The sequence below is a fragment of the Felis catus genome, chromosome B1 (assembly GCF_018350175.1).
Source record: "Felis catus isolate Fca126 chromosome B1, F.catus_Fca126_mat1.0, whole genome shotgun sequence".
Lineage (NCBI taxonomy): Eukaryota > Metazoa > Chordata > Mammalia > Carnivora > Felidae > Felis > Felis catus.
Window position 1 is genome coordinate 153,829,605 of NC_058371.1, and position 72,089 is coordinate 153,901,693.

Sequence of the window (72,089 nt, forward strand, 5' to 3'; positions counted from 1 at the left end):
TCTCTGCCTATCATTATGATCACTCACAAGTAACACAAATAGTAGGCTCAAAAATTGTCTAAAGGAAAAATTATTCCCTTTAATAAAATCAAATATAATGATTATACATATATAGTATATCCATATATAATATATATAAATGAGGAGCAAAACATCTGATAAAATTATTTTCATTTATTTATTTTTTAAATGTTTATTATTTTGAGAGAGAGACAGAGAATGAGCAGAGGGGAAGCAGAGAGAGAGGGAGAGGGAGACACAATCTGGGGCAGGCTTCAGGCTCTGAGCTGTCAGCACAGAGCTTGATGTGGGGCTTGAACTCACAGACTATGAGATCATGACCTGAGCCGAAGTCACTCAACCGACGGAGCCACCCAGGCACCCCTGATAAAATTAGTTTTAAACACGACCTATTTTAATTCAACAGCAACTTACATGAAGTGATTAAGAGAAAGTCTATGTTTCTAATCAAAGATAAGTGTTGTATATTGTATGGGAATCTAATTTTCCCAACTTGTATGTCTCTCTGTCAGATTTACTGTCAAAAGTAATTACGATCTCAACCAAGAAGTTTGCTAGGAAGTCAAAGCCAGTGAGAGTGGGGAAAATTTGGACCAGGCAACCAGGGAACTAAAACAATTAGAGTTAACCCAAAGAATGAGCAGCAAGCAGTGTTTTATTCGGCATCAAGGGGTGTGATGCACTTAGAATTGATAACAGCCAATTTTAGTATTTAAAAAGAAATAATACGTTGAGTAGGACAGCATTATAAGCGAAGATGAAACATGAAAAAAGTCAGATATAACAGTCATCCCTCTTAATTCCTTTTTATTTATTTATTTATTTATTTATTTATTTATTTATTTAATTTTTTAATGTTTATTTATTTTTGAGAGAGAGAGAGATACACAGACAGAACGCAAGTGTGAGGTGGCATAGAGAGTGGGAGACACAGAATCCAAAGCAGACTCCGGGCTCTTAGCTGTCAGCACAGAGCCCGATGTGGGGCTTGAACACACAAACCCTGAGATCATGACCTGAGCTGAAGTCAGATGCTCAACCAACTGAGCCACTCAGGCGTCCCAATTCTTTCTTTTTGGAAAAGGTTTTCAACCAGCAGCTGAATTTGTTAATAACCAGGTCAGATGTATCCAATAGAAAAATATAGGTGAAAATACTATTTAAGAACAATAGCGATACTATAAGGCTTACTAGGATAACCAAAACGAAACTGTAAAGTGTACTTTAAATATTGTTAATCATTTCACATGGTGTGGATGTAATTAGGGCTAACTTCAAACACCATTAAATCACCATTAAGTGATAAGAGCAATTAGAAACTACTATCAAGTGACACAGAAGCTCAAGACTCTGATTCTCAAGATTGATAGAGAAAAAGATCTGAGCTGTTGTTTGAAGTTAAGGTCTTTGGAATAGAATGAGGAAATGTTTACCTGAGACCAAAGGCCATAAAATTTTGGTATGTGTAAGAATACTTGGAAAAGTTGTAATAAATGCATATTTCTGCATTTTTCCCAAAGGAATCTAAGAAAATATCTGGAAATAGGCAGTAAATGGTTCACGCTTTGAGATTTACTCTTCTAGGCAGAGTAAAGGTCACAATGACTGTCTTAAGGTATTATTTCTGCACAGAATTTTGACTTCTTAGATTACATGCAAAATCACAAAGGTGGCGGCCTGATTTAGAGAGGCTTCTGAAGATCATAATGGACATTTTTGGTCTTAAGGTTTTATTTATCTTGAACAGACATAGGGAAAAAGTTTTCCACTTTATCTTTTTCCGAACCACACTGAGTCAACAAATCAAAGGAACTAATTACCCTAACTCACAGATATTATATGCTATCCAAGGAATCAAAACAACTTCAGGAAGGAAAGGGAAACACAATTAAATCAAAGCTCACAAAAAGATACACAGACACACAAACCAGTAAGTAATCTGCCCTTGGAAATGTTTAATTATTTGAAAACTGTGCATTCTTTATTTATCCTTATCTCTAAAAGGCAAGAGAATGTATGTACGTTCCAGGATAATATTACCCACAGTATAGCCCTAATGTGGTGAATTATGAACTGCAAATTTCAGAAATGGTTGAATAAGTGTTCTCACTTTGGTTCATGGGTATATGAGATCTCTTCCATACCTTACTGAATCTATAAATCTCCTTAACAGAGAGGCCATAACACCATCAATTGTAGGCAATTTCAATTACCATTTCAAAGTAAAAAAAATTTATTAATCCTGAGAATTTATAGTGATATGAGAGATCACATACTCTCTTGAAAGTTGCTGTAAAATGAGCCTAAATTATAAAATCGTGTATCCAAAACAACAACTTCCTAGCTTCTACCTGATCAATCTATTCAGAGCCTCTCTCAACACTACATGGCAAGCTGCAAAGAGATACTAATTTAATACTTGTGCATTGAAAAGAGATTTTATATTTATTTCATAATTTATATTAATACATACACATTCAATGTATACTTTTACTTCATTTTAAGGAGAAATTATACCCTTTAATATTGATCCCAAATATTCAGTGTTACTTTGGACACTGTCCTGCCCATCTCAAAGGAAATTTAAATATTCTAAGGATCATTTCATATTTGACATTATAAAATAAAATAAAATAAAATAAAAATGACAATAATTTCTAGCATATTTTTCTTTTTATTTTAATCCATAATAAAGATTTTATTTTTATGTATTTCTTTTTTTGTGAATGAAATGTACTTATGTCATTGCAAACAAGAAAAATATTATAACATATGCAAAGAAAAATATTTTCAATTGTTACACTTCAAGTGTTATCTTTAGAAATTAAATACATCAACCCATTATCTTTTGGCTTATATTATTTTTGCAAAAGTCAGTTTTATTTTTTCTCTTTTGAAACATAGTATCTCTTTTTTTTCTCCTCAGACTGTTGCAAAATAGTTTATTTTAGTGTCTGCTTTTCAGCTGTTTTTCTATTTCAGCATATATATCAGCATATATACTGTTCTGGGAATTGCAAGTCTTCTTGAAGATGTAGATTAATTTATTTTTCAACAATGAAAAATTTTCAGCCATTATTTAATCAAATAATACTTCTGCCTTATTAAATTCCATCTTCTGAGACTTAAAATGCATGTATGTAAACCTTTTTCACCATAGACATACTCAATACCATACTTTCCTCGGTTTTTTACCATTTCTTTCTTTCATGTGTTATTGTGAATCTTTTTTCCTAAACGTTACCCCAGTTGACGCTTTTATCTTTAGTAGTTTGAAACTAATGCTAACCATAACCATTGGGTAATTTACTCTTGGTTATTATTTTCATCGTTTCTATAATTTTAATTTGCTCTTTATTATTGTTTCCTGTTTTCCATTAAAGTTCTTATCATCTCCTCTAATAAAATTATCAGTCTTATTTCAATTCCTTCATTATAATAAGCATAGTCATTTGAAATACTTGATTGAGGAATCCAGTTACTTGATTCACTGTAGTTTTTCTTCCTATTTTCTCTACTTTCTTCTTAATATTGGTTATATTGTTCTGTCTTCTTTTATGTCTAGCTAATTTGGACAGATTCCTATGAATTCCAAATTGAAAATTACACAGTTGGACTTCTAATTTCAGCTCTAATATGTAAAGAACTTGGAATTTATTACTCCTATCACTGCAAAAAGAAATCTGTGAGCAAAATGAAAATTAACAATTTTGCTTGTACCTAATTTCAAAGAACTGAGATTGCAGGGCAAATCACCACTGTGGAATCTGGACAAACAGGAAAAGGACTTACAGCCTAGGTTTAACCTAGAGCAAGGTTTTACCTTCTAGCAAGTGAAGCCATAAACTAGTGGGGATACTTAACTGGTAATTCGGATAAACTGCTAAGGGCTGATTGTGGACTACATTGAGAATGAGAAACTAGTGGGAGTTGCCATCTTAGAGGGGCTCACATTTTCATGGATTTAATCTTCAAAATCTCCACAAATTTCTCACTGTGAATAGCCAGAAATGATTTATCAGTGGCCCTAGCAAAGATTGGGAAAAGTGCCCAGAGAATTTAAAATACCTTCCTTTCTAGGGTAAAACACTTTTCCAGAGCTTTATCACTTGTAAGCTAAAATAATTTCTCTGAGTCCAGCACCCTTTAACCTTCCTTTCTCATCTAAGTGTGGGGAAAAAAAATACATGTGAAGATAATGTCCCAGAGACAAGCCCAACCAAAACAGTGACATTTAATTATAAGATACAGAACATTTATCTTCCCACAAACCTTACACCTATTGGTGTGGTCATCAACAGGGCACTACCCTAATAACAGTGGAATACAACTGAAGACCAGGAAGACAGAGTATTCGATAAAAAAAGGTTCTTATGGAATCCCAAAGACAACAGAGGGGCTGAAAATCAAGGATACTAGAGAGTTTGAAGCTTCTAACACACACAGTTACAATAATCAGTAAACAGTGCCAACTCCGAAAAATATTTACATAAATTATCATTCTAAGACCTATTTACCTCAGTTCTGATACTTTATGTATGGCTTTCAAAATTGTAAAACAAAGCTACAAAAAAATATAGAAGATGCTAAAAGACAGGAAAAAAAAAAGTCTGAACAGACAAAGCAGGCATCAGAAGCATACTCCTAATAAGGCACAGATTACCAGAGAGAAAACATAAAGTAAATATGATTAATATGTTAAGAGCTCTGAATTTAGAAAAAAAGAGCATGTAAGAACAGGCAGAAATTGTAAGCAGAGGGATGAAATCTCTAAAGCAGTGGATGGAATCTCTAAGACAAAAATCAAAAGAAAATTCTTTACACTAAAATGTCTTTGATGGGCTAACCAGGAGATTACATATAGCTAAGGAAAGAATAAGTGAGTCTGAACATACGTCAACAACAACAAAAATGTAGCATAAAAATAACTGGAATGCCACAAGGAGATAAAAAAGAAAACTGAGCAAAAGAAATATTTGAAGTAATAGTTGCTGAAATTTTTCCCAAATTAAAATGGGACAGACACCAAACAACAGCTCCAGGAATCTCTGAAAACACCAAGCAGAATAAATGCCAAAAAACCTACATGTAGACATATCATATTCAAACTAAAAATCAAACAGAGAAAATCTTGAAATAACTCCTGACAGTGGTAACAAGGCTGAGAAACACCTTAACTTGAAAGAAACAAGAATGAGAAATCAGGGTATTTTTTGTCAGAAAGTATGCAATCAAGAGAAGAGTGGAGTGAAATATCTGAAGTGTTGAAAGGAAGAAAAAAGTAACAATCTAGTGTTCTATGCTGAGTAATATTATCCTCCAAATGTGCAGGAGAAATAAATACAGTTTTCAGACAAACAACAACTGAGGAAAATCACTGTTAGAAGTCCTGCCCTGTAAGAAGTGTTAAAAGCAATTCTTCAGCAAGAAGAAAATTATATGGATCAGAAAATAAGCTCTGTATAAAAAAGGAAGAGCATCAGGAAGAAAAACAACAAAGTAAAGATAAAATAAATCTTACATTTTTCTTATTCTTGATGTAAAATTTACCTGTTTAAAGTAATAGTATTGAAAAATTGTTGGCTGATCACAGAATGTGAATAGATGAAATGAATGACAATAACGATATAGTAATATAAAAGGGGGGAATTAAAATTCCCAGTTATAAGTTTGCCTACACTAATAATATTGTTTTATTGTGGAAGTAGATTAGTTAAACAAGGTAAAGTATAACAAAGTGTATTTAACATGATTCCAATGGATATAGAATAAGTTATATATAATTCTCAATTAAAATCAGAGAAGGCCAAAAAGAGCTCACATGAAAATTCTATAAGATAGCCAATCTTTTGTGCCATAAGACACACTATAACATATTTTTAATGATAGAAATCATACAAAGTGTCCTCCTGGACCATAATGGAATTATATTAGATTACATACAACAGATAGTTTGTAAAACATCTCAAAATAGTTAGAGTTTGGCCCAAAATAGCAGCCAGATCAGTGCTTAGAGGGAAATTATGTATTAGAAAATAGGAAAAATCTAAGATGGATCACCTCAAGAATATAGAGAAAGAAGAGCATTTTAAGTTTGAGGCAAATAGACGAACATAAATTAAAAATAGAACAGAAATCCAAGAAATTTTAAAAAAAGTAAAACAATGAATAAAGCCAAAATCTAAAGTTGGATTATTTGGAAATGTCAAAAAATTGATAAACCTTTAGCCAGACTAGCCACTTAAATTAGGAGAAGACACAAATTCTAACAACAGTAATGAAAAAAGAGTCATCACTCTTTATTCCAAGGACAGTAAAGGGATAATAAAGTAATACTGTGGAAAACTCTAGGCCCACAAATCTGATAACATGAAATAGTCTCATATATTCAAAGACATAAACTACAAAACTGAACACAAGAAGAAATAAATTATCTGAAAAAGTCAGTATCTATAAAGAAACAATGGAATCTGTCACTACCCACCTTTCAAAAAAGTTCAGCAAGCCCAGATGGTTTCCCTAGTGAATTCTATCAAGTATTTAATGAAGAAATTTCGTTTACTCTCCACAATCTCTTTCAGAAAATAGAAGATGAGGAAATAGTTTTAAACTCATTCTATGAGGTAAGCATTACCCTAGTACCAATGTCATATAAAGATATTAAAACAAAGGAAATGTGTAGACCAGTCTTTCTCATAAATATAGGTGGAAAATGTCAACAAAATATTAACAGATTGAACAAATAATGCATAAAAGTAGCTAGTCACACAAACTAGATATACAGGCTAGTATAACATTCTAATATCAATTACACCACATCAAGAGAGTAAAGTAGAAAAATAATAGGATCAAATAGCATCATATCAATTGATACCGATTTGACAAAATCCAACATCCACTCAGGACAAAAATTATCAGAAACTAAAAATAGTTTGGGATATCCTCAACTCGATAAAGAATATCTATTAAAAACTGATGAAAAACTAGATTATTTCTAAGACCAGGTAAAATGTTGACTCAATACTACAAATCAACATAAAGAAAAGTAAATATAAATTGTGCAGATTGGCAAGGGAAAAATAAAATTGCCATTGTTTATAGATGATGAAAACCCTAAAGAGACAATAATAAAACTCCTTGAATTATTATATGATTATAGCTAGGTCTCAGGATATAAGATTTATATGTGTGAATTGTTATAAATATAGTTATATAGTTACATATAATTGTTATATATATACTAGACACATATAAAATGTACATAAAGTATTTGCCTACATACCAACAATAAGCAATTAGAATTTAAAGTTCCAAATTAAAATAATATTTTAAAATATATAATAAATAATATATTATTATTACATACACAATCAAAAAATATATATAATGGCTAAAATTAAAAAAAAATCTGACAATAACAGCTCCTGGCAAAGATGTTCGGCATCATTGCTGGTCAGAATGCAAAGTGGTATTACCACTTTGGAACAGTAGTAGTTTTTAGCAAGAGTAAACATAGTCTTAATTTATCATCAAGCAATCATGTTCTTATGCATTGCTTTCACTAATTTAAAAACCTATGTGGACACAAAAAGCTGCATGTGAATATTTATACCGTATTTATTCATATGATCCCCAAATGGATGCAACCAACAATGTCCTTCAATAGTTGAATGGATAAACAAACTGTAGTATAGCCATAGAATGTGATATTATTTGGCAATATAAGAAGATGAGCCATCAAGCAACAAAAATACATAAAAGACACAAATGCATACTGCTTAGTGAAAGAACCCAGTCTGAAAAGGCAACATATTCTATGAATCAGCTATATAACATTCTAGAAAATTCAAAGCTACAGTGATGGTGAAAAGATCAGTTCCCAGAGGTTTGGAGAAAGACATAATTGACTGGGTGAAGTGTAGGGAATTTGGGGGAGCTGTGAAAGAATTCTGTATGATACTTTAATTATGGATACATGATACCATTTCCTTGCCAAAACCTACAGAGCAATAGAACAAGGAGTGAATCTTCATGTGTGCAAACAGAATTTATTACAAAACAATGTGATTGTATTACATGTGTATGAAACAATCTCCCTGAAGAGGTTGAGAGGGAAATTTGCTGAGCCTAGTAACTTTGAAATTACTAAATTAGTAATATAAGACTAAGGCAAAAGAAACTGGATAAGCACCATGCCTTAGTTTATAAAGTTATTTCCCAGGGATGTAACAAGGAGTCCATAATTCTAAAACTGCAATATATGTATACTTGAACAATTAAGTTAGTGGATGGCAAATGGTTACAGTTAGACTTCTCAGTGTTGGAACACGGAATTACAAATAACCAAAGGGAGGATTCTAGAATGATCTATCCATTAATAGAATAGAGTTTGAAACATCAGTACGAACTCATGTTTAGTTTAATATGTGTGTGTTGGCGGCATGTGGGGGTGGGAGGCGCATGGGTGATTCAGTCGGTTAAGTGCCCAACTCTTGGTTTGGGTTCAGGTCATCAACTCATAGTTAATGAGTTTGAGCCCCACATCGGGCTACATGCTGATGGTGTGGAATCTGCTTGGGATTCTTTCTGTCTCCCTCTGTTTCTGCCCCTCCCCTGCTCATTCTCTTTCCAAATAAATAAATAAATAAATAAATAAATAAATAAACTTAAAAAATATGTCTGTGTGTGTATGTGTAACTATATATAGAAATTTTTATGGATATGTGTCCATAATAGTTTAATATATATATATTACATATATATATATTACTTTGTTTTTACCTAATCATTTCTCTAGTTCAAGATCTTACCCAGAATTAATACATTATATTCAGTTTGTCATATTTTCTTGGGCTTTTCTTGGCTGTGACTGTTTCCCAGACTTTGTTTTTGATTATCTTGATGTTTTTTTTTAAAGTTTTGGTTAGATATTTTATATATATATATATATATATATATATATATATATATATATATGTATTTCTTTGTTCTATCAGTTGAGATGGCCTAAAGGCAATGATACCCTTGTTAGCAATGAATACACCTAGACCACAGATGTTGGTTTCTAATGTTATTCTCAATAAAAGAAACCAGAGATTCTTAGAGAAATGGCTACTTCTAGGACTGGGGTAGGAAATACCTATGATGAACCCAGAGCATCTGGCAACCCAAAAGGGTAAGTAGTGCTCCAAAACAAAATAAAAAATCAAAACAAAAGCCCACAATGATGGAAGTAGGCCAAAGAAAGACAGAGGTCATCTCAAAGAGCTCCCAAAGACCAAATCTGTAACAATATAAGCAGTAAAATAAATACAGTAGCATTGGATTATAACTGAGGATATAAAATACACAACTATTAGTATATTCTGTTATGACTTAATAATTGACTTGATAACTGAATCATTAAATGCAGAAGAAGAGACAAGTATCCTGTGTTAGGGAAACCAAAAAAATTATGTGGATTCTCTATCCTAAATACACACTCCCCACTTCTTCATTTGAGTTATACATACTAACTTTCTTCCCAAAAATACATATGTAAAATGGAGTGGAAAAAGAGGTGAGAGATAACTTTACAGTAGAGAAACCTGACAAATATTATTTCAGCTATATGACCATGGTTAACATCAACCATTATAAACTATGTTAATAGAATGTACCATTGAGATAATGGTGATGAGAATATCACTTTATCTTTGTGGTCTTCCTCTCCAAAATCATAACCCCAGTGTAATTATGACAAAAACATCAAACAAATTCTAAACTGAGGATTAGTCTACAAAATATCTAACCAAAACTTTAAAAAAAAAATCAAGATAATCAAAAACAAAGTCTGGGAAACAGTCACAGCCAAGAAAAGCCCAAGAAAATATGATAAACTAAATATAATGTATTAATTCTGGGTAAGATCTTGAACTAGAGAAATGATTAGGTAAAAACAAAGTAAATATTAATAAACTATGGCTTTAGTTAATCATAACGTGTCAGTGTCAGTTCATTAATTGTAACAAATATACCATGTTAATATAAGGCACTAATGAGAGGGGAAACTGGGCAGGAAATATATAGACATTTTTATACTATCTTCACAATTTATCTACAAACATTTAAACATTAAAAAATAAAGTTTATTATTAAAACAATTTTACAATTAGTTTAAAGTTATGGATAATGTTTTCTTTAATCCCAACGTATTTGCATTTCTTTCTGTCAAGCTCTCCAGCAATAATAATCACTTCATCCAAAGAGAATTAGTCTTGGTATTATTTCTGGTTTATTCTCTCTCTGTAGATGTATTCCTCTGAGGCATCAAAAGTCATTATTATTTTTTTAAAGGAACTATTCTCATTGGAAATTTTGATCTATGACTTTTGTTCCTCTTATGAGTTTGTCAAGAATCAGAATGTTCTGATTCTGTACGGGTATTCCAGCTCTCAAAAGAAACAGTAGGCAATTCTAGAAAAATATGGTCCCACATCTTCAGCTAACTTTTGTGAGATTCCCTTTTTGATTTACCTGGATCTTGGTTCCACAATTCCTGTTACTTGCATCTCTCTTACACATCTTCAAACAGATTTTTCAATAATGCCATTCATATATATTTTTATTCCTTCTCAGGAGGTTATCAGAACAAACCCTTTACCTACCATTATAATAAGTGGGTCCTTAGGATATATTTTTTCAGCATAAAACTACTTTGCAATGAGTTCTCCATGATAATTTACCTTTGAAATATATTACCTGGCTATTAGTAATTTATCCTATTTTATGAGATCCTCCAAAGCTATATATTTTGAAAAAAGGACTAATCTACAAATAACAAAAAAAAAAAAATATGCATTGGACATAATTAACAATTGTGTTTTAGAACCAGGATCTTAATTCTAATCTATTGTTCTTCCCACTACATCAAATGTTGTCTGGCCTGAATAACAACTGCCTAGACTGATTAATATCCTTTCATCTGATTCCTCATTCTTTCTTCTAGGAAAGTATGATTTAAGTGATAACTGAATCTCACTAAATAGTTCCACAGGTATTTCCAACTGTTTTCAAGGATACAAAATCATACAAGGGAACTATTTTTGAGTGTACATACCTCCTTGTGGATATTTGGGGATGAAATTAGAAAAGGAAGATACCGCTTATTTAAAATAAATAAGTATAAACTTTCTAGAAAGTTTCTCTAGTACAATTCCCTCATAGATAATGGGTTTTATAATAATGCCTAATTTTAGCCTTGAGTAAAAATGCACATTATTATTATCATTTTTTAAATTAGTGATGGGACGCCAGCGTGTCTCAGTCAGTTAAGCATCGACTCTTGATTTTGGCTCAAGTCATGATCTCACAATCGGTTGTGAGATTGAGCCCCACATCTGTGCTGTCAGCACAAAGCCTGGTTGGGATTCTGTCTCTCCCTATTCCTCTATGCCTCCCACATGCATGTTCTCTCTCTCTCTCTCTCTCTCTCTCTCTCTCTCTCTCTCAGAATAAATAAATAAACATTAAAAAAATAAAAGTAGTGATGGAAATATCTTGGATTCACTTGACAGCACAATTTTTAACATATTATCTATGATTTAAATAAAAAGAAATCAAATTTTATTCTGTAGTTAAGCAAAAAGTACTCAAATGAAGCTATCATTCTTTCCATAAAAATGAGAAAATGATCCCATTTCCTCATTTTGTCTGAGAGTAACATTTAAAATATCTTAAAATAGAATTCTCTTCAGAAAAATCATTCATAATTTTATAAATTATGTTTAAAGAATATACTTATATAAGGAAATCAGTAATTTCATGTAAATTAATGATTTAAATTTTCATTTAAAGTACCAATTCCAATGCATTTGATTTAAATACATTGTTTACACTTTTTTTCTACAAATAAAAGATTCTAAAGTGAATACATTAAAGGATTAAATGTATTCACCTTCATGGTGAGCTTCATGACATATTAGTTTTCTCTGTGTACTCTAAAAAATTACTAATATCTAGTTCCCTAAATAATTCTATGAATCTCTAAGATGAAAACACAGAATCAGAAATATAATATATATATTAAAATATACATATACAAATATATGTGCAGTTTGTATATGGATCATCTGAGTAGTTACTAGAATTTCTGACACATTAAGATCCTTATTCAGATTTGCTGGTCATAGCTTTTCATGGATGCTAAAAACATTCTTTCTGGAATTTATTCATTAAATTTATGATTTATGTTGAATTTTCTAAAGAAAAACTATATTAGCCTTTCTTCAATAAGGGATGGAAGGAAGGAAGAAGGAAGGAGGAAGGAAGGAAGGAAGGAAGGAAGGAAGGAAGGAAGGAAGGAAGGAAGGAAGGAAGGAAAGAAGGAGGAGAGAGGTAATATTACCACATAGCTTGTCCTTTGGGATGTTCTCATTTCTCATTTCCTCCTTAAATATAACTGATGCAGAACTGTACAGTATAAATTACTAAGGGTCATATAACTTTTATATACTGCTTCCTGCTAGAAAAAATTGGGCAATCTAACAGTTATTTTGGCTTTTGTAAGAGAGGCTCATGTTTTCCTAGGAAATAGATTTTCCTCAGCAACTTTGTAGGCTCATAGTAACTTTGCTTCCAGTCTGTTCCATGTACCAGTGACTCTTCTCCATGTTCTTTTCTATGCATCATGTTTGCATATACCTTATTCTTTTACCTACTAGCTCTGACTGTGTCAGGTAGCCTACAGTAAAACACAGCTCATGGTATTTGCACCCTTGTGTATTCCTCTCACAGTGACACTGATTCTGACCATGTGACATTCTTCAATCAATGAGATATTAACAAGTGTATTACAGAGTCCTGGTAAATGCTTACACATTGGGGTTTGATCTCTTGGAATGCACTTCTTAGAATCTAGCTGTGATGAAGAAAAGAAGCTCAGACTAGACTTCTCAATGATGAGGTACTATATGGATAAAGATCCTTCAAGGGGAGGGGCAGGAGAAAGAGACTTTTGGATGTTCTAGCTCCAGTCAGCTGTATGCAGCTATATGAGTGACTTCTCTTACCCTTAAGAAAAGAATAGCTCAGATGATCCCAAACAACCCAAAGAATCATGAGTGATAATAAATCATTGTTGTTTTAAGCTTCTAAGTTTTGGAGTGGCTTGTAACACAGGAAGATGCATGTTATACCTTTCTTTCTTTCTCATATTAGGACCATTAGTTTGAACTCACCTGAAATACTACGGCTGGGAAAAGTCTAGTGATCATCCTAATCTTCCACTTTTTGGATCCTGGAGAGTTAGACTTTCCAAATCTTTGAGTCCCTTGATCTCTAGATTCCATCCTCTTTTATCTTTCTGCAAATTGTGCATTATTGTTTTTGTTTGTAAAATTCACTAAATACCTTCATACTAATTTACTAAATACCTTCATACTAATAGTTGATTGTGTCTACCAACTCCTTCAAAGCTATTGGAATGGTAGGATTACCTTCCTAGTTCCTGTAAGTAGTTTTCCACCTGCAATTTCTGCTTCTTTTTCTGCTGTTAAATTGCTAAGCCAGTGGAATATATTTTATATTATTGATGGACAGTCTCCCTTCCAACATGTTGATCTGCTTTAACTAGAAGACCCAAAATACAATAATTCCCTAAAATGGAATTTTCCTTCTTTTATATGGAATGTTATCTAGTTCCATGTTAACATTCAGAACATTAGTTTTCCCTTGTTTTCTTGTTTTTTATGGTTTTTTGTTTGTTTGTTTGTTTTATGGTCGTGATCAGCTTATAGGACAGTATCATTATCTGCATTATTGAAGCTTGGTCACATGCACAGCTGTACTATGGCTTAAGGGAAGAGAAAGAAGATTTGCAGAAAGTGTGGCTTATTCCTTCATTTTTTAATTTTTTATGCTTATTTATTTTTGAGAGAGAGAGAGACAGAGAACAAATGGGGAAGGGGCAGAGAGAGAGGGAGACACAGAATATAAGTAGGCTCCAAGCTCCGAGTGGTCAACACAGAGCCTGATGTGGGGCTCAAACCCACAAACCATGAGATCATGACCCAAACTGAAGTCGGACACTTAACTGACTGAGCCACACAGGCCCCTCAAGTGTGGCTTATTCCTAAGGATCTGTTCCTCGAAGTCATACATACCGTTTCTGTTTGCCTTCCACTGGAAATAACTTGGCTTTATTAAAAACTCTTTCCTCAGTGAAACTTGAGTCAGGTTCCTTTAAGCCCTTTCCCAGTCTAAGCCTTGATAATTGGCCTCCATCCTATCTTCAGCCTGCCTAGCCCAGTCTTAGCAAGAATCCTACTAAATCAGTTTACTAAGAACCACCACCTACCTTGATATCCAATCACCTTTGATATTGGATCAAGTTCTTCATCCTCCACTTTTTTTTAATCCCCCACTTTTTTTTTAAGTTTATTTATTTTGAGAAAGAAAGAGAGCCTGAGTGGGGGTAGAGGCAGAGAGAGAAAGTGAGAGAGAATCCCAAGCAGGCTCTGCATTGTTAGCCCAGAGCCTGACATGGCCCTGGATCTCACAACTGTGAAATCATGACCTGAGACGAAATCAAGAACAAGATGCTCAACCCACTGAGCTACCCAGGTGCCCCATCCCTCACTTTTGATATCAAAGTCCTTGTACTGTCTTTAGCAAGAATACTGTTAGGTCAGTTTAGCAATAATCTTCCCTCCTTTGATATCTTCTCTTAGTAATTTTCCCTCCACTGATCCCCTCACCCTGTCCCTTGGCTAAAAAGCTCCACTTATCCTCATATTTTAAGTTGAGCTTGACCTCTCTTCCCTACTGCAATGTCCCACTGCAGTAGACTTGAATAATGTCTTCCTTACCATTTTAACAAATTTCAGAATAATTTTTCATTAACAGTTTCACACAACTGAAAATGAGATTCTAAAATATAGTAGCCATGTGACTGGTACATCTAGTAATATGAGTGAAAGGGAGAAATAATTTTGGTGGAGAGCTGGTTATCTCTGCTACATGAATAATGGATGCAATAAAAATCCACACTAGTCCAATTGTCACAAGATTAGCATAAGCATCAAAATGAAATAGGAATATTTCTACCCTACTACAAATATTTACTTCTCATTTTGGATAAATTATAAACAAATCATTTAAAGTAGTTTACTAAAATTCCAAGGAGTCTATTTATAAGTTTTATTTTATGAAATAATTATTATATAAAACCTATACTAAGTTTGAATAGTACATAAAATGTAAAAAAGACATGGGGAAAATAAAGTTATATCCTTTAGAAGTACAAATATATACTAAATAAGTAGTAAAGTTGGTCATTGAAGTACAAATATATATTAAATAAGTAATTAAGTTGGTCATGGTTATATTGGTTTTACAGAATTTCATTTCCATTACATTCTTTTTAATATTGGGGAGCTAGTGAATTTTTAACCCACATTTTTAACACACACACACACACACACAAACACACACACACACACACACACACACACACCCAGAAAGAGAAAAACATTTTATTTTTATTTTTTTTGAGAAAAACATTTTAAAACTGGTAAATATTTAAGTAATTTTAAATGATAAATGTAGACAAGATCTTTAATATGCAAAAAACTTCATATTGCTATTAAAGCAATATTGTACATTTTAATTCATATTCAAATATTTTATCTTTAATAACTTCAAAACAAAGAGAAAGTGATTTGAACAGATGTTTTCTTAGTAGGATTCCAGTCTTTAAAAAACACCATGTTGAGCTGCCACCAGCTTAAAACTGAAGGAGAAGAATAAAGAGTGAGCTTTATGAAGTCCCAGAGGATGCTCAAAGCTGATTTATCATGTGGCATGCCTGGGCACCTCAAATAAGATGGTTAAAATAAATGTTTCATGCTAGTGAAAAACAATGAAAAGGAAACAATATACTATTCCTTTGCCTGAATACAAAGGAGTCTTTCTCTGAATTCAGTTCTACAGCAAAATAGGAGAAACTCATGCAGATTAAAACTAAAAGTTTTTATTTATATATTCTGAGGCAATTATGCCTTTGTGTGTATTTATTAAATATGCATTTTATTATTTAAATACATATTTTCATCTCTCTCATTTTTTTAAAAATCTGCAGTTGTTCTGAGTCACTGTCTTGGTACAAACTTCCCACCTGAGATTCCTATAATGGTAATGCAACTACTGAAAATATGGTGCATTTTACATTGGCTGAGAGCACAGGCCCTGAATTCAGATCACCTAGTTTACATTCCAGCTCTGTCATTTATTAGGTGTGGGACCTTGGGCAAATTACTTAATTGTTCTCTTCCTTGGTTTCTTCATCTATAAGTGGGGATAATATGAACATTTACATCATAGATTGGTGTTGTAAAAATATACATTTTAAAATCTCTGTGTCTATTTATCTATCATCTAATCTATCATATTTGTAGAACAGTGTCTGACATACAGTAATACATGTTAGTTTTATTTATTTAGCACATGTATTTTAAAAGTCTCTTTGTTAGAATACTATCATGGGTGTTGAGTTCGCCACATTGTACGAACATAAAGCCACTTCACTCATGGAGCTTTTAGGCTAGTGGAGAAGCTTAACACCAAACACGTAATTGAAAGGATGATGCTGTGGAATGCTATGGTCCTCTATAGTTGATGGGGCAGTTGAGGGTGGAGAGGGTGAAAAGGGTAGTCTTGAGTAAGTCCAGAGAAAGCCTCTTCAATAAAAGACTTTTCATAATTTCAAAGATGATTGAGCTTGCCAGGTGAAATGGAAAAGAAAATTGTGTTCTTAGAAATTAAATATAAGGGTAGGGGTGGGCTAAATGGGTGATGGTCATTAAGGAGGGCACTTATGTTAAGCACTGGGTGTTATATGTAAGTGATGAATCACTAAATTCTACTTCTGAAACTGAAAAAAAAAGAAAGAAAGCAAATAAAAGAAAAGAAAAAAGACGAAGTGAAATGTAAGTAAAGAGAGATCCATTTTATAAAGAGAAAAAAATGCCCCTTACAGCTGAACCAAAGAAGTAGAAATGTATGAGCCCAGAGTGAGGCTAGGTGGGAGACATGCCAGATTGTTTAGCCAGCAAAAGAGTTTGTATTTCATGTGCATCATTCCTATTGCATCATTTTGTAGGAGGTTGACAGATCAGATTCACATATTGGCAGCATCACTGGGGAGCACGATTTAACATTAACCCATTTAACATTAGCCCAATTTTGTAACAAATTTGTGATGTGACCTGGGGTAAGCCATCAACTCCTCTAAAAAATTAGGTGTTATTAAAATGAGAAAGGTGGCTAGGAAAGGGTTAAGTTTCCATTCATAGAGACTAGACCCGAACCTAGGAATCTATCAGGAATGTAGACAGCTCCACAAAATGGCATTGGGCTCACCTAGGGTCTGAATTTTTTTCCATGCATCTGCTCAGTTTTCTTTAATCCTCTGATTCTTCTAGTTATTCATGGTCCCTGCTGTCAAATAATCACAGTTAGCACAGATTACACCAACACCCCCCCAACTAATCCCCTATTCATTGTAGCATGCAGATATCTTAACAGTAAGTGCTTTTCTTTTAGTATCTCTGAATTCAAATTCCTCAAAGAATATTTTGTTGAGACTTTTGATGTGTATATGGATTGCATATTCCCTTTTGTAAGATTTCACGCAACAACTTCACTTGTCTTTGGCTCCAGTGGGACAAAAGAATAAGGTGTGAGGTCAGGTGGGATATAACATATTTATGGGTAAAACAAACATTTTCATTTAGAATAAGGGATTATAAATGCATAATGCAAATCCATCTGTAAAAATAAGGTATGTGTACTCTTCTAGGAGCTAAGTTTTCAAAGATACCCCTCTCTTATACAGTGCAGATAAGACTGTAAGTTAGTAGGCCCTTTATGTAGAAAAATACTATTAAAATTTTGAACGTACGTTTACTGTGACCCAGTTATTCTATTCAGGGATATTTGTCACACAGGTACACATACTCATGTACCAAATGAGGTTTCTACAAGCAGAGTCACCACAAAAGGCTTGTAGTAGCAAAAGGAGGCAAGCAAAATAAAGTCCACCAATAGAATATTTAGTATATTAAATATAGTACACCCACATAATGAAATAGTATGTATCCATTAAAAAAGAATGAGTCCGCTCCACATGTAATAGTAGAGAAATAAAAATTTTGTAAATAAATATGGCAAAAATAAGAAAAGACAAAAGAATGTACAAAATTGTATATACATAGATGCATGTGGTATTTTTGTGAAGATCTCTAAACAACATAAGAAACAGATAACAGTAGTTACCTCTGATTGGGTGGAATAAGAGAAGTTTGACAGTCCTTTCTTCCCTAGAAACCCTTAGAAAGTTTTGCTATCTGTACCATGTGCCTGTATTGCCTACTCAAGATTAATAGGTATATAATTTTGAAACATTCACAGACTTATCTCTGATACACATCAAACTTCAAACACTTCTGCCTATTCCTAATAAATAGCCACTTTTATTAACAAGCAAATTTTATCACTGTTAGAAATATATTCAATGGCTCTTCATATCATGATTTCTTACTTCTCTTTCTCCCTTTCAGTAATCTTCCACAGCTCTAATCTCAATTAATACTCCTCCAGGCCTAGATAACACGTGAGTTGTAGAAATACAACTATTTTGATAAACACAATTTTATATCATTATATGTTTTTATTTTCATGGTTTATAAGAATTTCCTTGTCAATATTTGTAAATATTTTTGTGTATGCCTATGTGTTTGTGTGTCAAGAAGCATCATTAACATTTCCAAGGCACTAGGAAAACTGATTTAAGATTTAGTCTTTTATCAGATAATGTCATAGGTAATATTCCAGGATTTAGAGTAAGTATATTACTCTCTCATATCTGTTCTCAAACTTCTTAACCATTACAGGTCTTATATTTACCTCTTAACTCATTATGTCATATAGAAAAAAATTATATATGATTTCAAATTTTTCTTGGGAATGTCTCACCAATAAGGTTTATACATATTAATCTGAAAGTTAATACTTGTCTTCATTCAACTTTCTATTATCATTAAAATTTGCATTAATAAAAAGGAATATTAGAAAATTTGATTTAATCTCTTTAATAATATGAAATAATATATTCATTGTAGGTAATCATTAATCTTAAATAATAATATATTCATTAAGGTAATCATTAATCTTAAAACATTTATCACACATTGTTAATATCAAAATAGATTTACAAATATCAAGTGACATTTACTACTGAAGGTGAGATGAACATCACCTATTCAAAATCAAAACCCTATTTTTAATGAATATAGTTGCCAGACCATATTGTTAAGTTAGAAGTATAAGTTATTAATTCAGCTCTTTAATTTATCAGCATATGTAAAAAACTATGCTCTGAAATTTCATTTCCAATTATAAATTATGAAATTACTTGTTGAAAAATAAGAACCCACATGAGAAATGAATTGTATTTTAATAGACTACCTGTGTTAGCTGGGCCTCTCTTTATCACTGATGTGACTCATGACATCAACAATAGAGCTAGAAATGAAATTGGCTTGAAGGTGAGAAGAAGGAACCAGAAACTGTACTGCTATTGGCTTTCAGGGTTGGAACCATAACTACAGCACAACTGTACAAAATACTAAAGAAATTTAGTTGCAATAGTTTTATCAATATCCTAATAAACTGATATATATATAATAAAGCAATTGTACCTACTGAGCTTTCCATCTTTAGTTTCCAGCTGTATGACTTGTGACAGTTCAACTTATCCATTTTGGTAAGTTCCCTCTTCTGCAAAATGAATACAATAATCACAAACCCAGGAGTTACTCAATGAAGTGAAGGTTAAAGAGCTTTGTATTCTCCACAGTAATTACAAAAATCTATGTTACTGTCCCAAACCAAAACACCCTCTGCAGGTAGTCAGAGCTCTGTGTTAGGAGGGAGGGGCAGAAAGAGAAGAAGAGAGAGGATCCTAAGCTGGCTTGGTGCTGGCAGCAGAGAGCCCAATGTGGGGCTCAAACTCAGGAACTATGAGACCATGACCTGAAGTGAGTTATTTAACCGACTGAGCCACCAGGGCACCCCGTACATCATCCTAAGTCTTCTGTGGGGAATCCAAGATAGAGAACTCCGTTCACACAGTGCAGGCTCTCCCACCAGTAATGTACTGCCCTTTCCATCTATTATGTTACCATGTCATATATTTTTTAAGAATAAATAGATGAAAATGTATACCGTAACTTCAAAAAGTGTGCAGTAGGGGCGCCTGGGTGGCGCAGTCGGTTAAGCGTCCGACTTCAGCCAGGTCACGATCTCGCGGTCCGTGAGTTCGAGCCCCGCGTCGGGCTCTGGGCTGATGGCTCAGAGCCTGGAGCGTGTTTCTGATTCTGTGTCTCCCTCTCTCTCTGCCCCTCCCCCGTTCATGCTCTGTCTCTCTCTGTCCCAAAAATAAATAAACGTTGAAAGTTTAAAAAAAAAAGTGTGCAGTAAATTCTTTCAAAAGCTGAATTTTATATATTGTCTTGGTCTTGATTCTGGTCCATATATATGCATGGTATAAATATGTATGCATGGTGTGTGTGTTTTTGCGTGCATGTGCATGTGTGCTCTAATTTTGAATATTGAAAACAGTGACAAAATAGAGACACCAAAAAATTTACCATATTTTCACTAAAGGAATTGAATGCAAGCATTACTTTCTTGTGTGTTTCAAGTCTTTTATGCTAAAAGTGATTAAATAATTTTAGATTTATATTTTAATCCCTTACTGTTCTTTCTTTTCCTTTTCTCTCTATTCTATTTCAAATATAATTTATATCATGTGTTCAATATGAAAACTTTCTAAATATTCTTATGCTTTTATATATGCATAAATGTATTCATTATAAATTAATATTTTTACTATTTTTGAAAATTACAAGAATGTGTTCATAATATTTATATCATCCATTCTTTTTTTTTAATGTTCACTTTAGTTTTGAGAGAGAGGGAGAGTGCACAAGCACGGGAGGGGCAGAAAGAGAGGAAGATAGAGGATCCTAAGCAGGCTTCACACTGGCAGCAGAGAGCCCAATGTAGGGCTCAAACTCACAAACCATGAGATCATGACCTGAGCCAAAGTCAGTTGCTTAACTGACTGAGCCACCCAGGCATCCCATATATGATCCATTCTTTTATTAGCTGTATGCTTTTTGGTATATAGTCATAGGCCATTTTCTCAACTACAGTATTTAGTCAATTATATCAATGTATCATATTTTATTTCTTTATTTATAAGTAATAATTTGGTTTCTAATATGTGCTATAACAAATGATGCTGTGACAAACACTATGCATATGTCTTGAGTGTTTCCTAACGACTCTGTGCCTGGAAGTAGGATTTCAGACTCAGAGAATATACATTTTTATTTTTAAAATTTTCTTAACATTTATTCATTTTTGAGAGACAGAGCATGAGCAGAGAAGGGGCAGAGGGAGGGAGACACAGAATCTGAAGCAGGCTCCAGGCTCTGAGCTGTCAGCACAGAGCCCGACGCAGGGCTTGAACTCACAAACTGCGAGATCATGACCTGAGCTGAAGTCAGACGTTCAACTGACTGAGCCACCCAGGCGCCCTGAGAATATACATTTTTAAATATCCCTCAGTCATGCCAAATTGCTTTCCAAGGTGAACAGTTTCATCATTTCCAGTCCATTGAGAAAAGTGTATTTCACTTTTTCCTAAAAATTGCAGATATATGTATATTTACTTCTTATTTTAGAAAGAGAGAGAAAGAGAGCATCTGAATAGAGAGAGGGGCAGAGGGAAAGAGAAAATCTTCAGTAGGCTCCACACTCAGCATGGAGCAGAACACAGGGCTCCATCAATCTTACGACCTTAGGATAGTGAGCTGAGCTGAAATCAAGAGTCAGATGCTCAATCAACTGAGCCATCCAGGTGCCCTACAGATATATTTTCTTAAAAAAAAAAAGACAGTGTCATATAAAATATTTTGAATGCTTATAAAAAACACAGTTCATCATGCTTTTTATTTTCTATATTCTGATGCTTTGATGTCTTAGAACCTTGATGACCTTGAAAGGACTATCTCTCCTTGGGTTAGCTAATTCCTAAAGACAGTAAACAACTTGCCTTTGAAGGATGCCTTTCCTTTGATATTCAAACCAATCAATACAGTGTCCATATACCCAACCATCTCCTTTATCAGGCTTTCATACTCTGGACCACCATCCACCTACCCTACTTCTCTCAGAGCCAGGTACTAGACAACTCAGGATAACTCTTATGACCCAGAACTTGCTGACATTATTTAAACTAACCGATTCCAAGTCCACATACTCGGCTTTGACTGTTTCTTACACTAGAAACCACAATAAAGACTCTTGCCCCTGGTTTTCCCTCTCTCTCTGCCTTCTGGCTGACCCAAGTTCTTCTTTAGGTGGCCCTCTGGAGTGTGCCATGCCTAACTGTTTATAGGGAACTGTAGTAAAACTCGTTCCTTCACGACAGTTTTCATGTTTGCATGTCTTACCACACCTTATGAAATAAAACAAATCTGGGTAACTTTAGAAGACACACATAATTTTCCTTTTGTTTTTGTACAGATTTTGCATCTTGTATTAGCACTGTGTGATTTGGATATCAGGGTTATTATACTGGCTTCCTACAAAAGTTTGGAATTATTTATTCCTTTATCTTTCTTTTTCTTTCTTTTTTTAAATCTCCTGGTATGAAGTTGTTTTTTTTTTACATAACCTTTTTAAAATTATGAGTTAAATATAAATTTCTTTAACACATATAGAGCTATTGGTCATTAATTTCTTCTTGGATCAGTTTTGTTGTTTGTTTTTTATAGTATTTATTTATTGCTATCTGATTGGCTAATAATTTTATTGGTGCAGCTTTGTTCATAATATTCTCTTATTATTGTTCTGATCAATGCAGTTATTTTTTCTTTTGTTATTTTATTAGTTACACTGAATACTCAAAATATCCCAAACTGCTAGTGTTGGAATGAATGATAAAGTTCTGGCTTGGCACATGTTCTTTTTGCTATCAAATTCTATCAGAACTCCTTTAGAATGTGACTTACAATATCCTTTTCACGTCTTGCTTTACTGTTGCCCTTAATACTAAAATTATGAAGAAATCTATCTGAAAAGGAATACTGAAGTGAGGGAATATAATAATTCACATAATTTACTTAAAAAGTCATCCACAGAAATGTTGGCAAAAGGGGTGGTAATTGAGACAGAAAATGAAAAGAAGCCAATAAGGGGGATTATTAATCCAGTTACCATGGTAGGTAACTGAGACTTAGTTGCAGAGGACATTGGTGATCATTTAGAGCAAGTACTTCAGAGTTATCCTATCTGTCCTCTGAGGGACCATGGATATTTAATATATTAATTCCTATCTGCCACATTTCCAGCAATTGGTGGAGTGGGATGCAAATATAGGCATTTTGGTTATAGACTATATGTGCACTTAGCCATTACTCTAACCTTTCCACATTGTCTACTATATTTGGGATAACATTAAGGATGTGTTTGGTGAAGTGGGGGACAGAGATTGATATACCAAGTATATATCTAAACATCTGCTTGGTTATCTCCTCACACAATTGCAAATTAAATTAAAACTATATAACATACGTGGAAAGTAATAGTAATATTAATAGCACATATGTGCATATCTGGGCTAAATCATTTACATTTATTAATACAAAATCCAGAATTTTGCAATCTAAATTTAAAGAAAATTATATCTGGAGCCCCAGAGTGGCTCATTCAGTTGAATATCTGACTCTTGATTTCCATTCAGGTCATGATTCCAGAGTTGTGGGATGGAGCCCCACATCAGTCTTCCCACTGAGCACTGAGCATAGAGACTGCTTAAAATCCTCTCTCTCTCTCTCTCTCTGCCCCTTTCCCCCACTTGTGTACATTCTCTCTCTCTCTCTCTCTCTCTCTCTCTCTCTCTCTCTCTCTCTCTAATTTCTCTCTAGAATGAAAATTTTAAAAATAAATTTAAAAATGCAGAAAATTATACCTTAAAACCAGGAAAATACAGGCAAATATTTTAAGAAAATCTGAGAAAGTGTTTGTTAAATCATCATTTATCCTTAATAAAATAAAATGTATTGATTATATAAGTTGTAAAAAAATAAAATCATAATAGGCTGAAATATTTGGATCTAATGATATACATAGAACTGGCTGTATTGCAATCAATTCCAAATTCTTACTAAAATCTTTGTACAAATATAACACAGAAAATTAAAAACTCCTAATACAACTTACAATGTAAGACTGATAAAGACCATGAATCTGTGAATAATTGTCACAAGCTACAAAATTCAAAGATCAGGAATAGAGCAGGCTCTGGTTACCAATACCTGTTCATTGAACAGGCATGGCATGGTATGGCATAGTAATAAAATAATATAGTATTATTTTAGTAAAGTATTATTTTATAGTAATAAAATAAAATATTTGGTCAATAGTAAGAACTGACGTACACACCAAAGAGAATAAGGGCGCCATCTTTCTCCAACATGGGTTCTATATTTTTATTTAAAAAGTATAGTCTTTTTCGGATGCATGGGTGGCTCTGTCCTTAAGCATCCGACTTAGGTTCAGGTCATGATCTCACAGTTTATTAGTTCAAGTCCCACATCAGGTGAGCTCGAGCCCCACTTTGGGTGAGCTCCAGCTCCTAATCAGGTGAGCTCAAGCCCCTAATTGGGTGAACACCAGCCCTGCCTTGGGTAAAACATGAGCCTTGGGTAAGCCCCTCCTCTCTCTCTCTCTCTCTCTCTCTCTCTCTCTCTCCCTCTCTTTCTCTGCCCCTCGTGGGATTCTCCGTCTCTCTGTTCCTTTGTTCCTTGCTGACTTGCGCCCCGCCTCTCTCTCTCTCTCTCTCTCTCTAAAAAAAAAAAAAAAAAAAAAACAAAAAAAAAAAAAACACAGAAAGAAAAGATAGAAAGAAAAAGAAAAAAAAGTGGGGCTCCTGGGTGGTTCAGCATACAACTTCGGCTCAGGTCATGTTTCATGGCTAGTGAGTTCAAGCCCTGCTTCAGTCTCTGTGCTGACAGCTCAGAGACTGGAGCCTGGAGACTGCTTCAGATTCTGTACCTCCGTCTGTACCTCCGTCTCACTCTGCCCCTCCCCATCTGGTGCTCTGTCTGTCTCTCTCTATCTCTGTCTCTCAAAAATAAACACTACTTTTTTTTTTTAAGTGTAGTACTTTTAAAGTTAATGTAATCATTGTTTTAGTTGGTTTTAGATTTACCATTTCATTTATATTCCATTTTTCCTCTTATTTTTTTCCTAGGTTTTCTTTCCTTTTCCTAGGCTAATTTAAAAAAAATAGTATTGTATTTTAATTACTGCATTGCATTTTAAGCTATACTTATTTGCCTTATTTTCAGTGCCTGATCTAAGTATTATAATATGCATCATTAACCTATCAAGTTTGCTTAGAGTTAATATTTTACTACCTCACATAAAATGTAAGAACCATTTAATAGTACAATTCAATTTACTGCCCTGTCCTTTGTGTAGTTATTGTCACATATATTATGTTCACACATTAAAAAAAATACAATAATGAAATTTTAAATTCCCCATGTCTATTATTGCTCATCATTTCTTCCAGAGGAAGATTTGAGTTTTCTCCCTGTATTATTTTCCTTCAGCCTGAAAAACTTCCCTTGGCTCATTTTACAATATACAACTGAATTCTTACAGTAAGAATTATATGAAAATTTTTTTTTGCCTTTATTTTTGAAAAATGATTTTTCTGGATATAGAACACAGGGTTGATTTTTTTCTTTCATTTTAGTATTTTGAATATTTTATTCTTTTGACTTCTAGTTTCCATTATTCTGATTAGAAGTCAATACTATTCTTTTTAATGTTTATTTATTTTTGAGAGGGGCACAGAGACAGAAAGAGAGAGAAAATCTCAAGCAGGTTTCGCACCATCAGTGCAGAGCCTGATGGAGGGCTCAAATTTACAGATGGTGAGATCATGACCTGAGCCAAAATCAAGAGCCTACACTTAACGACTGAGTCACCCAGGTGCCCCTAGATGTCAATATTGTTAATGTAGTTGCTCCCCTATAGGCGAATGACTTTTGCTTTTCTTTCTCAGCTTTCTGCAAGTATGCAAGATTGTAATCCTTTTTTTGTTCATTTGTTTTGTTTTCAACAGTTTGACTATGATAAGCTTAGGGATACTTTTTGTTTGTTTAATTCCTGCTTGAAATGGACTCTCGTAGACTTGTAAACTAATGCGTTTTTAAAATAGACCTTTGGAAATATTTAGTCAATGATTTTTTTATAATATTCTTTTGTCCCATTCACTCACTCTTATCCTTCTGGGACTCATTATATCTGTATCTATCTATCTCTGTGTCTATCTCTATCTATCTATCTCATCTGTATCATCTATCTATATCTATCTATATATATATATATATATATATATATATATATATATATATATATATATTAGATAGCTTGGTATTATCCTGTATGTCACTGCAATTATCTTCATAATTTTTTTAATTATTTTTTTCTGAAGAAAGTCTTCATCTTCAAATTCACCAACCCTGTCATCTGCCACCTCCAATCTGGTGGTAAACCAAACCAATACATTAATTCTTTTAGTTATTGCATATTTTAGTTTTAGAATTCTATCTTCTATCATTTATCTATATATCTATCTGCCTACCTATCATCTATCATCTCTCTCTCTCTATCATCTATCATCTATTTTAGTTTTTCTTCTCATGATATCCATTCATTAATTATGATTTATATTTACCTTTAAGTAGCAAAAAACACATTCAGTAATTACTCTCACATTCTTGTCTTGTAATTCCAACACCCCAGTTACCTTTAGGTTGTTTTGTATTGTTATACTGCCCTTTCCTATTTTTTAACAAGCGTGGTATTCTTTTAACCTTATCCACTATATTGTGAGTAGTAATATATTTGGTTACCTTTTCCTGAAGTGCATGATTTGGTTCTAGGAAGAAAGCTTGGCTGGACTAAAACTGTAACTTGGTTTCCCCAGCAATAGATAGAAGCTGGAATCTTCACTCAGTATACTAGCTCATTGGATTCTCCCCTATAAATGCACAGTTTATGAGATCAATCAAGAAATGTGAGTGGAGGGGCGCCTGGGTGGCTCAGTTGGTTAAGTGTCGGACTTCCACTTAGATTATGATTTCACGGTCCACATCAGGCTCTGTGCTGACAGCTCAGAGCCTGGAGCCTGCCTGGGATTCTGTGTCTCCCCCTCTCTCTGCCCCTCCCCTGCTTGTGTTCTGTCTGTCTCTCTCTCAAAAATAAATAAACATTTAAAAAATTTTTTAAAGTGAGTGGAGTTTATATAAATATTGAGACTTCTCCATCCACAGTTCCTTTCTTTATATAATTTTCATCTTCACCTTTCAGTTGCTCTGACAACCCCTAATTTTAATATCTTGCTACCACTGCAAGAAAACCAGGGCATTTTGTTTGAGTTCCCAGCTTCCTTCTCTGATACCTGTGGCATAGGGAGCATTCTCAAGTAAGAATTCTCAAATATTCAACCTCAGTTCTCTTATGGTATATTTCTCTTTTAGTGTGTGTGTGTGTGTGTGTGTGTGTGTGTTTCTTTTTTCACACAAGCCTATAAATGATTGCTTTCTAAAATGTCTCCCATGGTTTATAAGTGTTCTATAGAGCTCGGTCTGATACAGTCTACCTATATTTCAGAAACAGAAATGATGAGATATTTTGAAATGGCCAAATAGCATTCCTTCCCCTTACATATATATAAATCAAACTAAATTGTAAATTAGTAAGAAGCAATTTCACAAGGTAAAGTACATGGTCTAATGAGTTCTTTAGCAAGACAGGGTAGCTTCAAGTATGTCACTTACAAGCAATTTATTTTGGAATGGCAGTTCTTTGGTTTATTTTCTTTTGTTTAATTAGATCAGAATATCAAATAACCAATAGTACTGTGTTGCAGAACACATATTAGTCTATGTAAATTGGTCTGTAAGCTATGAACAGCAGCTTAACTACTATTGAAAACTCTGAGGAAAGAATTCACACAGTATAGAAGAGAGTCTCACTCTTTTTGCCTAAGTGTCCTCACCTATGCTCAGTGACTAAAATCATGCATTAGAGACAAAACTCACACTCACATTTTTTCCTTTGCAATTTATACCAACTTAACACAATGTTTTTTGTTTGTTTTAGCTTAGTAAATTCAAATCTAGCCATCTGAAAACCATCATGTCAAAACTTAACTCTTCATCTTTTCCCAAAACATTCCTACTCTTAAATCTATAAATGTTTTCTATGTACTACAACACACGCATACAATACACTGCCATCTTTCATCTCTTACCTGGTTTCTTCAAATATCTATCTTCTTGGTTCCTTTGCTTTCAGACTTTATTCTTTCTAAACTTTGACCCGCATAATGCTCAGAATTTATTTTAAACCATAAGTTTAATATAGTGTCTTCCTTAAACACACACACACACACACACACACCACTAGGCAGAAATATGCTTTACTTTGTAAAAAGAAAAAAAGAAAGAAAGAAAAAGTTTCCCCATAGTATTTTCAATTATTTTATAATTTCTTATTGTTTACCCTTATACTTTCATTTAATTTGAAAATATATGAATTTTATGTGAACATTGATCACAATTGAACAAATCTGCCTCACTGACAAGGAGTTAGAAAAATAAAGAATAAGAACAACAACAAATACGTTCAGAACCAAGTATTTTGCTGAAATCACATCTAGGCACTTAACTTGAATTGAATAGTTAAGTTCTATTTGAATGAGTGTTCATTTTGAATATAGTATCCCATAGACCATTTTATCATTTGCCATATGTTATGTAATTGCATAAATGTTGGTGTATGCTGTGAATATGCTACAAATTAGCAACATTTCTTGTTTCTGGAGAGAAAATGAGAAATTAATTTGGCAAATGTCAAGTTCAGTTCATGTCAAGATGCGTTTTGTGTCATGATCCATCATGAGAGATTAAGCAGATATATTCTACTAAATAGATCCATTGTGGGGCGGCAGCTGGGGCTCACGTTTGTTCATTTGGCAGATTCATTCCACCTGACTTCAGAGAAATTTCTGAGATGATGTTTTCACAGTCTGAGTATATTTTTGTTTCCTTTGCCCAATTCAGTTAGAGGTGGTAGTGGAAAGGAAATATTATGTTGTTTTATGTATCATCAGTTGAAAATAGCTATTACAGTAGCTTTGTTCACACACAAATAATGAGAAAATAAATATAAATTAAAGCTGCATACCTCTAAAATTTATTTTAACATAAAGTGTAATATCTGCAAGTGTCATGAATTCTTCTGAATGAGATATAAGTTTATAAGACTTTAATAGCTCTCAACGAAAATGGATATCAACAGTGTGCATTTTCTTCAATAGTATTCTAAACTACATTTACTAACATTGATTCAGGGCGGGGGAACCAGTTTGTCATACTCCACAATCAGGGGGCATTTTGTGTCTTGTTTCTGATTCCCTGTTGAACAAAAATGTAACCCAAATTTATCATAATTTTATACTTTGTCTCCCTAGCTGTGTGTTTGTCACAGTCTCTGCTATAAAATTACTTCTTATGGAAACCATATTTTAATACATTTTGACCAAAAGTATACTTTTGATTAATAAGTTTAATTCGTGGCTTGAAAAATTATAGACAGGGACTTAAGTAAGTGCTTTTCCTTTTCTACTTAAACATTTGCATAACTTTGTAAGCACAACATATTCATCAAGGCTTTCAACAACTTAGTTGTCCTCCCTGAGAGATACTGTGTAACAGCTCGAGAACAAAACATAAACTGGCTTTAATATCTGCATGTGTGCCACACATTATACTAATCATTTTACATAATCATCTTTAATATTCATAACAGGCTCTACAATCCCTAATATGCACATCAAAAATATAGATCATAAGATATTAAATGATTCAGTTACATATTGGCAGGCCATAGTTCGAACTCAGCACTGGGTCATTTACTCAAAACCTGTGTTCTTAATCTTTGTGACGAAATTGAACTAATAGGAATCACCTCATCCTTTCTACCTGTGACTGGAGTAAGGGACATATGCAATGGCCTTCTAATATCCAGAACAACATGAACTGCTCTTTGTTTAGAATAGAGACAATTATTTATCCTTTTGCTATATACACTGTTGAATCATTTAACTGACATATAAACTTGAGATATATCTAAAACCACATGTTTAATGATCTCCAATTGTTTACTTCAAGGCTATAATGTGGTAGTTTTACCCAAAGTTAATTTTTAACTAAAAGTGAAAGCACTATTATTACTGTGAATCAGCATAAATTCAGAGAATATTCATACTAAATCCTTTATTCAAAAACATTTCAAAAATCCCAAAGACCAAATTATCCTTGCAGGGGATTAGCCTACATTTTAAAGCTCCAGTGATCCAGATAATCTTTTTGGAGAATTCATCCAACTGTTTAGTGCTCCAAAGACAACATAGCATTTTCCTTAAAGAATAATATTATTATAACAAAATTGTAAAAATAAACATCATATCCATTTGTAAATATATTTTAAGATAGTACTTTACTATTTTCAAAAATAAACTGACTGTTCCAAATACATCTACTGCTTTACTTTGTATGTTTAAATACATAAACCAGTGTATTTACCATTTAAATGCAAATAGGACAGTGTTGTAGGTCATTGTATACTACTCAATGTAAAATCCTTGAGAGATGCCATCCAATGAATTCATGAAAATGAAGGGCTCCAGAGGCATAAAGATTGACAGTGGTTTTTTTTACCCTAGAAGATAAGCCACAGAGAAGAGGCATATATATGATATGCCAAAAGAGAACATCTGAGTTTATTTTTCCTCCTTCTCCCAGAATCTATTTCTTTGAATATTTTAAATTCTTAATAACATAGCTAAAAATAAATCATCACCTTCAGAGTTCTGCATACGTTTCAGAAGCTGGATGTTGGATATTTAGAAATAGGACTGCAGAGGGTATGGTCCCAAATCAGAACTTTGCCTACAAATTCACCCACCAGTAAGTGAAGAAAAATTTTTAAAAGGCTGATAATATGCTAATATGGAAAAAAATTGTGGTATGAATAATGTCCATAAATTGTTTGCCTTCTCTTAAAAAACTTTTAAATTATTAAAACTATATTAAAATTATGGCTTACCTGATGGTCCAGTTTCTACATGGGTTAGCTTAAATAAATAATCCTGCTGATCTATCAAAAGTCATTAAGGAAAATGTGAAATTTAACTTGTTAGGTTGGATTTCCTGTGAAGCATGGAGATGAACACATCCGAGTATATTGGCAAATACTATCAGGGTCAACACCTCTGAGGGTGTAACAAAAGTTGAACTGGGCATAGTGAAACTTGCACTGTGATGCAGACATTACCTCATGGGCCATTCTGGACCTGAAATAACTTTTCCCAGTTGTCTGACCTTCAGGCGGGGGTCTGGGCCTTTGCACCATACATGTACCTGTCATTGTGTACAGGCAGCACTGTGGAAAGAGAGAGAAATGACCTTGGCTGGGTGTGTCTTTTCAATGAAAAACAATTCTCAGAGAAGGTCTCAGTTTATAGCACAAAACCAGCAGCACTCCCTGCAGATAAAGGAATGAGCATTTCAATATGAAAGAGGATCTGGGTTGAGCATTACAATATCCTCTGTGATCCTCCCTTGGGGCACTCAAGTCCATTTTCTTGGGTTGTGGGAAATGTTTCTCCAGAATACTGGTTGGACTTTTTCTGGGGAAACTTCAAAAAGTAAGATACACAGGAGAAACTATCACAGCAAAATGGCAATTAATACCTTTCACCTTTCTACTTCACCCATTGGAGATTCCTCTAATCTGGGCCACTGCCTCTATGGGTATTAGTTACCTAAGGCTGTGGTAACAAATTAGTGATAACTTAAAACAAAAGGAGTTTAGTATCTTGTAGTTGTAGAGGCTGCAAGTCTGAAATGAAGGCGTCAGCAGGACCAAGATGCCTACAAACGTTCTAGTCAAAAATTATCCTTTGCTCCTTCAAGATTCTGGTCGCTCCTGGCATTCTGGAGTAAACACTAAGTAAGTCTTCAGAAAGTGTTGTTAACTGAGGCCCTGCAGGCAGAAAAATAAATCCATATGCCATATGTGTCTCATTCACAGTCAAGATAAATCATCCTTTCCATGTGGAAAGAATCAATATAAGCCTCTTATCACCAAGTGGCTCCTAGGACTTTTTGAGAGGTATTGTCATACTGATGGCTTCACATTTGTATTTGTCCCTGTTAATGGAAAGTAGGACACTATGGTGTCTTATTACCTAGATTACCCTTGGATAAGAGTTTGTATTATTGGGGTCATAAATATTCCCCATCCTTGCCAACATGGTTCTACTGTTTATGAACACACTGCCATTTATGTAGGGGACTGATGACAGGGACATCGTTTCTACTTGCATGTCTTCTATGTTGGATGTTCTATGATGGATGTGTGATATTACGATCATGATTTGTGTACTTTTTCATATGTCCATCTGTATGTTTCCTCTGTGGACCTTCTAGTCACCAAACTCTCAATCTTTCTCCTTTACTCCATTGATTAACTTGCTAAGCTATTTACCAATGAGCCTGAATCACGTTATAGTCGTACTTCAGGTCACTTCTCTTTCTACACCATATTCATTACTTGGAACTATGCCCACTAGGAGAATTTTTTTCCCTCACTGATCTTTGAGACACACAAATGAATCAAACTGTTGCATAATAGCAGTCCATTTTTTAGAAAACTGTATCTATACAATAAAACAAATGATGTATGTACCAAAACCATTCTTTCCCTTCCTCTGTCAACTGGTCGTAAACACCTACCTTATGTGGCTGTGTGACCTGAGGGGGGACCACTGTCAAAACTGTGGTGGATGACATGGTGTACTGGACCACTTTCTCATTGAAGATACAATATTCCCTGGATTTCCAATGCTTCTACATGTTTTCCTGAATATTACAAGAATGCCAAATCATGACCATTCTTTATTTGGGCCATTTCTCAGGATTATGTTTACAATGAGAAAACTTGAAGGTTGAGATAATAATGTTTCTCCCAGGACAAGGACCAGGCTTGCTTTTAAAAGAATGTTTAAAAAGGGTGTTTTTTTTTGGGGGGGGGGGGCGCCTGGGTGGTGCAGTCGGTTGAGCCTCCGACTTCAGCCAGGTCACGATCTCGAGGTCCGTGAGTTCGGGCCCCGCGTCAGGCTCTGGGCTGATGGCTCAGAGCCTGGAGCCTGTTTCCGATTCTGTGTCTCCCTCTCTCTCTGCCCCTCCCCCGTTCATGCTCTGTCTCTGTCCCAAAAATAAATAAACGTTGAAAAAAAAATTATTAAAAAAAGGTGTTTTTAAAAGAGTGTTAACAATGTGAGTGTTTCTCAGCTGTGGTGTTGCACAGTAAGTGCAGTAATCATCTTCTTCTTTCGTTGTCATTCCTCCAGGACTTGGGGGATAAGAGGAATCCATGCTCACAAGAATCTCATGCTGCCTACTGTGCCATGAATGAAAAACTCCTTGCTATATGTGTCAGGAGTTTTGTGTCTTTTGTCTATATCAGTAAAACAGTAATGGGTTAACTGAATACATGGCAAGTAGTGTAAAATCCTAGCCTCTGTCATTTGCTCATGTACCTCCCATTTCCCCTCTTTTCCTGCTTATAATAAGTCCTGAATGTACTACTTTTATCACATGTTAGATTGCTAGTGGACCCAACTAAACATATCATTTATGGTCTACATCACTATTCTTTCAATAAGCACAATGGCAACATGGTCACTTCACTTCCCATAGTTAGGTGTTCCGTCTTCATCTGGAGGCAGTTGCATACCAGGTCGTGTTAATAAAATAGTATTTATATATTTGGCATAAATAATTTAGACTTGTCTGCAAACCTGGATTAATGGATATATGGTGTGTGGTGATGGGTGTGGGTGTGTGTTTTCATGAGTATGCTGTTGAATCTTCATTTAGGAAAAAAAATGTTTATAAAAGGCACACATTAATGAACTTGAAACTGTGAAGTTTTAAGTGTTGAGTTGATCAGCATTCCAAATTTCTCCCAAGACTTTCCTGATTCATTAGGATATATTTAAGCTAGCAACTTGTGGAATCAATGAATCTTCAAAGCAGAAATTTCAATAGATACTCTCCAGGAGTTCTCTGATTAATATGTATATCTTACTTCAAATATATTGAAAAGCAGAAACCTGTCTGAGTTCATTTTATAATAAAGAAAATTTTCCTTCAATACAAACTCTGCCATTTCATCAATATAATGAAATTTGCCAACTATCTCTACAGTGTTGATTTCTGAAAGTTATACTGCCTTTTTTCATAATCACGTATCTACTTTTACATCAAATTTTGTACCTTCTCTAAGAAACCTTTCATTCCCAACTAATTTTCTATTCACAATTTTAAGTAAAGATAACAAATAGTAAAGTTTAGACTAGTACTACTAGGAGAAGGAAATTGAAACAATAACAATAAGACAGTAGGAGAAGACATCAAGTAGTAAATAAACAAATAGAGAGGACAAACTGCATGCTTCCAAATACATAAAATTCTGGAAAATGCAAACTAATGTATAGCAACAGAAAGCAGAATAATGGTTGCTTGAAAATGTGGAAGGGAGCAGGGAGTAGTTAGAGGATGGAGGAACTTTTCAGAACATGATAGATATATTTCTTGTTTTGATTGTATCTATGATTTCAGAGATATATCCACATCTTTATCTATACTTGCATATTATTATTCAATATGTGAAGTTTAGTTTTGACATTTTAATTTACTACTAATGTTTAAAAATTAAAAAAATTAAACATTTACAAATTTGAGGAAAAATCTCAAGGTTTTTTATACCTAGGCACTTTTTTTTTCCTCAGTAACCATAAATCAAGTGATAACAAGAATGTCAAAGATAAATGATCTCTTAATATTGAAGTTGAAAGATAAGTACCAATCAGTGTGCGGATAAGGTCAGCTTCATTTCAGATGCTTAATGAAGAATAATGGCACTACAACTCAGGACAGCATGTAGATACAGAATACTGTGCAAACTCTGATAAATACAGCTAAAAAACAGCAATGTAAAATTTGGAGTTCAACTGAAAACTATTAATTAATGGATCAATAATACCAATTTGATCCACCTAAAGTAAGTTCTGAATAAGTTTTTACTTGTAGGATAAACTTGCAAAATGATACAGTACATATACAGAAAAGATTGATAATTTACTGTATTTTTTCTTAAAACGTAATGTTTACTACATGCCAGGGAATGTTTTAGGTGGTGGAGATAGCAAAGAGAAAAAAAATATGACTTTACAGATTTTAAATAATAACATCATCCTGGGGCGCCTGGGTGGCTCAGTCGGTTAAGCCTCTGACTCTTAATTTTGGCTCAGGTCCTGATCTTATGGTTCATGAGATCAAGCCCTACATGGGCTCGGTGCTGGGCATAGACCCTGTTTAAGATTCTCTCTCACCTCCCCCTTTTGCCCCTCACTGCCCTCATTCTCTCAAAAAGAAAGAAAAAAAATCTATCCCCAAATAACATCATTTTGGTTATATTTCACCAGGAGAGATATATTTCATTAATAAGTACACTTGATATCTCTTAAATATTTTCATATTTGCCTCTGTATGTAATTTTTAAATTATAAATGAATATGAATATATAAGGTTTAATTCATCACTATTAAACCATTCTTGATATTATTTTGGTTGTGGTACAACTCAGTGAATAAAGAAAATACTTTGTGGTATCATTGTGTGCTATTTGAAGGAGATCTCACCAAAAGTCCTACAGTTCTGTAGATCACCAAAAGGACTGATTTTGAAATCATTTGTATGCTCACATGTGCCTAACCTTTCATATCAGTGTAGTGTCTTTTATTTTGTAATGAAAAGTAATTTTAGATTATCTGATTTTCTTTTTATCTTCCATATGCTTGCATTCTAAAATGTTAATTATATCTTAACAATCCAATTAAGCAACCCAATTAAAAAATAGGCAGAGGATCTAAATATACATCTTTCCAAAGAATACATACAGATGGCCAACCAAGTCATCATCATCGTCAGGGAAATGCAAATAAAAAGCACAATGAGATATCATCTCACCACTCAGAATGACTAATACCAAAAAGACAAAAATAGCAAGTGTCAGGGAAGATGTGGAGAAAAGGGAACGCTCATGCACTGTTGGTGAAAATGTAAATTGGTGCAGTCACTATAGAAAATAGTATTGAGGTTACTCAAGAAATTAAAAATAGAAATACTATATGATCCAGTAACTTCACTTGTGGGTATTTACCTGAAAAAAAACTAATTTGAAAAGATATATACACCATTATGTTTATTGCAGCATTATTTCTGATAGCCATGATATGGAAGAAGCCTCAGGGTATTATTGATAGATGAATGGATAAAAGATATATGGTGTTTATATCTGTATCTATATCTATCTTGTCATTCATGACAACATGAATGGGCCTACAAGGCATTATGCAAAATGAAATAAGTCAGACATAAAAAGATAAATACAATATAACTTCATTTATATGTGTATTTAATTATATGCCTTAATCATCTGATAATCTTCCCTCTGATTTATATTTCATACATTCCCTAGCAAAATAATTTCTAAAATAAAAAGGCAAAGCAAAACAATATAACATCTTAACATGGGCATGCTGACTTTTAAAGACACAATATTATTTCTATGCCTGTATGATATATCGCATTTTCTACAATTTTCTGACAAGTTGTGTACCTTATTTTAATCTCTTTATTTCCACAGATATATGTCCACCTCATGGTTTGCTTTCTTCACCTATTTCACACATATTTCCCAGAAAATGCTGTAATTAGCTGACACAGCATTTTATTTCTTTATATCATTTCCACAGATACTTAAAAAATAAAGTAGAATATGTAACCAAGGAGGAAACTTCTTACCTGCTTTCTTATAACGTACTAGCACTTTAGATCTCAATTTTCTCTTATGTTATGCTTGAAGCAGAGTAATCGAATCCCTCCTCCAGGATTGCATTCCATTCATATTGAAAAGGTAATGAGAAACTGTCTGTGAGATCAATTTCTAGATTTTCTATGAATAAATGCATCCTTATGATTTTATTCTACAAAAAAAATTAATTTTCAATACAAACACACTTTGGAAATTAAATATATTATGTTTGCCTAAAAATATTTTTATATAGCGTTGGTGGTTGTGAATATTAGTTGATTGTCCTTTATCTTGGATTAGCCACTTATAATTGGCTGTGGGCTATAATTGTGAATACTAATAATATCCCCACATTATAGAGAGTTCTGTATGAAAAATATTAACAGGTTTGGCTTGGCTACCAAAAAATAAGTAGGAGAAAATTTTATATCTCTTTTTAAGACTATGTGATACAATGGACTTTTTTCTTATAAAATACACAGTCACGTGGCCAATTGGAAAATGACCACTAATTTTTGTATTCCACTTTTGCAATGTAACTTTGCAACATCTTACATATAATAGTGAAGTCTACTGTTCTCTCCCCTGACTCTAGACTTGACCATCTGATTGGCTTTAGTCCGAGGGACAGTAAAAATATATGACGGGACATTAACATACAAATATAGTAAGTGCTGGCATATTCATTGGAGTTTACACATTTGCTGCTTCTTAAATTCTCCCACTACTATGTAAAGTAGCCCTGACAGCATGCTGGACGATGTGAGATTAAGTGTTCCCAGTTGAGGTACCAGGTAACAGTTGAGTTAAGCTCAGACCAGAAAGAATCCAGTCCAGCTCAGACAAAATTAGACACCTACAGATCTATGGGCTAAAAAGTGATTATTATTTTAAGATGTTACTTTTTGGAGTGTTTTTAGGCAGTAAATGCTAACTGAATCAATTATTTAAGTGAATTAATTTTAACACTGTACTCAAATTCTGCAATAATCTTTTATTTTATATATATTTTTTAAAAGTTTATTTATTTTGAGAGGGAGAGATAGAGAACATGAGCAGGGGAAGGGCGGAGAAAGAGGGAGAGAGAGAATCCCAAGCAGTCTCTATGCTATCAGCACAGAGCCCAATGCAGGACTCAGTCTCATGAACCATAAGATCATGGCCTGAGCCAAAATTAAGAGTCACATGTTTAGCCACCTATGCACACCTGCACTAACCTTTTGAATAGTGACTTTTCCTAGATTTCTTCCTTACTATTGATTATAATACTATGTGATTATAATCACACAAAAATCCAGGAGATACAAGAACATTACAAATTTGGGAAATCAAAGATACCAAGAACTATAAGCTAGAAAGACAGCATTGACTTCCAGTTAAAAGTGGGAATTTGAACCTCTGTTCAATATGTTTACCTTTCACTTAAAAAAATGAATAGAGAAATAAAAGTTATAACCTAAATGACAAATACTTAGAAAATAAAGTTTATAAGATTCTTGACTCTTAGACAGCAGGTGGAGTAGTTAGCAAAATTAAAGAACTAAGTATAAGTACCTATAAAGGAATGCCAATAAGATTATGCCAATCTATATCACACAACCAAGGACAGGTGCAGATATGGAAAACATCATGAAATGTGAATGGTTGAGGCAAGGAATGATACAGAAGAGACAAGAATCGGTAAAAATTCTCTTAAAGAAGACTTATGCCCCCAAATGCTTTTCCTTGTCCAGAGTACTGGTATAAATAAACCGACTCTAACCGTGCAGGTGACAGAAGTTTTATTCTTTGCAGTATTGAAAAAGAAACGGTCCATTCCATGAAATAACAGTCAAAAGAAGAGGACAGGGAAACACATATTTCCTAAGGTTACTGAAATATTTCTTTTTTTCCTTTTTTTCTTTCTTTCTTTCTTTCTTTCTTTCTTCTTCTTCTTCTTCTTTTTTTTTTTTTAATGAAAGGTTCTTAGTGAAAAGTATGATGCTCAGGTGCCTATGCTCTCAGAAGGGGAAGAGCCAAAATTTGTTGATTAATTGTTACAAATAACATACTCATGACTGTATCCAATAATTGGTTTTAATGCTTCTTAAAGAAAAAAGCCAAAAAGGAGCTAAAGATTTAATGAAAGCATTTTCCCCATATGAATTTTGGAAAACAAACATAAAATAAAATAAAGAAAATGAATTCACAAAACAAAAAAACAGGAAAAAACTGTTAGTAATAGTTGTAATATTCTCAGATATATAAAGTATTGAATCCATTAAAAAAGATGTAATTTAACAGGGACAATCAGAGAGGAGAGGTTGCTGTTTGTAAACCTCAAAAGCACAATCAGTGATTTAGAAAAAAATGTTGATACTTCCCAGAGTAAAATTACAGAAAAGTCTGAAACAGTAAGAATTAGATGTTCAAAGTGTTTTACCACATGATTAATTGATATTTCAAAAAGAAAAATCTATAAAAATTACAGTTTCCTGTTTCTTTTCAAAGAAAGAATACAAAAAATCAATTCCTAAAAATAAAACACATGATTTGTTTTAAAAAATTGGAAACATCTAACTTCTTCACCAAAAATTGAGGTGAGGAAACACCATGCCAAGTCACTCATTAATATATTTTCAGAACTTTATTGCCAGACAAAAAATTCAAAATCTACCAAAGGAAATATTATAAATAACATGCATAAAATGTGAAGTTTTAAGGTACATGTTATGATAAAATTATGTCTTGAAACTTTTTAAAGAAAATTGTTTCCAAATTGAAATTTTATAATTAGAAAACCAGTCTCTCAAATATTATACTTATGATATTTTAGACATATAAGACTAAAAGAAATGTATCTTTCAGTAGTTATTTCTCAATGGTCTACCAAAGAAGAGCCCTGATGTATGGAAGAAGTAAATCTAAAAGTAAGAGTCAGACAAAACAGACTACAAGTTAGTGAATTCACCATTAGAGTTAAAATCAGGTATGGAGAACAAGGGTACAGAGTATTTTACCTGGGATGTCTCTATGAATTAAGACAAAATAGAGTCTGAGAGATTTACTGGTATTTCTAATATTATCAAAGATGATGATCAGTAGCTTTCAAAGTTATGTCTGAGAATCTTGGAATTAGTATTGGTAAGTACATATGAAACTAAGTGAATAAATTAATAAACAAATAAACAAATCCATCCATCCACCCATCCATCCATCCAGGGGGAGAGTTATGAAATCACAAATTAGTCAGTAACCACTAATTGGAACAGCAATAAATAACTGATTTGGCCCAAATCTATGATTCATCTATATTGGGCAGTGAAAGAGATGGCATTGCCTGGGTGTGAAAATGACTAAGTTCTTATATTCTATGATAAAAAGTTAATAACAATATTTAAAATTATAAGTTAAAAGAGTACATTTTTTATGTTCAAATATGGTGGTTAATATTAGTGAAAAAAAGAAGTGCTATGTGTATATGCCTTTAGAAAGTTACTCTGATGAGAAGATAGGAGTGAGTTTCATGTCTGTCATTTTGCATATAGTTCCAAGACACCTTCAAATTTATGGACATACTTTGAAAGAAGTTTCAAAAAATGACTTCTTATTTAGTCTCTTGAATTTAATGCCAACTAGGCTCAATTAAAAAACAGATTTTTTTGAGCATCTACTTTAGAAGGAGAATCCTAAGCTATATCTACATAAAGGGATTTCCAAAAAGGAAAGAAGTCTAAAAATATAAATAGGAAATGATTTAGAACAAAATCACATGGAATTCTTTCTTTCCAGAATATCTTTTGTTTCAAATAGTAGAGCTATGAAGTATATATTCTTCATATACATATATAAATAGAAGTATATCATAAATTTTTATTCAAATTTACCATTTTGCAATAACCATTAACAACTAAGATTTTTTTTCAGATTCTTCTGTCTTACATGGTATGTTTCTCACTTCCACGCTAGAATTTTTAGTTCCCAGAAGCATTTGGTATAATAGAATAAAATAATATTTTGCTGCTTTATCTCACAGTTTATTCACAACTAATACTCGCAGAACAATGTGTTTACTAATAACAAATATCTTATACCTAGAAATAATTTAAGATTTTATTTTATATTTTTGTTTGTTTATTGACCAGACTAGGTCCCCAAAAGACATTTATTTTTTTTAATATTTTCATTTCAGTGTTATATTTTTTAAAACTATAAACAAATATTCCTATATGTACATATCTGGCCCTAATTAGCCGAACAGTAATATACCATATACATTTCTTTCCTGCTTGCATCCTTCTCTTAAGAATGATAGGTCTGGCAGCAATAAATCCTGTAATGCCCATACAATGCCTTGAAATACAACTCCTCATAGAGGTGGAGTAGGAGGTGTAGAAAATGAACTTGTAATGTATTTCATACTGGATTATGAGGATGAAATCAATGACCAATACAATCTTACCAAAATTACCCAGGAGTCAAGGTTATAATGCTTCATTGGCTAATGGTGGAAAATTTGTGTTACTAAGCTGTATAATAAATGCAATAGATTAAAAGATATCATATAATGAATCCATAATTTCACAATGAGCAAACAACTAGTTGTCACTGCCATGCCTGATAGTGAAGAACAACTTTTTGAAAAATGTTTAAATAAAACAACAACAACACTTTTTTTTTCTTTGAAACTACTAGCTAACCTATAAGTACATAAAGACTAGCATTCCAAAGAGTAAATGGAGAAAGAATGTTAGAATTAGAATATTACTATTTATAATATATATGAATTAATAAATCTGACACTGATACTCAGCAACTGCTATCACTTAACGTAAGCAGGCAAATTTATCTATTGATGGAAGAATTAAGGACCATTTATGAAATAGACTCACCAAAAAGTTAACATAAGCTAAATCAGGCTTCTATTTTCAAGTACAATTTATAGGAAATACAGAAGGCAGAGGAACATGCTCAATACTTTAGCACCTGGGCAATGATGGGGGAAAGGTGTTATTTGAAGTATTTGTAAGGTGGGAGACTCTACAGGAAAAATGACCTCATTTCTTCAACAAATAAATTGAAAATTAAAAAAAAAGAAGAGATATAGTGAGAACCTATAGATTAAGGAAATTTAAATGACTTATCAATCTATCACAATATATGGACTTATTTGGATTAAGATTTAGTCAAACTTGCTTTTCACAAAGATGGTGCTAGAAGATGATGAAGGAAGTCCCTGCCCCTCCCAAAGCCCAAGTCAAAGCAAACGTTTTGAAGGCCAAGAAAGCAGTGCTGAAATATGTCCACAGTCACACACAAAAAAGAAGATCCACAGGGGTGCCTTGGTAGCTTAGATGGTTAAGCATCTGACTCTTGATCTCAGCTTAGGTCTTGATCTCATAGTCATGAGTTTAAGCCCTGGTCATGAGTTCAAGCCCTGTGTTGGGCCTGGTGTTGGGCCCTGCATTGGGCATGAAGCCTACTTTAAAAAAAAAATCACCTACCTTCCAAAGGCCCAAGACACTGCAACTCCAAAGGAAGCCCAAATATCCTTGAAAGAGCACCTCCAGACGAAACAAGCTTGGCCACTATGACATCAAGTTTCCTCTGACTACCTAACCAGCCATGAAGAAAAAAGAAGACAACATATTTGTGTTCATTGTGGATGTCAAAGCCAACAAGAACCAGATTAAACATGCTGTGAAGAAGCTCTATGACACTGATGTGGCCAAGATCAGGTCAGATGGAAAGAAGAAGGTATATGTTCTATGGTTTTGGATGTTGCCAACAAAATTGAAATAATCAAACCTGAGTCCTGCTGGTTAAATATAAATCCCCCCCAAAAAAATTGAACTTAAAATAATAATCACACACAAAATACCTTATGAGATAATTAAAATTTTGAACATTGCAATATTGATTGCAAAATATGAAGAAACTTCTGTTTATTTTTTAGCAGTGATAATGACATTGTGGATATGTGCTTTAAAGTGCTTTAAAGTTCTCATTCTTTAGAGCAAATTCCAAAATATTTTTAATGCCAAAATATTTACTAATTAAATGATAAGGTGTCTATATTCATTTCAAAATGTATTTTGTAAAATTATTGAGAGTTTGGATACAATACATGAATAATACACTAAAGCCAAGTGTTGATTACATGGAATTTCAATACACCAATATATTCAAGATACCAGTCAATATACCAAAAGTATACACATACACAATTTTGTATATATTCTAATTTTCCATAATAAAAATTATCTTTTGTTTCTTTGTTTCTTTTCTTTCTTTCCTCCTATCTATCTAATCTATTCATTTCTCTATTTTAATTGTGTATAACATAAAAGACATAGTAAAAATAGTTAAAATATAAACATTTAGAGGAGCATAAAAAATTTCATTGACCTTGACAAAGTTTGAGGTAGTGGCAAGTTAGATTTAAAGATTAAATTGATAGTGTAGAGGGTCACCTGGGTGGCTCAATCTGTTAAGCGGCTAACTCTTGATTTTGGCTAAGGTCATGATCTCACAGTTTGTGACATTGAGCCCATCTTGGGCTCTGCGCTGACAGCATGGAGGCTGCTTGGGATTCTCTCTCTCACTCTCTCTCTGCTCCTCCCCCACTAATTCTCTCTCTTTCTTTCTCTCTCAAAATAAATAAATAAAAAGAAAGAAAGAAAGAAAGAAAGAAAGAAAGAAAGAAAGAGAAAGAAAGAAAAGAAGGAAGGGAGGAAGGAAGAGAGGAAGGAAGGAAGAGTAGAGAAGAACACAGTCAAGACATGACAGTAGAAATAGAATTTAAGGAAGTGTTTAAAAGCAAGATAATTTGGAGTGAGGGGCAGTGGGGATAAGATTCAATAACACTGTTTTCTCTTAGTCAAATTATGAAACAATTGAGGAATAAGACAAGGAAGATGTCAGGAGCCCACATATCCCTTTTAACTCATATCAAGTGAGATCTGTATAATGCTTTTTGTGAAGCTCACTTCTGTATCTTTCATCTCTAGAACAGTGCTGCACATAGTAGATATTTGATGAATATTTAATGTGTGAAAAATGACAATACTAATGAATTGAGTATGAAAAACAGCTGGATTTGAAGCTACCGCCTCTAAGATTTCTAATACTAAAACCCATGATTGTATATACTTACTTATCAAAATAGAGGCCACAACGAACTGGAGTTAAATTTCATGATGTATAGGAGCAAAGGAGAAAACACAATTTCATGTCTCCTCAAAGAAGAAAGAAGCTGCTGGTCTATATACAATGAATTTATCCTACTAAATGTATCAAGGTAATTCATTACTTAACCCTGGGAAGTGTGTGTGAGGAGTAGAGAGAACAGTCAGGAGATATAAATTATTCAGTATCTCTCCACATGGAAGAAAACATCAGGTTAACACCACACATCTTTGTTTCAATTGTTAAAAATAAAATACTGTGGCTACGTACGTGAGTTTTTATGTGGTGGGGGAAGACGTGCGGTACTGGGTTGATCTATTTCCAGAAGGCAGTAAGTTTCATGCTAGACTTTTATGCTTTATTTAGGCAGGAAATAAGATGCTTTTCTAAATTTTCTGAAAAATACCGACTCATGATCATTATTATGACATTAATTCTATTTGCAGTAACCTTTCAATTTCTAAATCTAAAGGGCTCCTATAAGTTATTGCATATATTTTTCTAAATAAATAAAATTTGGTGAATTTTTTGTTGTTATTTTTTCCCCATTCTTTCATGACATCACAATTTGGTAAGCCATGCCCTATTGATTCTACACATGATATATATTCCCATATTGTTCTTTGCCTTGCCACACTGAAGACTGCAATCTCTAATCAGCCCTCCATTTATGCTTTCTTGTGTTAACAAAATGGTCTTTTAACCTACCTTTACTTTTTAGAATCTCCTTATGGTGTATGCCTTGAGTTATATTTTTAAAACTCAATTCTAATCATGTAATTTTTTTTTGAGAGAGAGAGAGAGGGAAAGAGAGGGGGAGGGGCAGAGAGATGGGGAGACAGAGAATCCCAAGCAGGCTCCACATCCAGCGTGAAGTGCTACCCAGGGCTCCATCTCACTACCGTGAGATCATGAACTGAGCCAAACTCAAGAATCGGACAGCTTAACTGACAGAGCCACCCAAGGGCCCCTCATGTAACTTATCTGACTTACAACTTGTAAATACTCCCTATTGACTGCTGAATTGTGCCCTAACTTTCTACTTGTCATGCAATTACATGCGTGAGAACTTGTATTTTCTCATTCACCTTCTGCTACTATTCCTTCTACATGTTAAAATATAAATGTATTTGTCCTATAACTGTAAAAATGATATGTTTTTGTACTCTCCTTTTTGGATTAAAAAAAACTTTTGCTTAATCAAATACTTCCACATTTTGCTAGGTAAAGATACATAACAAAATACTGGGATGTTTTAGAAACAAGCTATTATGAAAGTGGTTATTTTGAAACTGGACCATCTTTTTTTGACATGCATTTATATATTTTTATGTGTTAGGAGCTTGAGAAACCATTCTGTGTCTGAAAGGTTATGTCATTTAATGGCATCCCCTGAGTCTAGATTCCCTTAACTATTCTGAATCAAAAACTATTCTGAAGCCATATAGTTTGAAATAATCTTTGCAAAGAATAACTGAATTACCCTTTTATTTAGTCAGAACTGCTGTAATGCTTTTACATATGGATCTTTCCCACTCTTGTTAGACGATTACCCTGGGTAAGACAGTTTTTGGAAAGCAGTCATTCAACAGAGCACCCAGATGATACTGACTGGTATAGAAAAAATTGGATGAATTGATAATAAGAGCAGAATGATGCATGAAGGAGGGTATAAAGGTGGGCCTATCTCATTGAAAGCATTTCAGATGAAAGATCAACCAAGAATCATGTTGGAGGGGTTTCTGTACCATTTCAGCCAATCCCTAAAATTCATCTGTTTAGGGAAATATTGAGAAGAAATAAGTATATTTAATAACTACACCCTTTATTCAGTTAAAGTTACCTGAAAAGCCAGGCAAAGACTTGCAGAAGGAATTATGAGACTTATTACTTACGAGAAAGGAGTTTTGTGTGAACTTTGGCATTTGTGGAAGATATCATAAATAATATATGACCTTTTAAGAAACATATTTCACTTTTTCTTCCATTTAGACTAGTAATTTGGAAATAGCAAATAGAAATAAATAATTTTAAAATTGGACAATAGGGAAAAGAAAACAAACAAAATGTGAGCTTTGTTTCTCAGACATTTTACTAATTAAGTATGTATTCCTAACTACTTAGGAAGTTTCCCGGTCAGGTCATGATCTCATGGTTTCTGGGTTCAAGCCCCGCATCAGGCTCTGTGCTGACAGCTCAGAGCCTGGAGCCTGCTTCTGATTTTGTGTCTCCCTCTCTCTCTGCCCTTGCCCTGCTCACAATCAGTGTCTCTGTCTCTCTATCTCAAAAATAAACATTAAAAAAAAGAAGCTTCCGTGTCATGTAAAACACAAGAAAATGGTCTTCCTGTGATTAAAAGAAAAAGAAAAAAAAAGATTACATGTATTCAGAATTAGATATCTTCAGTTTTTTTTAATATCAACAATTTAAAGTATTTTTCAAAGTTATAAGAATGGGAGGGAATTAATTGGAATGGTTACTCACCATGTATAGATTTTCATTAATTATTTTCTATATTCCAATTAACCTTTTTATTTTACATGAGCCATCACCACTATTCAGAATGAGACTTCATTTTAAGACCTCAAAACAGAAAGATTGAAAAAAAATGCAACAAAATCTCATTTCAATTTCTCCCCAAAGCAAATGTTATAGCTGACCTACTAGTATTTAATAACAATTAAAAATAAAAATTGATTCCCCCCGTAATAGTTCAAGTAAGCATCAGGTTATGTTTAATACAGTAGGGCTTATCGGACCTTCTATTTCCTTTTTTTTTTTAAAGAGAGAGAGAGAGAAAGAGAGAGAGAATGAGTGGGGGTAGAGGGAGAAAGAGTCTTTTTTTTTTTAAGTTTTCAAATTTATTTTGAAAGAGAAAGAGCAAGGGACAGGCAGAGAGAGAGGGAGAGAGAGAAGCCCAAGCAGGTTCCATGCTATCAGTGCAGAGCCCCATACGAGGTTCAAACTCACAAACTGTGATATGACCTGAGCTGAAATTAAGAGTCGAATGTTTAACCAACTGAGCCACCCAGGCATTTTAGACCTTCTATTTCCCAAGCCTTCCCTCTCTATTACATTTTACCCACTCCTTAACTTATTAGACAAGTTTAAGTATGTAACAAGCTTCACATACCACAGACATGTATCATCCACTATGGTAGCCGCTAGTCCCATCTGGTTTTTGGTCACTCAAAATGTGGCTAATTTCAATTAGATGTATTGTCTTAAATACACACAGAATTTTGATGAATTAGTATTAAAAAATGAACATACACTGGATTTAAAATAAAAAAATAAATGCAAAATAACTCATTAATATTTTATATTCATTACATGTTTTATTAGGATTCTCCAGAGAAACAGGAGTGCTGGTGTGTGTGTGTGTGTGTGTATGTGTGTGTGTGTGTGTGTGTGTGTGTGTATACTTGAGAGAGACAAAAAGAAAGAGAGGGAGATTTATTTTAAGGAGTTAGATAACACAATAATGGAGGTTGGGAAGTCCCAAATCTGCAAGCTTGGCCATCAGGCTAGATATTCAGGGAAGAGCTTAATTTACAATTAAGGTCCACAGGCCATCTGATGGCAGAATCCCTTCCTGCTCAGGGATCAGTCTAATTCTATTCTGGCTGTAAAGTGTTTGGATGAGGCTCACATCCTAGAGAACAATCTGCTTTATTCAAAGTCTACTGGTTTAAATGATATTTTCATCTAAAACCACCTTCACAGAAACATCTAGAATAATGCGTGGGCAAAAACCTGGGCACTGTGGGGGCATCTGGGTGGTTCAGTTGGTTAAGCTTCTGGCTCTCAATTTCGGCTCAGGTCATGATCTCTCAGTTCGTGAAATTGAGCCCCGCATCAGGCTCCTTGCTGATAGCAAAGGAGCCTGCTTAGGATTCTCTTTCTGCCTCGGCCCCTCCGTTTGTCTCTCTCTCTCTTTCTTAAAATAAATAAGCTAACTAACTAACTAAATAAATGTCACTAAAAAAAATCTGGGTACTGTGGAGTGAGGTTCACGTAACTAACTAACCATCCACATGTTACATATTTTGTACATATTAGGTACAATAAAATGTTATTAAAATTGATTTCTCCCATCTCCTTTTACGTCATTCAATGTATCAGAAAAATAAAAATTACCTAAGTGGCATGCATTGTATTTCTATTGGCTAATATTAATGTAGACCTGATCAGATATAGAATTTTCAAAAGGAAATATAAAAATTATGCACAGCAACTGATAATAGTACTTAGTTTTGCTGATTGTGGGCAACTTTTAAAATTGTATTCTAAGGGCTCCTGGGTGGCTCAGTTGGTTAAGCATCTGATTCTCGGTTTGGGCTCAGATCAGAATCTTACAGTTTGTGAGCTAGTGCCCTGTGTTAGTTAGGCTCTGTGCAAAATAAATAAACTTAAAAAAATTATTCTATAAAATCTACTGTTTACTAACAGATATTAATATTAAAATTAAAAAATGTATTTTCCATTTTATATAATTTAAATAATTACATTATGATAACAAGTTTTGCAAATTGACAGGAAGATAATGCTTAGAATTGAATTTTTTGATTCCACGGTAAAAGAAAATTCAGTTGAGTAAGCGAATTTTATATAAAACCTCAGAAATCTTTCCCAGGTCTTGTGCCCTAAGTAATGAGTTTCAAACACTACATGCTGATGTTTCATAAAAATTTTATTATTTTTAGATTGTGCCAAATTATTGTGACATTTGAGTCTAAAAACTAAGCAGTGTGTTTTAAAATTGTGTAAATATGTGTGAGTTGTGTGAGTGTGTTTATCTCACATTATGAAAAGAAAGACACATAGTGTGAATTTCAATTTTTTTTTCAATTTTGTATTAGGTTCTCCATGTGGAGCTGTATATTTTCCAAGCTTCTTATCCTTTCCTTTCTCTTAACTTTATGATGGTGGGGCTGGATTGCTGCTGCAGATGTGGTATTCTGTATGCAAGATCTCACTTCAGAGTAAAATGAATTTTAAATGTATAACAAAGCCTTCATCCTATAATGATTGAAATATAACAGCCTGAGAATAAAGCAAAACTAGGCTAATTAAATCAATTTGCAAGACTCAATTAAAAATCATACCTTCGAGAAGGAGAATTGAAACATGTACATTGAGTTAGATTTTACCTTTGTGAAAACAGACAAATGAAGTTTTCAGTAATAAATACATCAGTTAGTTGAAAGTTTTATGTCTACTATATTAATTACTCTTTAAAATGCAATGAAATTAAGGAGATACAACATCAAAGGTAGAAGCAAGGAGAGAGATTCATTTAAATAATTGAGTATTAAATCGTTTACTCTTGTGTTTCATGATGAACACCATAATTAGAATGTTTTACTATAGACTCTAACTGTGGAACTTGAGAGATAGTCTCTTTTTCACACATTTCAAACAATTTTGATAATGTTTTAAGTGTTTGCTATTTTCAAGTTGTGTTAATGTATAAGATATATGAATTATAATATCAATCATAAAATACATTAATTAGAGTATATATATTATAGTAGTAAGCAGTACGAATAGTAGTAATAGCAGCTGGATTACTGCTAAGCACTGCAAGTGCAAGACTGCTAAGTGCTAGATGGGTTCAAGGTTGAATTTTCTAATACAGGATTTTCTCAATTAAAAAAAAAAGCCTATCTGTTCCATTTTCATCTGAAGCATAAATATCTCTAAATTAAGGCCACCACATGGAGGAAAATGCCAATTTCTCCACTGTTTACCTTTATTTATTTATTTTTTTTTATTAACATGTACTTATTTCTGAGACAGAGAGAGACAGAGCATGAACAGGGGAGGGTCAGAGAGAGAGGGAGACACAGAATCCGAAACAGGATCCAGGCTCTGAGCTGTCAGCACACCTCCCGATGCGGGGCTCGAACTCACAGACTATGAGATCATGACCTGAGCCGAAGTCAGACGCTCAACAGACTGAGCCACCCAGGCGCTCCTCTCCACTGTTTAAAAAAGCCACACATAAAATGACGATAGAGTATGCTCAATTGGTAAAAGCTAACCAAAAGCTGAATTAAGTTTTTCTGCAACAAAATCTAGTATATAGTTGACCATGGAATAATAGCTAAAAATAGTTCTTGATTATTCAGCACTGGATATTATTAATGCTCAAAGGTTCATAAACAAGAGTAAGGTCTTCAGCATAATCTCTAAAGAAAAATATGGGGAGGGGCGCCTGGGTGGTTCAGTGGGTTAAGCATCCAACTTTGGCTCAGGTCATGATCTCGCAGTGCATGAGTTCAAGCCCTGCATGGGGCTTTGTGCTGACGGCTCAGAACCTAGAGCCTGCTTCAGATTCTGTGTCTCCCTCTCTCTCTGCCCCTCCCCGCTCACACTCTCCTCTCTCTCTCCCTCTCTCTCTCTCAGAAATAAATAATAAATATTTTTTTAAATAAAATTATGGGTAAATTATAGAATAAGGGGGGTTATTGAATTAGAGCAGGAATTTGTATTTTCATAAATGTGTATAACACATTTGCCATGTGGATGCTAATGTCTACAGTAATGATTGAATATTTAGATTTAAAAGAAAAGTTATTGCAGACTATTGGATGAAAGCATTATAGCTAAATAAAATTAATTTAAGAATATCTGTATAGTAGATATTGTAGAATGGTTCTCTCATGTGCTTTACCGTGTGTGAGAGAATGGAATGCAAAAGCTTGGGCTTCCCAAATTGTCAAGCAATTCTGATCTTACATGGAAAATAGCTTCCACCCAAAAGCTGTATGTGGGCCAGATTTTGAAGACAGACATGGATATTTTGAGGGGAGGGCTATGAATGTGGATGTCATGGTGGGATCAAGCAGTTTGGTTGTGGGGACTGTAGAACAAGTAGTGTGGTCTTGGAAGCAGTAATTTTGACATGGCTCCCTGATTACTCCACTTTGAAACCCTGGAATACATCATTGTTCCTCTGACGGACTGCTTTACTGTTCTATGACAAGTAGGGTCTACTAATGCAGCTCTCCCATTCTCTAAATTAAATGCCTTTCTGCTTAAATTAGAATGGATCATTGTTATTGGAAACTAATAGAAAGCATAATTATTCAGGGGGCGCTTGGGTGGCTCAGTTGGTTAAGCGTCCATCTTCGGTTCAGGTCATGAGCTCACTGTTTGTGGGTTCAAGCCCCGTGTTGGGCTCTGTGCTGACAGCTCAGAGCCTGGAGCCTGCTTCGAATTCTGTGTCTCCCTCTTCTGCCCTTCCCCCATTCATGCTCTATGTCTCTCTCTCTCCCAAAACTGAATGAACATAAAAAAAATGAGAGCATAATTATTCAGAAATAACAGTAAAAAATAAACAATAGCATCTATCATGCAAATGGATGTCAAAAGAAAGCCAGAGTAGCAATTCTTATATTGGACAAAATAAGCTTTAAAACAAAGAGTGTTAACAAAAGACAAAGAAGGACATTGTCTACTAATAAAGGGGACAATCCAACAAGAATATAGAACAGTGGCAAATATTTATGCACCCAACATAAGAGCACTCAAATATATAAAACAGTTAATAATAAACATAAAAGAACTAATCTATAATAATACAATAATAGTAGGATATTTTTACACCCCACTCATATCAATGTTTAGGTTTCCATATAACCTTTTATGCATATAGCTGTCTGGTATTAAGTTGATGGTCATTTAATTTTGAAACCATTTTTTCTCCTCTGCTCCCCACATTTTACGGGTATGTTATTACATCCTTTTTTGTGAGTTCCTTGACTGATTTTTTTTCCAGAAATATTCATTTTTATTGTTTTCATTTTTCCTACCTCTACACTGTCACTTTTGGTCTTTCCTTTTCACTCACAGAGTCCCGTTTAATATTTCTTGTAGACTGCTAGGAGTTTACCCAAGGGATACAGGAGTGCTGATGCATAGGGGCACATGTACCCCAATGTTTACAACAGCACTTTCTTTTTTTTTATTATTTTTTTAAATTTTTTTTCAACGTTTATTTATTTTTGGGACAGAGAGAGACAGAGCATGAACGGGGGAGGGGCAGAGAGAGAGGGAGACACAGAATCGGAAACAGGCTCCAGGCTCTGAGCCATCATCAGCCCAGAGCCCGACGCGGGGCTCGAACTCCCGGACCGTGAGATCATGACCTGGCTGAAGTCGGATGCTTAACCGACTGCGCCACCCAGGCGCCCCAACAGCACTTTCAACAATAGCCAAATTATGGAAAGAGCCTAAATGTCCATCAACTGACAAATGGATAAAGAAGATGTGGTTTATATGTACAATGGAATACTACTTGGCAATGAGAAAGAGTGAAATCTTGCCATTTGTAGCAACATGGATGAAACTGGAGGGTATTATGCTAAGTGAAATAAATCAGGCAGAGAAAGACAGATACCATATGTTTTCATTCATGTGGATCTTGAGAAACTTAACAGAAGACCATGGGGGAGGGGAAAGGGAAAGGGAAAAAAAAAGTTAGAGAGGGAGGGAGGCAAACCATAAGAGACTCTTAAAAAGTCAGAATAAACAGGGTTGTGGGGGGTGGAAGAGGGGAAAGTGGGTGATGGGCATTGAGGAGGGCACCTGTTGGGATGAGCACTTGGTGTTGTATGTAAACCAATTTGACAGTAAATTATATTTAATTAAAAAAAACAATTCACCAGTAAAGCTACCTGGGGGGGGGGGTGACGATAAATAAATACATATATATATATATATATATATATATATATATATATATATAATATTATAATACATGCATATATATATATATATATATTTCTTGCAGAGTTTATTTAATGGTCATGAATTCCTTTAGTTTCTGTTTGTCTGGAAACTCTTTATCTCTCCTTCCATTCTGAATGATAACCTTGTTAGATAGAGTATTCTTGACTGCATATTTTTCCCATTCAGTACTTTGAATATATCATATCACTCCCTTCTGGCTTCCACATTTTCTGTTAAAAAATCTCCTACTAGCCTTATGAGTTTCCCCTTGTAAGTTAATGACGTCTTTCGTCTTGCTGTTTTTAAAATTATTTATCACTATATTTTACACATAATTGAATATATCTTGGTGTGGATCTGCTTTTGTTGATTTGTTGAGGGTTCTTTGTGCATCCTGGACTTTGATATCTGTTTCCTTCCCCAAATTAGGGAAGTTTTCAGCTATTTCTTCAAATAAATTTTCTGCCTCCTTTTTTCTCTCTTCTTCTGGGATTCCTATAATATGAATGTTGTTATGTTTGAGGGAGCCACTGAGTTCCCTAAGTCTATTATTACTTTGTGTAATTCTTTTTTCTCTTTTTTGTTCAACTTGATTACTTTCCATAACTCTGTCTTCTAGGTCACTAATTCTTTCTTCTGCTTATTCCATCCTGCTGTTCATTCCATCAATTGTGTTTCTCATTTCATTTGTTGTGTCCTTTATCTTTGCTATATTATTCCTTATCTTTGTGTTAAGGGTCTCATTCATGTCTCCCACTCTTTTCTCAAGTCCAGTGAATATCCTTACGATCATTACCTTAAATTCTCTGTCAGACATGTTATTTATATGTTTTGCTTAAATCTCTGGCTGTGGCTTTATCCTGTTCTTTCAACTGAGATTAATTTCTTTGTCTCCTCATTTTGTCTGCTTCTCTATGTCTGTTTCTGTGTATTAAGAAAGTCAGCTCTGTCTTCTGCTCTTGAACATAGTGACTTTATTAAGAAGAGGGCCTGGAGTGCCCTGGAGTGCAGTGTCCCTTGTTCACCAGAACCTGATACTTCAGGAGAGTATCCTATGTGTGTTGGTTATGCCCTGCTGTTGTGTCTGAGTCACTTTTTTGTTGTTGTTGAAGTCTTTGGCACTGTATTTCTGCCTGTTTTGGTCTGTGCTTGATCTCTGTGGCATTAACAAGACCCAGCCAGGCCAGTGCTCAAGGGTGTGCCTGCCAGGGATCTTTGGATTAGACCAGCAGTGTTAGCCAAATTTGTGCTGGACCACAGTCCTATGCCAGATCCCCTGAAGTGCTGTATCAGCTGAAGGCTGCATGCCAGGGCAGCTAGCAGTGAAAGGCTAGGCACAGCAATGCCTGGTTGTGGTGCACAAAGGTGATTGGGGGAACTCAGCTGGGTGCAATGGATGCATATGGTCTACGGTGACAGGAGAACTCATGGACATAGTGCACTGCTTGCAGGTTAGATAGCAAGTTCTGTGCAATCCTGCCTCCCACAGGTGTCTTTGTGTTTATTTTATGGTGTGAGGGAGGAATATGGTGACTTCTAGCTCCCTGTTTTTGGAGAAGGCCCCAACATGCCTTGAAATCAGTATGAACAGATCTCTTTCTTATTTGCCCGGTGGTATATAAAATGCCATTTTTATGTTGCCTCTTCTCACAGGTTTCTGTCTTGTTAAGGGTAGCAACCCAGTCATCACTAGTCCTCTGGGCTCACCCAGTGCTGAGTCAGCTGACTTTTAAAGCTCCAGACTCCAAACCCCACCATTTTACAGTCACAGATTCAGCTCCTCTGTTTTTAAAGACAAACTTTCTGGGGCTTAGTCTTTCCCATGTGAGCTCCCTGATGCAAGGGCCTGTTTCTCTGCCCTCTCTGCACTCGCAGTTCCCTCCCTCCTGTAGGCAACCTGTCTCCACCTTTCTGACCTTCCTAACCTTTCAGATGCAGCTTCTCTACATTTAATTGCGGAGTTTTCTCTGCCAGTGTTCAGGTCACTCTCCAGTTTATTGACTTGAATGTGGTTAATATCTTGTTGAAAATGTAGGAGAAAGTGAGCTTAGGGTCCTCCAACTCTGCCATCTTCCCAAGCTCCCTCATGCAAATGACTTTTTTAATATCTAAATTTAGCTTAAAAAAAAGTTCTAGAAGAAAAGAGAATTCTTCTGAATGGAAAAAGTCTATAGAATTGTGATTTATACCCTAGAAACCATTAGTGAAAAGATTGATAAAGTTGACCATATATTTTAAAAATCACATGAAATAAAATATTTGAGTGAAACAACAACAAAATATATCAAATGTTGGGGACACACTGTTTGGATATGGTGCATGTGTTACCAATGCTCCTATTAACAACTGCCAGTACATTGTCTAGCCACACAATGGTCTTAAGTCAATGTATATATTTAAGCTCCACTTAGCTTTCCTTATTCTCAGTAACTGGAGTTATTCTAATCTTGAACTAAGGTATAACATCAACCAATATTTAGAACACCAAATCTAACAAACCTCATTTATATGAGCTCAGTTTTAGCTTTGAACTTTTTGTTGTATGTGTGCATATGCACCTCCAAAGCAAAGCCACCTAATCCTAGTTCAGAGAGATAACAGGTTTACGTGTAAATATAAAAATCCAATGTATGGCTATCCAAATGAGATGATTAGGGAAAAACCCAGTATTCACCTATTTCCCATTTGTCATTCACTTTGTAGACAACAAACACATTGGAATTTTAAAAATGACCTAAAATGTCCCCTATCTATTCTGATATTGGGTCAGAATTGATGCATTTCTTCATGAAACAGTATTTACCTAATATAATGTTAAAATACATAAATATATTCAAAGTTCTTTTGATTGGCAAAAGTAATGAATTGGTATAGGAAACAGTAAACGGAAATAGAGAAATAAGTTGAAATCCAAGTTACTAGAAAATATACATGCACAGATTTTTATTCACATTATTTTAAAATAAGTTATTTAAATTCTTAGAGATTTCATCTACATCAAATTACCAAATTGAGATAAATATTGGCAAAGTAAATATATTGCAAATGCTCAAGTCCTATTTCATCAGTTTTATTCATCATTTGTGAATGTGTGTCCATAAAATTTCATGATGACGCACCATTATCACAATGTTACTTTACTTTTCCTTCATTAAAATGTCAAAGACAACACTTGTAACTTCATTTTAAAAAAACAAATTTTGTGGAAATGAAATTGGTGGAAAGAATTGAATAATGGCTATATTATTTATAGGTATGCATTTTTAATTTATGAGAACTTTGAATTTCTCAACCCACCAATTAAGCCAATTTAATCAATGATAGTGATGATCCTACTTTGAATATTAATTCCTTTATCTGTTTTACAACTAAAAAAGGTAAAATGAATTTGTTGTCATTTGGTCACTTCAATATAACTTATTCAGTTTAAAAAATAATTATCTATCTTTTTTCTTTAATGAACATCAAACATAAGTGATAAAAATGTTCATTTGAATCATCTTGAAAAACATTACACTAGCATTGAGGCACCTGGGTGGCTCAGTTGGTTAAGTGTCTGACTCTTGATTTGGGCTCAGGTCATGATCTCACAATTGTGGGATCAAGCTCCGTGTGGGGCTCCACACTGTGTGTGGAACCTGTTTGGACTTTTTCCTTCCTTGGCTGCTGTGCTCTCTCATTTAAAAAAAAAAATTACAGTAGTATAAATGTGTGTACATGTCTATGTGTAAAATCTATCTATCTTGGATATTTAAATAATATTTTTTAGAAGGGTACCTGGGTGGCTCAGTCGAGTAAACATTGGACTTCGTCTCGTCTCAGGTCATGATCTCACTGTTCATGGGTTCAAGCACCACATCCAGCTCTATGCTCACAGCTCAGAGCCTGGACCCTGCTTCAGATTCTGTGTCTCCATCTTTCTCTGCCCTTCCCTTGCTCATGCTGTGTCTCTATCTCTCTCTCAAAAATAATATTTACAAAATTCCATTTTTTAGCATTTAATAAACATTACATTTTATAACATTTAATAAACATTAAAATTTTTAAATATTTTTATAAAATATTGATTATCTTCTCCTGCAATTAAATTTTTATATTTGAAAAATGATAAAATATGAAATGCGTGTAAAAGTTGTGAGGATTATGATTACATTCCATGAATTTTAATCATAATTGAGAAGTATTTTTTAATCATCAATACTGAAGAGTAATTAAAGAAATCTATCATATATATCTGAAATTCACTTATAGACTGAATTTATTTTTGGATAAATTATCATCAAAAATATTGCATATCTTACCAAAGAAAAAATATAATTATTCATTATCTTTTATTATTTATTTGAGAGAAAGAGAGAGAATGAGTGGGGTAGAGGAGCAGAGAGAGAGAGAGAGAGAAAGAGAGAGAGAGAGAATCTTGAGCAGGCTCCACTCTAAGTGTGGAGCCTGACAGGGGGTTCAATTCCATGACCCTGGGATCATGACCCAAGCCAAAATCAAGAGTTGGACGCTCAAACAACTGAGCCACCTAGATTCTCCTGATTATTCATTTTTTAAAAAACTATATAGTAATCATTTGAAATCGAGATTTTAGGGCACCTGGGTGGCTCAGTTGGTTGAGTGTCCAACTTTGGCTCACGTTATGATCTCATGGTTTGTGAGTACGAGCCCCTCATTCGGCTCACTGCTGTCAACAAAGAGCCTGCTTGGTCTTCTGTCCCCCTCTCTCTCTACCCTTCCCCTGCTTGTGCTCTCATCCTCAAAAATAAATAAATCTTTTTTTTTAAGATTTCATGTTTACTTTACTAATTAGAGTTTCTCAAAATTTTATACTAAATACTAAATAATTTATTAATTGGTCATAGAGGTAGTATCTTTAAAAATAAAATATAATGTATCATTTTAAGGGAAGTAGAGCCATTTTTATCCCCTAAATTTTATGTACTAATGTTATAAGTAATATTAAACACATATATTGCATATGAACACCAACTATATTCACATAGAAATGCAGAAGTATAAGGAAAAACAACAAACATATTAGACTGAACTACATGAAGTTACTAACATTACCACTTTAACCTCTAAGAAAGGTCACTACCTACTTATTTATACTAATCAATTAGAAATAGTAAATTTCAAGTACTGGTAAGAGTTAGTTAACAAAAGGACAGCAGTTGTTCCTTTCTTTTTTTTTTTCCAAAATAAACTTAAAAGAGAAGGTTGCTCAGTTCTGAGTCTTTAATGTGTCTCATGTAGGTCAGTAAATAGATATCAGAGTGAATTCTGAGAACTATATATAGTTTCTCTCTCAGATTCCATCCTAACAGCATCTGCTGTCAGAAACCATCTCCTATTCAGCCAATAGTTTCTTCAATTGTATAAGTCTACAGGCCAATAACATCATAATATTTGCAGTATAAAACACAATATAATGGCCAAAGAGTTGTCTCTCAAGTTAAAAAAAAAATCCCTGTGATAAAGTTTTAGATGTACTTCTGATTTTCATAGATACTTGCCAAATAATTTCCCAAAGGCTATGCCATTAAGTAATAAAAATGTATTTCCATTAAAAACCCACACTGATGCTGTCCTTTTCACTTTCACTCAGAATAATGTTGAGCTAAGCACATGTGAGGCTTAGGTTTATTCTTTAATTACTTGTACAGTTTTTACCTTATTTTACATAATTATTTTAGTTTAATAATAGCTGCCTTCTGAAAATTTGACATGATGGAAATTATCATCTATTTAGAACAGATGATGAAAATTAACTTAGTAATTATTCATTGGCTGACATATTCCATAGAGACAAAACTTTACCACCTCTAATGGGAAAAAAAACATTATAATCAAGTTCACTCAAATTCATGTTTTATTGCAGGCAAAGTCTTTGCCAATCTGTAATAAGACTATTGAAGGTAACAAACTTTATATTTTATAAGAAAGATGTGGAGAGCTATGTCAAAATGTTTCTGGACTCACTAAAATAAAACAATAATGAATTACATTGTATGAAGAGAGTCTTGATAGATTATATATCTTCAGTTTGTCACAGTGGCCATGATTATACTTTACACTTGATCTTAAGCTTACTATCTGTTTGGTGGCTATATTAGAGATGCCAGTGATAATAGGAAAATAATCAAAGGAAAAAAAATCTCTTAAATTTCCTCTTCCTCTAATCTCAAACAGCCATAAAAACTAAGTCATAAATTTCCTTTTGACTTTCTTTTGCTGATGACATTATGAGAACTATGATAATTCAGGCTGCTTTAAGATAATTCAAGGAGGGGAGCCTGGGTGGCTTAGTGGGTTGAGCGACTGACTTCAGCTCAGGTCATGATCTCACGGTTTGTGAGTTCGAGCCCCGCGTCGGGCTCTGTGCTGACTGCTTGGAGCCTGGAGCCTGCTTTGGATTCTGTGTCTCCCTCTCTCTCTGCCCCTCCCCCACTCATGCTCTATCTCTGTCTCAGAAATAAACATTAAAAAAAAAAAAAAAAGATAATTCCAGGAAAACTACATTAGGATTCACAATGTTTATAAGATTGTAACAGATAATTTCAAACTTGCTTGAACATATGTTTTTACAGTTTGTGAGTTGCTTTGCTCAAAATCATGCTTTTAACCTTTGTCTTTACTAATTTATTTCTATAGAAGTCTTATGTCCCCTTTGACATGCTTTATGTATTGGCATTAACTGGATTATCCTGGATCCTTTTCTACGGGTGGCCCATGTGAAGAATTGACCAGTGAGATATGAGAAGAGCCTGCTATCTTCTACAAAAGATACTCTTTTTAGGGGCACCTGGGTGGCTCAGTTGGTTAAGCATCCAGCTTTGACTCAGGTCACGATATCGTGGTTTGTGAGCTCGAGCCTGCTTGGGATTCTGTGTCTCCCTCTCCCTCTGCCCCTTCCCCGCTCACACTCTGTCTCTCTCTCTCTCTCTCTCTCTCTCTCTCTCTCTCCCCAAGATAAATAAAGATTTTAAAAAATACTCTTTTCAGATGAAAAGAGCAGACACTTTTGCCCTTGAACTTACCCTTTTCTCCTTCCTGGAAAAGTCAATGACTGTGGTAATAAAAATTACTTTCTAAAGAAATGGCCTGATTCATTGATAGACTTTTACAGATCTGTATTGCCTACCAGCAAAATCCTTGCTAGGTAAGAAAGTAAATCCCTTACTTGTCTAGACTACTCTAGGTGCACTTTTCATTTAATTCAATTTGATAAAATGTTGACAGGTTCCATAATGTTTTATTTTATTTATTTATTTTTAAATTTTTTATTTAAATTCCAGTATAATACTAGTTTCAAGGGGTACAATTTAGTGATTCATCATTTCCATACAACACCTGGTGCTCATCACAAGTGCACTCTTTAATCGCCATCACCTCTTTAACACAATCCCCCACCCACCTCCCCTCTGATAACCATCAGTTTATTCTCTTAAATATTTTTAACAATTTTTAGTATATTTGCTACATGTCAGTGTTCTCTGTATGATCTCTTTCTGCAATAGTGAACATTTTCACAAATAGTACCTCTACTCTTCTCACAGATAACTCCTCTTTTTTTAGTACACTACTTAAATACCCCTTCTTCAGAGAAGCATTATGAAAAAGGCACTGTTTGTCTTTTACATTTTTACCTTATATCATCTTTATTCACTTTTTCCCTATGGTATTTCTTCAAAACATTTAGTAAGACAAATACCTCTAATTTTTCAGCTTACTTATTGTAAGTTTAGTTGCTCCGTTAGAATGTTATGGACAGAGGACACCTATCTTGTTCTTTTTGATTCCTTATTGCTTATCACAGTTGATATTATATAGTAGGCATTTAATAAATGATTTTGTAATAAATAAATGGAGGATAAGAAAGATTTTGACCCAATAACGGAGTTCACCATTTCTTGAATTAATAAAACTATGGTTCACGATGAAGGAAAGCTAACAAAACCACAACTACCCAATCCCATGTTCTATTGAATAGTGTTGAAAGCAAAACAAAAGAGACAAAGAGCACTGCACTATTCATATTGATCAACATTTGTGCGATGCCTGAATAAATTTTTACTAATAATAATTCAGGGAGAGCCATAAATCAAAGTGTTGGAACTATTTGTGAGAAATGAAAAGTAGGACCCACCTTTCATGTACAGCTTTAAAAACAAAAGGAGACAACAAAAACAGAACCATGCAAGCCTGGTTTTCTTTTGTATGATATTTTCAACTCATGGATCATTTTATTTCATAACTAGATTATTCAATAAACTGCCCATTTCTGGCCTTTTTTGTAGCAACTCTTTATGATTAGGTACATAAGTGATCAAAGAATAGAACCTTACCTTGACGGTGTGATTCTGGTAGTTAGAAGAAAATAATCCTGGAAGTATTGTGCAAGTAAAGATTGTGTTGAAGGGGGAAAAGGCCTTGCATCATATTGTTATACAAAAACTTGTTGAAACAAATAACGAGGCAGCAGGTAGAGATCCAATGTGCCTCAAAATATCTGTTATGAATAAAACACAAAAGAAAAGAAAAGAAGAGTAGAAGTTCTACAGAACAACCAGCATGTTACCTCTAAATCTGAAATTGTCTTTCTGCCAACTGTGTGGATGGTTAAGACTTACAGGAAGAATAGGGGCTCCTGAGTGGGTCGGTCGATTAAGCATCCGACTTCGGCTGGGGTCATGATCTCACGGTCCGTGAGTTCGAGCCCTGCGTGGGCTCTGTGCTGACGGCTGAGAGCCTGGAGCCTGTTTTAGATTCTGTGTCTCCCTCTCTCTCTGCCCCTCCCCTGTTCATGCTCTCTCTCTGTCTCAAAAATAAATAAACGTAAAAAAAAAAAAGACTTACAGGAAGAATAAATCTATGTACATTTTTTTTAAATGGGGATTTCCTTGATATTAAAAGTTCTCTCAAACTACAAAGAAGAATATACAGGATAAACACCACAAATAATTGAAAAACGTTACCAATTTAAAAGTCAAAGATTGCAGAAAAAATAATTTGAAAATATTTTGTTCACTTTAGAAAACTGTGCAAATCATTTGTATTATAATGTTATTAAACTTGGAAAATTATGCATGCTATAAAAGAAGCAATCAAACAGGAAATGTAAAGTGACTAAGACCAAAATAGAGTAGATAATGGAAACATAAAGATACTACTTAAAGTAAGCTGTTCTGTACATACAATGCCCATTGTTGGAAGTTGTTTCTTTGTCTATGATCTTGACTAAACTCTCCAATTTACTTTGAAAACACCCTTTATTGCGGTGTTTTATAAACTGCTTTTATAAACTGCTGTCAGTTTATGCATGGAAGAATCTACAAGAAGCTTGCACTTTCCTTTTAGTACAATTCTATTTCTTTTGTCTTCCTGTCAGTTCAACTATTTTTGTTTGTGTTAATTGTGTTGGTACTTAAGTGTATTATTTTTTTGAACTCAAACAAAATTATATTAAATGATAAAGAATTGTCAGCAAGAAATGCAGTGATATTAGAATATTAAATGTCTTTTCCAACCCAGTTTTTCCCTGCAAATACCACATGCTATATGTCAAAATAATAAACTATTCATAATTATTATAATAAAAAATGCACTAGAGACTTGAAACTCTGCCACTAATTTGCTCTGTAACTTATAAGTCTGCTAATACTTCTGGTCATCACTTACCCTAACTATAAAATAATAACATAAACTAGATTATCATAATGCTCCATGCCGGTAGTATCATTTAGCATAAATGTGCCCCTCACTGATTAGTTTCAGTTCCTGAAAATTATTTTTTCCCTATTTGAGCTTTTTGAATATATTAGATTACTGAAAAATCAATAGATACAGATTTTTAGTAAAGAGGACTCATAGAAAAGCTCATAATTAATATCATAAACACTCAGATTTCTAGGGAATACAGAGTATACAGCAGATGTACAAATTCATCTTTAGATAACCTTTTAAAATACGGAGTTATAATCACTTTTCATTAAACCTTTAAATTGTAAATTTAAGGGCAATGATTATTTTTTTCCCAATAGTAGTGAAAACCCACATCTGGATTTTAAATAGTTCTTTTTTTCCTCTAAAACTCAAGGCTATAATTTACTATAATATTGCACCTGTGAATAATCCATATGAATTATAAAAGCATATCATTTCTAATTCTTTATCATTCCACAGTTATTCACCGATAGCTTGATCTTATGTAATAAATAGAGAATGATATTGAAAAGGATGTAAACTTTGGAGTAAAGAAAAACACAGATTAGTGTTCAACAAACATACACTAATATCCACTTAATCCATCCAGTGTATTATGTGGTGGGCATATAAGAGTCAACTAATGTCACTAACTTCAAGTTCATATTATAGTTGGTTAGGGGTGCCTGGGTGATTCAGTCAGTTAGGCATCAGATTTTGGCTCAGGTCATGATGTCACAGTTCTTGAGTTTGAGCCCTGCATTGGGCTTTGTGCTGACAGCTCAGAGCCTGGAGCCTGCTTCAGATTCTGTGTCTCCCTCTCTCTGCCCTTCCCCCACTCGCACTCTGTCTCTCTCAAAAATAAATAAACATTAAAAAATTCATATTATAATGGCTAGAGACATAAGCAAACTAACTCTGGTTCCTTTTCTCTCTTTTTCATTATTGTCTTTTTTTTCTTTTTTAGATTTTTAAATATGTGTAAAAATGTCTACAGTGTATCATATTTTACTGTTAATGTGTTTTTTTTTTAATGTTTATTATTTTTGAGAGAGAGAGAGACAGAGAGCAAGGTCTGAGCTCGAACTCACAGACTGCAGGATCATGACCTGAGCTGTAGTTGGCCGCCCAACCGACTGAGCCACCCAGGCGCCCCTGTTAATATATTTTTTAAATAAAATTTATAAAGACATTCATAGAGTTCATTATTAATATAAATTATAAATCATAGAAGCTTTCATTTATTTGATATTTATGACAGCACATAAAGCTGAGGGTTTTTTTTTCATACATTGTATTAATTCTTACAACAACTAGATGACTTCTGTATTAAAAGTGAAGAGACAGGATAAGAAAGAATATTCAACTTGTCCAAGTATACAGTAAAAGTAAGTTATATTCAGAATTTGAATTCTTTTTTTAAGTTTATTTATTTATTTTGAGAGAGCCAGAGACCGCAAGCAGGGGAGGGACAAAGAGAGAGAGAGGGAGAACCCAAAGCAGGTTCTGTGCTACAGTGATGCATGGTTCAATCTCACCATCAGTTAGATCATGACTTGAGCTGTAATCAAGAGTCAGACACTTAACCAACTGAGCCATCCAGGCACCCTGAATTCTGATGTTTTCTTTTCAAGTTTTTCAAAGCTGTTGACATTGTACTATACCATCTGTCATTATAGTCTTTGTTTAGTTAATAGAAAATTATATGTGATATGTGATATTAATATAATCTGCATGTTAGCCATTGTTTGCCTGCATCTTGAAACATATATAAAATGCACAGTAGAATTATTAATTGGGGTAAAATTATTAATTGTAAATATAGTATGAAACAAATTATCTTAAGGTTGTTTGAGTTCCACAAGTAAATATTTAGAAATATTTTATAATTGGTTTGATAAAGGAAACCATTGATTCATGTTGTATGCTCATTAATTATAGCTTTCATAATGAGATAAAAGGAACAAAGGAACATACCTTTTGTGTTTAACACAACTGGGAGAATTTGGGACTAATATTAGGAAAACAGGTATCAAAATTTTTAGAAAAGTTGGATATGAACAATCACTAGATATTCTTAAAGACATGGATAGAATGGCTTGAGACTTCTGAGAAAAATAAATTCTGCTCTCCTTTTATGAATAATCCTAATTTCAATTTTTGAAAGCAGACTTATAAATTACCAGTAGGAAAAAAAAACAACAGAATAGGTATCAAAAGGAATATAAGCCTGTAAATAGGCTTAAGTAGGTTCTGGAACAATCAAATACAGATAGAGCAGAAGGTTTCTAATAATAAAATATACATAATTGTAACCCCACTTAGAGTCAGGTAAAAAGCAAGGAATAAATGAGTTCTTACTTTACATAACTGAAATTTTTAAAATTGCAGAAATTATACAGGTTGTAGTTAACTTAAAATTATGCAACTACAAATTATTATGTCATGTGAAAAGTTGAACAGGGGATATTAGCAGATTAGAACCAAAATTTAAGAATTACAAGAACTTAGTATAAGCTATATAGTCAGTTTTTATTAACTAAATTCTATAGGTTATAATTATTTATGTATCATGATACTAAGAAAATTTAAGCAATAGGTGATTTCAGATAAATGTTGATAATGTTGTATATCATAATAGCCTATGAAGACAATCTGCCATAAAATAAAAGAATCCTAAAAATATTCACTTCCCTATATGCATACCTTTCTAATTGGTGCCTAGTATTAGTGTCATTAAGTAAATGAAATTAAGTTGTCATGAATGTAAAGGTATATTAATTAACTGTCAGAAACTCAGCTGAAGTGGGCAAGAGAGAGCTTTAAAGTTTTGGAGAAACTGATTTTAAAAAATGAGAGAAAAAGAAAATAGAATGGAAAAAGTTAAGCCTTTAATCACTTACTGCAATAGTACAAGTGAGGGTCTAAAATCAGAGAACATACCAACTCCTCCCTGATTGATGTCCCTTATGAAATGTGTACTGGTTCAAGGTCAGGTGTTTGGGGTCACCTTACTGTTTAGGAAACCCCCAAACAAAAAACTTTGAGAATTTTATGAACCCTGGGGATGTAGGGAGGGCAAACAGGAAGGCCTAGGAGTGAAGGAGTACTGAGTGGGAAGTGTCCTCAAGGTATCTTCCTCCTCAAGGTATCTTCCTCCTCCCTTCATTAGGAACTCTCAGCAGAGGCTCTTGAAAAGGACCACCATGACGGTCTCAGGTAAACAGATTTAAGAGTGAACACCCTGTCAGGTAAAGGCTTTGAAATTACCTGTGTTCAGACCTAAAAAGTCACACGGAGGTTTTTAACCAAGACCTGGACTCCTCAGTAAGCATATACTTGAACTGTTAATCAGTGATTGACAACCAGTAAGTATCTTCATCAGTGTTCAAAGTTTGCGTTCTGACAAAAAAAAAAAAGTAATAATCAAAAAATTATTGTAAGTGAATATTTACTATTGATATTCCAAAGATATTCCAAGAAAGAGAATACAATAAATGACTTTTCTTGGTCTATGTCTTTAAATAGGACCCAGGCAAGGAACTAATCAATTTGAAACTCCCTAAATGTGAAGAATCAGTGTAACATAGTATAAAGCCTCAGTTCAAATTCAGGGAGCAAAACTACTCTGAGCAGAGCCTTTGATGTTCCCGGCAACTGATACACATGACCACTGATCTTTCAGATGACAAACCATGGCATCAAACTGAAGTCCATTTTTACCACTGTGAACCATTGTCCATGAGTAACCCTCTATCAGAAGGAGGGAGAAAGGAATTATTGTATGTATTTCCAATTTAACTGCTACATGTCAACAAAGGCTCACCTATTATTATTTTTATTATTATTAGTTTTAATTTTAGTTTTTACTTTAGTATAATCAATGTTTAAGAAGTGCATTCAGGATATAAAGAACATTAGGAAATTTTAGTAAGTGTTGAACATTATTCACTCTCTACTTGAGACTTGGGATAAAACTGAGACTACTTTGAAAGTAAAATGTCTTAAGAAATAAAATAAACGAGGGGTGCCTGGGTGGCTCAGTCAGTTAAGCATCTGACTTCGGCTCAGGTCATGATCTCACCGTCCATGAGTTCAAACCCCACGTTGGGCTCTGTGCTGACAGCTCGGAGTCCGGAGCCTGCTTTGGATTCTGTGTCTCCCTCTCTCTCTGACTCTCCCATGCTCATGCTCTGTCTCTCTCTGTCTAAAAAATAAACATATTTTTTAAAAAAAGAAATAAAATAAATGATAAACAGGTAGACAGTTGAGGTATAATGGGTCACCTGGGTGGCTCAGTCAATAATCATCCAACTCTTGATTTTGGCTCAGGTCCCCATCTCATGGTTTGTGAGATAAAGCTCTGCGACAGGCTCAGAACTGACAGCATGGAGCCTGCTTGGGATTTTCTCTCCCTCTCTCTCTGCCCCTCCCCAACTTGTGCACACATTCATGTACTCTTTCTCTCTCTCAAAATAAATAAATAAACTTAGGGAAAAAAATTTAAGGTATAAAAATATTTGAATTGATGTGGTTATTCCCTTTTAAAAATTCCCTTCACTAACAAATACTGAAAAGAGAGAGACATTGAAGAAGGAGAAGGAAATGCCATTTTGAATAAAATTACCACAATATAAAACAAATTATGGAATGTACCTGCCTAATATCTTAAAATAGGAACTAGAATAAAAGTGTTGAGAGCTGATATACAATTGCTTAGATACAATAGCTTAGAAAAAAATCCCCTTAAGTATTCATTACCCATAGTAGCAATAGTAACACAGTCAAGATAGCATAGTGAAATTGAGGTAACATTCTTTGGAATAGGCCACTTTATATTAACAGTTGATTGTTGACATTGTATGGAGGATGAAAGTGATAATTTTCTTTGAAAATATGGACTTTGAGGCATATGCAGAATATGCAAGGAGAATATTCAAGTAGCTTCCTTGTTTATTTATCAGAATAATGAATTAGAATTGTTTTCCAAAATATTTTAGAGGTTTTATAATTTTATTATTTTATTTTATTTCATTTTATTTTATTTTACTTTATTTTATTTTTTAGAGAAAGAGCATGAGTGGAAAAGAGGACCAGAGGGACAGAAAGAGAATTTTAAGCAGATGCTGGGCTTGATCCCCCAACCTTGGGATCATGACTTGAGCAAAAATCAAGTCAGACATTCAACTGATTGAGCCACACAGGAGGCTTTATATCTTACAATTTTTAAGGAAAAAATAATGTGAAATGATATAATAGAAAGGTAACTACAAGGATCAAAAGAAGCAAAAAAGGTACATTACATTATTAAATGTTTATTCTTTAAATTAAAAAGACTCAAGTGCCTGAAACATAAAATTCTCAAAATGTTTTACAATAATTAAAAATAATTTAATTTACTAATATTCTATTTTTCTACAAAATTACAGCCAGTAAGGATAGTGATTTCTTTAAAAAAAATTTTTTTTAACATTTATTTATTTTTGAGACAGAGAGAGACAGAGCATGAACAGGGGAGGGGCAGAGAGAGAGGGAGACACAGAATCTGAAACAGGCTCCAGGCTCTGAGCTGTCAGCACAGAGCCCGACGGGGGGCTCAAACTCAGGGACCGTGAGATCATGACCTGAGCCGAAGTCGGACGTTTAACCGACCAAGCCACCCTGGCGCCCCAAGGATAGTGATTTCATCAATTATTGTGCAGGGTTTTTGTAGCTCATCAGTTGTTCAACTGCATACTACAATAGTATTTTCTTGTGATAATATTTTGTAACAAATATAAAGTTCAATGATGTGAAATATTTCATCTAAAAAATGTTTTAACTGATAAAAGCATATTTCTTAATCTAAATAGTTTATATCACAAAGTATCCAACGGTTTATAACAATTGATTTGAATTAGAAACTTTGTTCAAAATTGGAGACCATATCACAATTGATCTCATCAATAGTTCTATTTGTTACTTACTTCTTTCAGGAAAATGAGTTTTAGTAGCTGTCTAAATTTATCAGGATTTATATATTTGTCTTGAATTCAATTCGTACAATATTTTCAAATTTTTTCTCAGAAATTATAAGCTAATTTTAAAATCACCGTCAAAGATAGTATTTTAAGAATGCAAACCTTTGCTTCAGGCAATTCCTTAAATCAGAAGTGCAAAAAATATCTGAGAAATGTTTATATTCTAATTAATTTTAAAATGTTATTGAAGTTATTAAAAGTTAAAAAACAACACAAGAAAGGGGAGAGAAAAGTCTTTATGTGGAAATTTCATCTTTTGAGATAGTTTTATTCTGGGAATGTCTTAAATAATATTAACTTCAGAGTTTGATCAGTGTATATGGCAATATTACATCAGACTTAATACATATATATAAGGTTTTCAAATTAATAATTAGAATATACACAAAAATAGATATAATGAATATAGAATTTACAAACTAGTACCAATATTGAAAATAAACACATAAGATATATTCAATTAACTAATAATAAACGTGATGCTACAAAATTTCATATATATTTTAAATGATTATTGTCAAAGCACATGGAATAAGACCATTACATAAATTAGTGACAAGTGAGGTGAAGGTTATGAGGAAAAATGTGTCACTATATATTTGCACAAAAAAAATGAGTCATAATATACCAGAAATGAACAAGTAGAATTTGAAATTTATAACACATTATCATTTATACTAGCATCCAAAAAAAAGAAATACTTAACGTGTTAATCTAACAAAATATGTACAAGATCTATATGACGAAAATTACGAAACTGTGATGAATGAGATCAAAGTAGAACTAAGTAAATGGAGAGATATCCAACGTTCATGGATAATAAGACCCAATATGGTCAAGATGTTAATTCTTTCCAACATGATTTATAAATTTAATGCAACCTCAGTCAAAATCCCAAAGATTATTTTGTGGTTATCAACAAACTGATTCTGAAGTGTATATGGAGAAACAAGAGATCCAGAATAGACAACAAAAAACTGAAGAGGAAAAGCAAAGTTGGAGGCACTACCTGATAAGTAGATTTATGGAACAGAATAGACAGCTCAGAAAAAGACCACATAAACGCAGTCAACTAATAGGTGACAAATGAGCAAAGGCAATGTGATGACACAAAGAGAGCCTTTTTAACAAATGCTACTGGGACAACTGGACATCCACAATGCAAAAAAAATGAATCTCCAGGTGGACTCACATGCTTCACCAAAATTAAATCAAAAGGATTTCCTAGACCTAAATGTCAAATGTGTAATTATAAGATTCCTAAAAATAAAATAGGAAAAAAACCTAGATGATCTTGCTTATAATGATGACTTTTTAAAGTCATTTTTAACAAAACAAATTAATGATATTAGTAGATACCTTACAGAAAAGTAAATACAAACAATTCCTAAACAAATGAAAATATTCCCAACCTCAGATAATAAAAGAGAAATGCAAATCAAATCACACTGAAATATGCTTTCTCGCCTATTGAGCTGGCATAAACAAATGTGTGGGGAATCTCTTTTGCATTACTTATGAGAGTACAAATTGGTAAAACCTCTCAAGAAAGAGATTTGTCAATATCGATAAAAATTATAAATTGTCCTAACTCTGTATTTCTAATAGTTTTTCTACAGATTTACATGCATATCTGCAAATATCCAATAATAAATCACAATCCTACTATAGAGAGTAAGAAATCTCCTTATATATTTATAAGTCTATATATGATCTATATATAATGATATCCTGTCATGATTGTTCAGACATAATATTAAATAGTAAAAGCAAGATACAGAGTATTGCATTTAAATACATATATTACCTCTGGGAATGTACACAAAAACCTAACATTGTTTACTTCTATACTGGAGATTTGGGTAATTTCTTTTGTTGGGAGGGAATTCTCATGTAATACTCTCTTTTACTTATCTTGATTCTCAAACTGTAAAGTATTCAAAATAATTGTATAAAATAAAAATTAAAAAAAGCAATTTCCAGCATTTATTTCCACATGATATAAAACTGTCACCACTAAGGTCATTCTCATATAAAACAAAATTTCACATAAAGAACAACTTTTTTATTACTCGAGATTTTTATGAAAGATATTCATGTGGTGAAGAGAAAAGAAGACTTGAAATTATGCAACTATGCTTCAGATATAGTTGTTTGCTTTCAGAAATTTCATGAGTTATGTGATTTATTTTTAAAATAAAAGATAATGTATAGTAGTTAAATGCATAGGTTTTAAAATCAGACTCTTTATTAAATTAATTTTATAGTTTCCAGTTTACCTATTATTTTTCTCACTGCTAAAATGCAGGTCATAATTTACCAACAAATCATAAAAATTAAAAGAAACAGTTTATATAAAATATTTGGCATGACACTGTACAGAATTTATACACTTAGCCTAGGTTAATGTATACTGAGATAACAAATGACCCACAGAGTTGGTAGCTTACAACCAGACTTATGTCCATCATGGTTTTTCTTTTAATTTTCCAAACAAGCCTGTAGGATCCCTATCTGGGATATTCCAGTCTCAAAGCAGAGCAAAAGACAACTATGGAAACCACGCAATGGCTTCATTAGTATTTTGATGAACATTTACACACACATTTTATTGGCCAAAGCAAATCACATGGTATAGCAAAAAGTATACTCTTCCTTCTAAGGGAAGTTTGATAGGAGATGGAGCATATGAGAGCGCAGTAAGGAATATTCTGACAAGAGTACAATTTACAAATACAATACAATCAACAAATACAATACAATACAATACAATACAATTTACAAATACAAATACAATCAACAAATAATTATTTTGGCACTTTGGTATACTTTTGAACATTGTATTTATTCTAAATTATATACACCTGGTCTCAACTATTTTAGTTCATTATCTAGATTCTTTCTAGAGGGAATAGGAAATATAAAGTAAAAAAAAATACAATGGTAAGAATTTTCAAAGCGTATCTTCTAAATTGACATTGTAGCAGCATAGATTAGTGAAAAACTCATACTGACTCAAACTTTGTAAATGTCCCTGTTGCATAATTTTCAGGCTTATTAAAACTCCTAGTTATATAAAAGTTATCTGTCAAATTCATGAATTTTAAGAGAATATAGGTTATAAGTCATGCCTCTGGTGGTTTGTAAAGCACGTATTAATTAATATGCATGAAATAATGAGAAGAGGAAATAGTCAACTGGCACAGCTATGCAACACATAGGTGGAATTTTGGTCATCGAGACTCAGAATTTTGCAAATGAATGAAGCCTAATAGAATGCTGAATGGGTGAAGGAAA